The sequence below is a fragment of the Phaseolus vulgaris genome, chromosome 5 (genome assembly GCF_000499845.2).
Source record: "Phaseolus vulgaris cultivar G19833 chromosome 5, P. vulgaris v2.0, whole genome shotgun sequence".
Taxonomy (NCBI): domain Eukaryota; kingdom Viridiplantae; phylum Streptophyta; class Magnoliopsida; order Fabales; family Fabaceae; genus Phaseolus; species Phaseolus vulgaris.
The window spans coordinates 12,503,325-12,575,413 of record NC_023755.2 but is presented as its reverse complement, the minus strand read 5'-3'; the positions used below and the strand labels follow the sequence as shown (position 1 = coordinate 12,575,413).

General features: G+C 36.6%; 4 protein-coding genes, 1 long non-coding RNA gene and 2 pseudogenes across 5 annotated transcripts; 5 read left to right on the top strand and 2 right to left on the bottom strand.

The window, feature by feature from the left end:
* Positions 1-3,178: 3,178 nt before the first annotated feature.
* LOC137833887 (F-box protein At4g09920-like) lies at positions 3,179-5,109 on the top strand. Its single transcript, XM_068641958.1, has 2 exons — positions 3,179-4,273; positions 4,391-5,109. Exons 1-2 carry the CDS (start codon positions 3,353-3,355, stop codon positions 4,583-4,585), a joined length of 1,116 nt encoding a protein of 371 aa, XP_068498059.1. The 5' UTR covers positions 3,179-3,352; the 3' UTR covers positions 4,586-5,109.
* Positions 5,110-33,398: 28,289 nt separating this feature from the next.
* Positions 33,399-37,018, bottom strand: LOC137835177 (nicotinate N-methyltransferase 1). Its single transcript, XM_068643552.1, has 4 exons — positions 36,485-37,018; positions 35,838-36,174; positions 35,695-35,759; positions 33,399-33,953 (listed from the first exon to the last, which is right to left on the bottom strand). The coding sequence occupies exons 1-4, from the start codon at positions 36,845-36,847 to the stop codon at positions 33,654-33,656; spliced, it is 1,065 nt and encodes a 354-aa protein (XP_068499653.1). The 5' UTR covers positions 36,848-37,018; the 3' UTR covers positions 33,399-33,653.
* Positions 36,834-45,528, top strand: LOC137835178 (uncharacterized). The gene is made up of 5 exons (XR_011085033.1): positions 36,834-36,970; positions 38,718-38,780; positions 40,514-41,331; positions 41,984-42,081; positions 42,393-45,528. It is a non-coding gene; the product is annotated as an uncharacterized lncRNA (long non-coding RNA).
* A 16,124-nt stretch (positions 45,529-61,652) lies between these two features.
* LOC137833977 (inositol-tetrakisphosphate 1-kinase 1-like) lies at positions 61,653-62,743 on the bottom strand (annotated as a pseudogene).
* Positions 62,744-63,216: 473 nt separating this feature from the next.
* On the top strand, positions 63,217-65,655 carry LOC137835175 (ribokinase-like; annotated as a pseudogene).
* On the top strand, positions 65,304-68,985 carry LOC137835174 (uncharacterized). The gene is made up of 2 exons (XM_068643551.1): positions 65,304-65,411; positions 66,738-68,985. Exon 2 carries the CDS (start codon positions 66,821-66,823, stop codon positions 68,975-68,977), a length of 2,157 nt encoding a protein of 718 aa, XP_068499652.1. The 5' UTR covers positions 65,304-65,411; positions 66,738-66,820; the 3' UTR covers positions 68,978-68,985.
* Positions 68,986-70,294: 1,309 nt separating this feature from the next.
* Positions 70,295-71,011, top strand: LOC137833976 (uncharacterized). Its single transcript, XM_068642045.1, has one exon. It carries the CDS (start codon positions 70,295-70,297, stop codon positions 71,009-71,011), a length of 717 nt encoding a protein of 238 aa, XP_068498146.1.
* The last annotated feature ends 1,078 nt before the right edge of the window (positions 71,012-72,089 follow it).

Sequence of the window (72,089 nt, the reverse complement as noted above, 5' to 3'; positions counted from 1 at the left end):
TTTTCCAAATAGATTTTCAAGTGTGCTTGTTCTAGGAAACCTTTGATCTTGGTGAAGGTGCTGGTGCAGTTCTGCAGCAAATTGAACTACTGGTTTTGAGTTCTTGCATCTTCTTTTCAGGTGTAATCTTTCCTTTATTCTGGTTTGTAAAGGTGTAAGTGTTAGTCACTCCTTGATAGGGTTTCTTGGAGTGCAAGGTGTGCTGAAATAGGGTTTTTCAGCATTGTTTGTGTTGTTCTTGTAGTGTTCAAGAACTGCTGTGTTTGTAAGTAATTGGTACTGTTTTTAGTGGATTCCACCTTGGGGTAAGGTGAGACTGGACGTAGCTCTGTATGAGTGAACCAGTATAAAAACTTGTGTGCCTTTTCTTCTCATCCCTGCACTCATTTCTGGTTTTGCTTATTTCTGTCAAGAACTAAATCTGTTCTTTCGAAATTGAATCTGTTAATTCTGGGTTGAATAAAAACTGTTCTTCCTGATCTGTTAAAGTTCTTTAATCACAATCAAGGAAGTTGGATATGCTGTTTTAATTGATCTGAAAACAAATTGTCTATTCATCAAAACCTAAGAAAGATTTATTCTCATTAAAATCTTGTGTTGAATGAAGTTAATTGGTTTCTTGGCATAGCTGTATTCTTCATACTCATAAAATCCAACTAATCTGATTCCGTTATAATCCTTTGTTGATTACAATTCTAGTTTGAACAAAGTCAAATTGTGCAAGACTGCTCTGAAGAATCAATCTGTTTCATGTAAAAACAATCTGTTCTTTTTGCTTCTGGAATACTGAAAATTGTGTGTTTTTGCGAAAATTTTATAAGCTCAATTCACCCCTCCCCTCTTGAACTTAGACACTAATAGACCCAACATTAATCATGCTGGACCCTAGACTAAAAGGGGTACCATATATGCTAAATCTGTTTTGTTGCAGAAAAACAGTAGGAAAAACCAGTGGTACCTGGACAGTGGCTGCTCAAAGCACATGACTGGTGATGTGACCCAGTTCATAAATCTGAAACTCAAAGCTGAAGGGCATGTCACATATGGGGACAACAATAGAGGAAAAATTCTTGGAAGAGGAGATGTTGGTACTAAAGACTCAACCACTATTGAAAATGTACTGTATGTTGAAGGGCTAAAACATAGTCTTCTAAGCATTAGCCAGCTGTGTGACAAGGGATACAAGGTCAATTTCGAAGCCAACACTTGTACAATTTCAAATCAAAATTTCTGGTAAGGTGTTGTTCACTGGAAAAAGGGTAAACAACATCTATCTCTTAGATATTATAAAGAGCTGTTCTGAAAATGAGTGTTTGTTGTCTAAAAGTGATGAGTCATGGCTGTGGCATAGGAGGCTAGCTCATATTCACACAAATCACTTGAATAAGCTAAAGTCTAAGGAACTTGTTTCTGGTTTACCAAACATAAAATTTCAAAATAACAGATTGTGTGATGCTTGTGTAAAGGGCAAACAGATTAGAACTACCTTTAAATCAAAAGATATGGTTTCTACAAATAAAGCTTTGGATTTTTTGCATATGGACTTGTTTGGACCATCTAGGACTGCTAGCTTAGCTGGAAATTATTATGCTTTGGTGATTGTTGATGACTTTTCAAGATATACATGGACCTTGTTTCTTGCTTCTTAAAATGATGCATATAAAGCCTTTAAGAAACTTGCTAAGATTCTGCATAATGAAAATGAAAATAGGATAAAACAGATTCGTAGTGATCATAGAGGAGAATTTCAAAATGCAAAATTTGATAAGTATTGTGAAAAACATGGTATCACACATAGCTATTCTGCTCCTAGGACACCCCAACAAAATGGTGTAGTTGAAAGGAAGAATAGGTCATTAGAGGAGTTAGCTAGGACAATGTTAAATGAATCTGGTTTACCTAAATATTTTTGGGATGATGCTGTATACACTGCTTCTTATGTGTTGATTAGACTAATTCTTAAGAAAACTCCCTATGAATTGTATAAAGGTAGGAAGCCTAGCATTAGTCATCTTAGGGTTTTTGGCCGCAAATGCTTTGTTCTAAATAATGGTAAATACAATCTGGTAAAGACAATCTTATTAAATATATATACATATTGGTTATGCTATAAATGGTCATGCTTATAGAGTGTATAACAAAATATTGCTTGTAGTAGAAGAATCTATACATGTTGTATTTGATGAAACATATTTTTCTGTACCCAAATCTGTTATGGACGAACCTGGTATGGATGACTTAAAGTTGTATAAAATTATAAATTTTTATAATTTAAACAATAAAATTTTAAATTATCTAATATCACGTAAAATTATACTATATAATTTTTTTAAAACATATTATTTAATAAATTGATTTCTTTTTTACTATGAAAAGAGTAAGAGGACAAATTTTGAATTTAAAAAATATAAACAAAGTTAAGTTTTTATTATTTAATAAGATTATTTACGATAGAGAGAAAAAAATTAATTTAAAAAAAAGTCATTACCAACTTATATATATATCCTTTTATATTGATGCCTCTCTGATTCCGTATCTCTGTAAATACTCACAAGTTTCCCTTCTCATAATGTCTTCACAGTCTGCAAATTGAGGCTCAGATCAGACTCTCTTCAGCATTAATAACCTCTCATATCTCCTATCCCAATAAACATTCAAATTTACATTTCTATTTAATATGCATTTATTAAATATTATTTTTTCTTTCTAGTTTTTCACCTGTCATGTTACATTTTTTTTTAAATGAATTCTCTTAAAAATAATTTTTCTAAATATTAATTCTTACGTTAATTTGCAAACTAAACTTACCCCGCCGAGTTCTCCGCGTTTAGTTATTCCTCACTCCCTTTTATGTTAAAAAAAATTGAAAACGTAAGTTGAAATTTGATTTTTGAAAAAATTGAATTTAGTTCTTAAAAATCAATCAAAATTAAGTTTTCAAAAAAGCCGAATTCTAACTTTATTTTTTCAATATCTTTTAAATGAGAAAAAAGAATTTTTTTTTGGTAGTACTGTTCTTGAGAATTCGACTCCCGTGAATTCTTTGTACAATTTTTAAAATGGATTTATTTTGAGAAAACATTGATCATATTATATATATATATATATATATATATATATATATATATTCTGATGTCTTCCAAATCTTCATATCCCATTAAATACTCAAAATTCTCACTTCCCTAAATAACAAAACTGCTTCTTCAACAAGTTTTTTCATGTCTTCACAGTGCGAAATGAGGATCAGATAAGCGTATCTTAAGCAGTAAAGTTATTCTTACCAACTTGTTCCAACCCTTTTCTTTCATGTTTACCTAAAGTTGTGTGTTCGTTTTTATCATTTCATAGGAATATGAACATAGATTCCATTAACAACAGACAAAATTCTAGTGGTGAAGGTCAGGATATCATCAGTTACCTTCCTGACTTCATTATTGGTCAAATTCTCTCTTTTCTTCCCACTAAACATGCAGTTCGTACTTGTGTTTTATCCACGAGATGGATATACCGTTGGAGATCCATCACCAAGGTAGATTTTGAGGATAAAGAACCAAGCTCTAACAAAAAGATAAGAAAATCTGCCTTTCAAAATTTTGTGCATAGGGTGCTACATCTGAACACTTCAGGCATTCAAAGTTTCTCTCTTTCTCTCTCAGAGAGTCATGGTGATTTAAATGTTAACAAGTGGATATCTCATGTCTTAAATGGGGGAGTTAGAGAGATTTATATCGATTCAAAGGAAAAGTTTGACATTTCCTCAGAATCCCTTTTGAAAACCCCTTCCTTAGAAGTATTAGTGTTGAAGATGATGAATTATGGGGCTATCAAAGTTCCCACCTTTGTTTCTCTTTCACACCTCACTGTGCTCCAGTTGTCTGGAATCATTTTTACCTGTGGCTCTTCCAGGTGCTCACCAAAACTGAACTTCAACTTCCCAACTCTGAGAAAATATGAGGTGGAAAATTGCAGTTGGTTAAACGTAAAGGGTGTTACTTTTGAAGTGCCTCTACTCCAAGTGCTTTCAATAAAGCATACACGGGAATTCTTAACTGAGGAAACCCTTACTGTCATCAAGTTTTGTACTTGCCATCTTAAAGAATTCTCTTATGTTGGTTACAGTTTACTGCACACCCTTTTGTTACATCTATCAACTATTGCTTCTGCAAATATTCATCTGATCAAGGGTGAGAATGATAAGAACACGGCATTTCTGACTTGTGAACTTCTGAATCAACTTAGTAACAAAGTGGAGCGTCTAACGTATAAGCGTTCGGTATGCTTTGAAACTTGAAAATATCAATATTTTTCTTGCTGGAGAACTTTGAAATACCTTGCAACATTGGTTGTGACTTGTTTTATTTATGAGAAACTGTTTTGTTGCTTTTCATAGGCACGGTATTGGTCTGCAGTGTCGAAACCAGTACCATATAATGCTTATCCCAACAGTGTTCATGCTTTAACTGATCATCTTGAATTTGGAAGGTTGACTCGTCTGGAACTAGGAGAAGTGACTGGTAAAGTTTTGATGGACTTCCTTCTCAACACACCATCTCTGAAGACTCTTGTTTTTGAGGTTAGTAATTGATTGATTAAAACCTGCTATTTCATCATCTAACCAAATTTTACATTACTTATTTATTCCCATAATTAAGGGAAAGGAAGAACAAAAGTTCTAATCAACAACTTAAAGAGAATTTTCACTTTAAGAAAATAATTTAAATTTCAAAATGAACAAATTCTAAGTAGAGGAGTATAGAAAAAACTTTGAACTCATGGCCCAAACACCACTAAGGATCATCCAAGAAGCCTTTTACAAATCTACAGTCTAGAAAGATTTGTAACCTCTTTAGGTTCATCAAAGAACATCTTTTAACTTTTTTCTCTTGTTTTTCTTTTTCTAATATCTCTAGTTTTTGTAATGCTTTTTTTTTCCTATCTCTTTTAAGTATTTACAATAATCCAATAATCCTTCAGGTCTTGATCTGTCATTGGACTTGGATTCTAATTAGGACACTAATTAGTTTAATTTCCATAGTCTTCACATTTTGAACATCTAGAAGTATTTGTTTTGATTCTTGAAATTGAGTTTTTATATATTTTTGTGCTTCTTTCTATGTTTATAAAATTTGTTTTTCAACTTTATTAATCTTGAAACAATTGTATTAATGTACTCTACCAAAGTCAAACCTATACCTATAGGAAAACAAAAACTAATACATAACAAAAGAAACATTTTAGCAAGTAAGCTAGAAAATTGTTTAGCTTAAAAATATGTCTCATTTGTTTTCTATTTGTTTGTATTGGGCCTTGCATGTGATTCTATTTTCTTGTACTTAGAAATTTTCTAGATTTTAGTTTTTTTAAGAGACTTCTTAAATGAGTATTAGTAGTGTTTGGGTTTATGAGTACAAGTCTCTAGTTCTTGGAATTTGCTCAATTTAGAATTTGAAACATTTTCTTAAATTTTTTATCTTTTTTTTAGTTTCCAATTTAAAGTGTTAATTTCTCTTGACCTTAACATCAATTAAGGTAAATTGAAGTTTCTTCCTCACTTTCTATTTTATCCTATACCAGGTTAGATTTTTATAATTTTGTATATTCAAAATAACATTTATAGTATTTTTAGCTATATCTATTTAAATATTAAATTTTGTAAAACTGTTATACTTTTTTTTTCTATTTTCATAAAACTGTTATAATAAAGTGTAGGAGTATTTCAATTTACAATGTAATAGAATTTCGGAAAGATGGAGAATTATTTATTTTTATTAATAATAATTTTAGTTGACTTGAATCTACTTTAATCTTGACCTGTTATCCATGTGCACTTTTGATATATAAATAAATGTATAAATAAATGTATTACGTGTAAGGTAAGTGATAATATCAATTATATATTTATGTGAGACATTAATAATAACTTTTAACAAAACACTAAGTTTAACAAATATGTTGACTTTTTTTTTTAATTAAATGGCGTAATAACAGTGAACTTGTTTACTTTTAGAAAACTAAAAAATCATATAATCAATTAAGAAATTACACTTGAAAAATTATAAGGAAAGTTAGGTTTTTTATTTTATTTTATTTTATTGTAAAAAAGTGATATATTATGTATCATTGATCACCAGGTCCTATGTCAATTTGAAGAAGAACTTCCAAATTATGATAAAGTGCCTTCTTGCTTTATATCTAACCTACAATTGATAAATTTTGGAAGATATGAAGGTAAATATCATGAGCTGCGTTTCGTTCAATTTGTAATGGAAAATGCTCAAGTTTTGAAGAGGGCCATTTTCACTGTAGGGAGCAATAGACATGCAAACATTGAAAAGATATTATCATTTAAACGTAGGTTTATAGAATTTTCGTTTTATTAAGCTTACATTACCATCTCTTACTTCATGTCACTTTTTGGCTTTAATAGCATGTATCTGAACCAACCATGTTCATCTTAGTTTTAAATTAATTAATGATGACTTTATGATTTATAATTACAATTTACAGCTCTGTAATTGGTTTAGTTAAGAGCTTCCAAATATTTAATCAATGAACAGAAGAAAAAATATATTATACCCCGTTTCTGTAACTTAATGAGTTGGAATATAAAAAGCCATAAATTATTACTAAATTTTGACTAGTGAAATTTAAATTATATAAATAGTAAATGCAAGAAATTAATTATGCTTCACAGTTCTTAAATATTAAAAAAATACTTTTCAAATTACTTCACGATCCTTTGTCGTATTTTTTATTTAATAATTTTATGTTGATTTAGGTATTATTATAAGTAATCAAGCACTCGTTGTATATTTTCAAGCGATTGTTAAATATTATTATTTAAAAAGGGACGTAATTTTGCGGAAGATATGTTAAGACGGGCCAACAAAGATTTTAAGAAGTATTCTAAATACCAATTGAAAGTAATAAATAATAATTTTACTCTTAAGGTAACTAGCATTGTATTTATTAAAATTTAAATATACATTCAAATTTCTAAACACATTCGCAAAATTAGAGAAGAGTGATATAATTGTAAAAGGCATATTTAAGGCTTAAAATGTGTAAATGTGGTAGGCAAAAGGAGAATTGAACGTGAGGGTAGAAGCGAGATGAAAAAGAATTAACTGGATTATTAGGCACTAATGATAATAATAGAGAATCAATAAAAGGATAAACAACACCATGAGCTCAAGCAAGCACGAGTGAAATGATTTTGTTTTCCCTCAGTTTTTTTCTTATAGTTTGAAGCCTGTAACATGCAAGAAGAAGCTCAATCATTCAACTTATTCAATTCCTCAAACAAGATAAACATTTGTGGTGCACACAGTGGTTAATTGAAAAGAGAATGGATAATCTTTAGTCAACCCCTATGAGATCATCGGCGGGCAGAACAAAGGAGGGTCGGTGGAGGTGGGAAAGGGAGGACCATCGGAGTAGAGAAGTTCATTACAAACACAAGAAGTCATCGGCAAAGAATTCGTCAACGTTCTTCTTCTCCAACTTTCTTGATGTTTAGGATTTTCCAGAAATGGGCAAGAGTGAGAGAAGTGTTTATCTCCAGGCGTTTAAACAGGTGGGGGAGATATTTCGGTTTTGTGAGTTTTTACCCTATTCCGAACGAAAAGCAGTTAGAACAACAGCTTGACCAAATTCGCATCGGTAGCCTTAAGTTGTTCGTAAACCTCCCTAAATACAGGAGAGTTGAGGCCATACAGAAGAGTGTAGGGCACATAAATGTCAATAGTAGGGCAAAGTCAGCTTCGGTTAGACCAACGGAGAAGGAGGTGTGGCGAGAAAAAATAGGCCAGGTTGTTCGAAGGGGTAATAACATGAATGGCACATATGCTGAGGTTGTCCGCAAATCCGTCCAAGGTGCCTGGAAAGGCCCTATTATTGAAACTAAGTCAAATGCTCCGGCCTGGTTGTCCTATAGTGCTGTCGGATGGATGTCCCATGATCTTTCTTTCAATCACTACGTGAAGAGTTTATCAAAGGAGGTATGAGTAGGATTAAACTGAGGTATATGGGTGACAACTTAGTCCTCTTAACCCCAAGAGAAGGTGAAAGGATGGATGAAATCATTAAGCTGAACAACGAATGGTTCGTTTCCATCTTTGAAGATATTGAGCCTTGGTCCGAGTCATACGTAGCAGGTCATAAAATTGTCTGGGTTAGGTGCTACGGGTTGCCACTAACTCTGTGGAACAAAGATTGCTTCTCAAAAGTGGTTGGTGAAGTAGCATCGTTGGTAGATATTGATGCATCCACTTTGTCATGGGAAAACCTGGAGTTTGCACGTTTGCAGGTGCGCTTGACTAAGTCTGGCACAGCGGAGTTGATGAAGGGGTTCAAGATCAATGGGCAAGTCTACAATATATCCATTGTAGAGGAGAAACCGTGTCAAGGGAAAGGATAATGCCTATGTCCAGAGTATCTACTTACATCCTCGGATAGCATCTCGTCATCAGAAACTGTGGTGGAGGATACGTTCTTTTCTGGCATTTCCGGTGGTGACGGAGAAGACGTCGGCGTCGGTGCTAAGAGGTGGAGTGGGATACACGAGGAGGAAGGGCAGCAATACCCCCAGTCATTGGTAGAATCAAAAAGGAAGTTTTTTTAGGAAAAAGCGCAGAGTGATTTGGGGTGTCAGAGTAAAGGTGGATTTTCATTCCTTAATGAAGTAAAGCGTGTGCAAGGTGTGTCTGAGGGAGGGGCAGGTCTATCTGTAACAAAGCAGGTCAACGATGCATGTAAACACATAAAGTAATCGTTAGCAACCTAATTGAAGGGGTCCAACATTTTAACGCAACTTCTCTTGGGCCCAACCAGGCAGAGGCCCAAATAGGAAGAAGGGGTGCGTTCAGAAAAGAAGGAAGCGTGGATGGGCCAGAGGGAGGGTGTAAGTGGGGAGGTGAAATTGAAGATAAAGACAGGGAAGGATCGACAGCATCGTCGTCGCCTCCGGCCACCTCTATCCGATCGAAGAAGGAAGACAATGTGGATCACCACGGAGCGACGACAGTGCAAGGGAGTGACTCTGGTATTCACCCCTGCTACGCGACTCGCCAGTACAGTGAAGGAGCGGGTTCTTCTATGGGTAGTTCAGCCCCTTACCACAGTGGAAGCAATTATTCCTGTAAGAAGGGGCTCGAGGAAGGGCTTGAGGAAGATGTGGAGAAGAGTAGGTCTGGGCCGGATGAGAAGGAGGGGACATGTTCAATTCCACTGGAAATTCGAAGGTTGTAGGAGCTACGGAAAATGGAAGCGTCAACTGCCCAACCCAAGTGGAGATCAAAAGGTGGAATTGGGACCTTACACCATGGAGCTACTTCCTCTTCCAGGTTAAGTAAATGCTCCTTTGCAGAATCTGTTAATGATATCGTGTTGTGTAATAATCGATTGAAGTCCGAAGATGATACAGCTGAATCCGTTAGAATTTGGGAGTTTAGTCAAAATCTGGGGATGCAGTGCTTAGGGGATGAAGGAAGTGTGGCTGGAGAATTGGGTCGCATGGAGGCTAGGGACAACGAAGTCAACAAGGTGTCCCGAGGGGGGAGGAGAAAAGAGGTACCATGTTGTTATCAACCCAATATCAGAGGTTTGGGGAGGGACGAAAAAACGGTATTTGAACCATCTAGTGGCTAAGGAGGGTGTTGAGTTCATGTGTTTGCAGGAGACTAAATCGTCCTCGTTAACAGATGCCAAATGTTTCTCCTTGTGGGGTGACAGCAACATTGGCTGGGTTCATTACGAGGGGCTCAATGGGGCAGGTAGTTTAGTAACAATGTGGCATAAAACAGCCTTCGCCTATGAAAATCACGTCGCGAGAGCGGGCTTTATTGCGGTTAAGGGACAACATCTCAAAACGGGCACTCAGTGTGTCGTGGTAAATATATACGCACCATGTAGCTTAAATGAAAAGGGTGGCCTATGGGAAGGGCTGACAACTCTCAAACAACAATACCCAAATCAAGCTTGGGTTTTCTGTGGAGATTTTAATGCTGTGAGAAGGGAGAACGAAAGAAAAGGCTTAAGAGGCCTCTCAAGTCAAAAGAAGGAGATCGAAGACTTTAATTACTTTATTGATAGTAATGGGTTATTGGATATCCCCGCTGTGGGTAAGAAGTACACCTGGTTCAAAGCCAATGGTACAGCTAAGAGCAGACTAGACAGATGTTTGGTGTCGGAAGAATGGCTCCAAATCTGGCCCGCTTCTAAGCAGTATGTACAACCGAGAACGGTCTCGGATCATTGTGCGCTAGTGATGAAGGCACGGGAAAAAGACTAGGGCCCCAAACCGTTCAGATCCTTTGACGTGTGGCTCATGGAGCCGAATTTCAAGTTGATGGTTAAAAGTAAATGGGATTCATATCACGTGCAAGGCGACAACATGTCCGTCCTCAAAGACAAACTGAAGCTACTGAAGGCTGACCTCAAAGTGTGGAACAGAAATACCTTTGGTTGCCTGGAAACCAACAAGAAACGAATAGTATCGAAAATTGAGGAGCTAGATGCTAAGGACGACAACGATGCTTTGGATGACATTGGTAATTTGAGGAGGATGGAACTGTTTAGCCAGTTGGGGTTGGTTGATAAGAAGTTGGACTCAATATATAGACAAAAAGCAAGAGTGAACTGGTCCAAATATGGGGACACCAACTCAAAGTTTTTTCACTCTGCAATCAGATGGAGAAGATTAAAAAATGAGGTCAAAGGTGTTGAGATTGACTCGCAGTGGTGTGAGGAGCCGGAGGTAGTTCGTAGGGAAGCAAAACGTGTGTTTGAGAACAGATTTAAGGCTACAAAAGACTACGGTGTTACCTTAGGATCGGTGGAATTCAAGTCCCTGTCTATGGAAGTTAGCAGGAAAATGGTATCTAACTTCACTGAGGAGGAGGTAAAGGATGCCGTATGGCAATGTGGAGGATCAAAGAGTCCGGGTCCAGACGGTTTCAACTTCAATTTCATCAGGAAATGTTGGGACGTCCTAAAAATGGATATTATGGAAGCTGTGAGTTTTTTTCAGGTTACGAGGTCTTTTCCCAAGGGCTGTAATGCATCCTTCATTGCCCTTGTCCGCAAGGTAAGAGATCCTTCGTCGCTCGAACAATTTCGACCCATATCTCTTGTTGGAGCCATTTACAAGATCATTACAAAGGTCTTGTCAGTACGGATGAAGAATGTTATGTCTATGGTCATTGATGATAGCCAGTCTGCCTTCCTTAGTGACAGAGGTCTTTTGGATAGTGTGGTTATGGCTAATGAAGTACTTGAGGAGTGTAGGAGGACTCGGAGGAGAGGAGTTTGTTTCAAGGTGGGCTTTGAAAAGGTATACGATTCTGTTAGGTGGAATTTTCTGTTTGACATGTTACGAAGGCTGGGATTCCATGAAAAGTGGATTATGTGGGTTAAAGGGTGCTTGGTCTCGTCTTCAGTGTCTGTTTTGGTTAACGGAAGTCCTACGGAGGAGTTTAAACCATCTAGGGGCTTAAGACAGGGAGACCCCCTAGCCTCTTTTCTGTTTTTAGTGGTGGCGGAAGGGCTAGCTGGGATTGTGCGGAAAGCGCTGAGTATGAGGGAGCTTACGGGGATAAAGGTAGGAAGGAACAACACTGAGTGTTGCTTACAACAGTTCGCTGATGATACACTTTTTCTCTGCCAAGACTCCTTCAATAATATTTTCGCTATCAAGGCCATTCTCCGATGTTTTGAAATTGCTTCAGGTTTGAAAGTTAACTTTCACAAGTCTAAGCTGGTTGGTATAAGCATCGACAACTTTGTACTGAACACCTATGCGAAGACGCTCAATTGCCAAACTATGCAACCTCCCTTTCAATACTTAGGGGTAGAAGTCGGTGGTAATCCTAGGAAGAAGCAGTTTTGGGAGCCGGTGGTTAAAAAAGTAGAAGCTAGACTCACTTCCTGGAAAAGCAGATCCTTATCTATGGCAGGTCGCATATGCTTGCTGAAATCGGTCTTCACCACCATTTCGCTTTTCTATTTATCCATCTTTAAAGCGCCAGTAGCAGTATGCAATAGAATTACTAGCATTCAGAGAAGATTTCTCTGGGGGTGGGGGAGAGAGAATAAACCGATCTCTTGGGTAAGCTGGGACAACGTTTGTAGGCCTCCTGGAGAAGGCGGGTTGGGGATCAAAGAGATAAGGAGGTTTAACTCAGCTCTATTGGCAAAATGGAAATGGCGAATAGTGAGTCACGAGGAAGGAAGATGGAAAGACATCCTTAAGTCCAAATATGATCTAGACCCAAGTGGTAGACAAGTTGGGCTGAAATATCAATCATGGTGGTGGAGGGACCTAGTCAAAGTAATTGGTGAAGGTGAGCAGGAAGGATGGTTCCATAAAGCAGTTCGGTGGAAAGTAGGTGATGGGGGTAAAGTCAGATTCTGGGAAGACATGTGGTTACAAGACAGTAGTCTTAAACCCATGTACCCAAGACTCTATACCCTGTCGTTGGATCAAGGTAAGACAGTGGGGCAGTTAGGAGGATGGGAGGAAGGTAGATGGCAATGGAGGTTAAGTTGGAGGAGGGATAGATTTGAATGGGAAGGAAATCTAGAGAAGGAGCTAACCTCAACGCTGTCTTTGGTAAGAATGTGCTAGGACGTCCAAGATCTTCTCACTTGGAGGGTAGATTCAAAAGGTATGTTTTCGGTGAAATTAGCATATTCTTTTATAGCCCAACATCAAACTCATGAAGCAATGGATAATGCTTTTGGCCTCTTATGGCAGTCGAAAGCCATGCCAAAGATACTTATCACTGCCTGGAGAGTCATTCTAGACAGGCTGCCTACCAACGACAATCTTATAAGGAGAGGGATACAGGTGCAGTCGCCATTATGTGCCCTGTGTGGTTCGGCAGACGAATCATCTCAACATGTCTTCCTTGAGTGTGTGCAGGCACAACGAGTATGGTCCCGTTGCTATCGCTGGATTGGCATCTTGGGGGCTAATAATAAGGACATAAGAAGTCACTTCGTAAACTTCTATTTAGTCCACCTATCCAGCACACAAAACCAAGTATGGAGAGGGTTATGGGCGGCAATTGTTAGAAGCATTTGGGAACAGCGGAACCATGTAGTTTTTAGAGGAGGGATACCTGATGCGGACGAAGTGTTCCAAAACGCTCAGTTATGGTCATGGTTGTGGTTAAAACATAAGACAACTGGATTCTCTTATGCGTTCTCAGATTGGATTTTGAACCCCAACCACTGCCTCTCTGCAGTTAACTGACAGGTTTAAACTGTTATATGATTTGTTGTGTCTGTGGTGTTTGTGTTTCTGGTGTTTATATAGGTGGTACTGGTTCGTTGTTGAATGAAGTAAAGAGCATGTTCTGAATGGCGAGAGATGATCTCAAGAAGGAACTCCAGTAACTAATTGTGAGAGGTTGGTAGTGTTTGCGGTTCGTAACAGAGTAAGGATAACGGTGTGGTGGCGGTTTGCTGGAGTCCATATTACAGAAAATGTGAAAGGGGCTCAGTCAGGCTGTGGTGGCTCATCCTATGTACATCCTTGAAGGATCTTGAGTCTGTTATTGGTACAGCTCTCAGCGGGTGGTATGAGTGATGTTTCTGTCTGCTGCAATTGACCAGGTGTGTTGGACCTAAGAGAGATCAAGATAACTCATCGCCTCCTTTAGATTAGGCTGGGTAATGGGGTGGCGCTGCTAGATCATTAACCCAGGTGTAGGGAGCAAAAGGACAATGGAATAGGTATGGAATTGTGGGGACGACTTCTATGTTTTGTCCAATCTGTTTTCACCTCGTTGGTCATTATTTTTTCTGGAGCTGCGATTGTATCACAACAAAACCTTCTTACCATGTCTAACCTCTAGAGAAGAGAGATATTGGAAAAGTTGGCAGAGGGCTTTGAACGTAGCTGGGTGTGGTAAGAATGTAGAGGTAGGTGCAGGGGTGCTACTCAAGCCATACCAATACCAGATGCTCAACGTAGAAGAAGTGAAGGGGGACGAGTCTGTCGTGGATAAAAGTGCAGCTAGGTATTCTTTGGTATGTTACTGGGAGGCTTGTTGGCTATGTCACTCGAGACAATGAAGTTTGGAGCTCTCAAAGCCAGACCATAGTTACAATTATGGAGTGCTCGTAGCTTTCGCTTGCATGAAGTGTTGTTATTTCTTAATTCTGGTTCAAGGTGCCGACCACAGAGTTGCAGGGGAACACGAGAGAAAACTGAAGTGTAGATCTCAGGCGCATTTTATAATGGAACTACGTCACAAAGGAGTAAGAAGGCAAGAAGAGGATGTTGGAGTAGGTTAGGTAGCAGGAGGAGCCCAAGTTTGGTTAGCAGATTATGGGTGTTTGGGTGGAGGTTTGGCTGCTGTTAGAATGCTGGTACAGTTTTTGGTTCGGTAATTAAAGTGCCAACACAATAGCCTTCATGGCATAGCTGCTGGTTTTTTGGCTGCAGGTGAAGCACCCTTTGATTCTGTTTTTTTGGTTATAGTTTCTGCTCTTCTTTTAAGTGTATTTGGCTTTTGGGAATAGGTACTACCAAAATTCTGGTGCAGTTCTGGTGTAGTTCTGTGCTTTTGGGTGTGGTTATGTAGGTTAAATCACGTCTTTCTCTGTCTTTGTTGTATACGAGTTGGGATACCCCTGAAGTATCCCCCTAATTTAATTTATTCATTGCTGATAAAAAAAAAAGAATCAATAAAAGAACGAACGAAAATGTTTCTTTCCCAACAGTCGTGCACAATGCCCTAATTGACACCAGTGACGTGAGAGGAAATGTTACCGTGTCGAAGGGTATTTTTGTCCTTTCAGCAAGTGAGTTAAAATTTGAATAATAGAAAATATTGAAGGGTGTTTTTGTCATTACACCAGCTGAGTAATAATTTGAAATGAATACGAAGAGAGCGGGAACTGAATAGGATGAGCAAATGGGGAGACAGAGAGTTGAAGGTTGTTTTTGACGAAGAGAGTTTGAAGCTTGAAAGGTTGCTCCTAGTGCGCTTTTTGTTGTGGTTTTGACGAAGAGGGAAGGGAAGGTTAATGTTTTTCTCAAGCAAAGTGAAGACGAAGAGCGGCGAAGGCATTTTCGAAGGGGAAACATGTGTGTTTGGGAACATTGGTAAGGTTTATTCGGATTTTATGGGTTTGTATGGTGGTCTTACATATAAAGTGAGTTTGATATGCAAGTGAGCAAGTGCGGTGACTCACCACTTCGTTGTCTATAAATAAGACCTATTGTAATTAATCAACAATAATACACATATTCTCTTATCTCTATATTCTTTCCTTCTATATTTTGTTTTTCTTATCTGTTCGGAAATCCTGATTGAGTTTCCCCTCCAGCTCTTATTTTCAGTGGCCTTAGCAAAGGAATCCTAGATTTCGTTCTTCTTCTATCAATTGGTATCAGCTTAGTTTTTTTTGGAGGACTTGTGACTATGGCCGATGCTACATGTTCCGCTCAAGCCATGAAAAAATGGAAGAACGTTTGTCAACACACATGGATTCTGGGTTTATCGAATTAGCTAAATCTTTGACAAACACCATTCAAGATTTGGTGAAACAAAATACGGATGCCAAAATCCTCAATCTGGAACCAGAGTCAGCTGCACACACAAGGCGTCATTCTTCTTCTTCATAAGTTTGTGGTACCTGCTTGGCCAAAATCGACTTTCCTAGATTTAATGGAGACAACGTCCTTGGATCCATCAATGCGACAATTATTTCTAGATCGATAATACCCAGATGAATTTAAAGTGAAACTGGCTATTGTTCATTTGGAAGGTAAAGCTTTGCAGTGACACACAACTTTAACCAAGACTTTTTCCCATTCTTCTTTAGTGTCGTGGTCTGATTTCACTAAACGATTGATCGAGCGATTTGGCAATATATGTGATGATCATATGGCAGAACTCATGAGACTGCGAAAAAGACATTTCGTGACTGAGTATCATGAAGAATTTGATTCAATTATTACAAGATTGAATATTTCCGTTACTTATGTTTTAATTTGTTTTGTTGGTGGTCTCAAGAAAGATGTACAAATGATTGTCAAAATGTTTCAGTCTCCAATTGTGAGTCGGGATTTTGCCCTTGCAAGGATGTATGAGGCTGTTAATCCTGTCTTTAATTCTAACAAGAATCAAAGAGGAGTATTGGGTCCTGCACCAACGTCTCGAATGGGGTCTCAACCAAATTCACATACCAAGCCCAAATTTCAGAGAAAGCTTACATCGACATACATGTCAGAGAGGAAAGCGAAAGGACTATGCTATTTTTGTGATGAACCTTATTCCATTGAGCATAGTTTGGTTCATAAGAAATTGCAGATTCATGTGATGGAGATGGACAACGATGACATTACCGTTGATGACACTACTGGTGAGGAGAGGGAGCCAACACAGTCGGCTGAACCACAAATTTCTGTTAATGCTTTAAGGAGGGTAACAGGATTTCGAACCATGAGAATTACGGGATATTATCAGAGAAAACCAATGCGCATTTTGATTGATAGTGGCAATACCCACAATTTCTTGGATGTTCAAGTTGCTAAAAACTATGGGTGTACAATTGAACAAATGCAGCCTTTGAATGTTGTCGCGGCGGATGGATCTAAAATCTCAATTTCTTTTATGGTCAAGAATTTCAAGTGGACTATTCAGCATACAACTTTTACCGCAAATATGTTGTTACTTCCCTTGGGGTGTTGTGACTTGGTATTAGGCATAGAATGGCTAATACATCTAGGAGATATCATCTGGAACTTTGATAAACTTACTATGGAGTTTAAAGTCCAAGGAAGGAGACATGTGTTAAGAGGAGCGACGACAAATAAGGTAAAAATGGTTAAGAAACAACATTTTTGTAAACATTAACCGATGGAGTGCACCTCTCGTTGATGCAAGTAGCGGATGAAACATGAACTTTATTACAGTCCTTAACAACCCATGCCCACGCCCAGGTGGACCAATCAGGATTATCGCTTGAAGTAGAAGAGTTACTTAAAGAGTTTCAATATGTGTTTCAAGAACCCACTCAATTACCTCAATTCAGAACAGGACATGATCACCAAATAACCTTGAGTCAAGGAGTATACTTGGTAAATAGGAGACCATATAGGTATGCAAAAACCCAAAAAGACATTATTGACAAACTTATACATGAATATTTGAAGTTTGGAATCTTTCAGAAGAACAATAGCCCCTATGCAAGTCCAGTAGTGCTGGTGGGAAAGAAAGATGGATCATGGCGGTTATGCATGGACTACAGGGAATTAAACAAAGGTACAGTGAAAAACAGGTTTCATATTCCCTTAGTTGATGACTTGTTAGACGAACTTAACGGCTCCACAATCTTTTCGAAAATTGACTTGAGAGTAGGGTACAATCAAGTCAGAATGGACCCTGCAGATATATGGAAAACAACATTCAGAACACACTCAAGACATTATGAATACTTGGTAATGCCCTTTGGGCTCACGAATGCACCTGCTACTTTTCAGGGACTCATAAACACAATATTTCAACAGTTTTTGAGGAAATATTTATTGGTTTTGTTCGATAATATTCTCATTTATAGTAAGAATTTGACGGAACATCTCCAACAACTGCGACAAGTCCTGGTAACCCTTAGACTCAATTCTTTATTTGCTAAAAGATCTAAGTGTTATTTTGCAGTGGATAGTGTGGAATACTTGGGACATATCATATCGGGGAAAGGTGTTTCTACTGATCCTAATAAAATTGCAGTCATTGTCAATTGGCCTTTACCTCCGACCCTAAAGCAGTTGATGGGTTTTTCGAGGCTAGCTGGTTATTACAGGCGATTTGTTAAAGGCTATGGAGTCATGACTAAACCCTTAATTGATATGTTAAGAAGAGACAATTTTACATGGACTGATATAGTTGTACAAGCTTTTGACAAGCTGAAGACATTAATGAGTAACACACTAGTTCTGGCACTTCCAAACTTCTCACAAAATTTTGTTATCGAGGTAGATGCTTGTGATACGGAATTGGGGTAGTTTCAATGCAGGAAAGTCATTATATTTCTTATATTAGCAAAGCTTTTAATAAGCAACAACAGTCTTATTCAACTTATGAAAAGGAATTGCTGGGAGTAGTCTTTGCGGTACAGAGATGGAGGCATTACCTATTAAATAGGCATTTTATTATCAAGACAGATCATTACAGCCTAAAATACATCCTAGACCAGAGGTGGACAATTGATTTTCAGCAAAAATGGTTAGTGAAATTGATGGAATTTGACTTCTCAATAGAGTACAAAAAAGGGCAAGACAATGTTGTAGCTTATGCCCTTTCTAAACTGGATAATGTGGAATGCAAAAGCCTTATTATTCTTCAATTAGAGTCACATCTGCTAACTAGAATAAAACAATCTTGGGCTGATGATTCAAATTTACAGAAATTGATTACAGAGGTGCAAAAAAATGTAACTGCCCACAAACATTATACATGGCAGCATGATGAATTGAGGAGAAAAGGAAGATTGGTGGTAGGAAACAACTCCCTATTGAGGAAAGAAATTTTGCAGTGGTTGTATGCTTCAGCTAGTGGGGGACATTTGGGAGTTAATGCAACTATAAAGAGAGTTAAAGCAGTGGTTTACTGGAAAGGGTTGAATGTTGATATAAAACATTTTATACAGTGTTGCACAACATGCCAACAAAATAAAAGTGATACAGCTGCAAGTCCAGGTTTATTACAGCCCTTGCCCATTCCTAAAAATATTTGGTAGCATATTACTATGGATTTCATTGAAGGATTGCCTAGTTCCTGTGGCAAACAGGTGATTTTTGTGGTTGTGGACAGACTGAGCAAGGCTTCTCACTTTATGGCTTTATCTCATCCTTACTCAGCAAAGGAAATAGCACAATCTTTTTTAGACAATGTGTTTAAATTGCATGGGTTCCCAAATACTATAACTAGTGTAGAGATTATGCTTTTGTGAGCCAATTTTGGAAAGAACTGATGGCGGTGCAAGGGGTTAAGATCCAACTGTCTACAAGTTACCATCCACAAACTGATGGACAGACGAAAGTAGTGAATCGTTGTCTTAGGACTTATTTGAGGTGTATGTGTGTTGAATCACCACAAAATTGGGTGAAATGGCTACCCCTGGCTAAGTGGTGGTATAATACGATATATCACACTGCTACTAAGGCTACACCATACGAAATTATGTATGGACACCTCCCCCTATACATATGCCATATTTGCCTGGGGAATCTAATATTGAACTAGTGGACAAAAGTCTTAAAACAGGGAGGAAATGCTAAAAGTAATCAAATTCCATTTGAAAAGGGCACAATAAAAGTGGCTGATAGGCACAAATCTGATAGGAAATATGAGATTGGTGATAGAGTTTATGTGAAGTTGCAGTCCTACAGACAAATCTCAGTGAGCTTTAGGCCTAATGCCAAACTAAGCCCCAAATATTTTAGGCCTTATCGAATTTTAGACAAGGTGAGAGAAGTAGCCTACAAATTAGAACTTCCTGTAAACTAAAAAATTCATAATATGTTCCACGTATCTCAACTCAAGAAATATGTGGAAGATACAGTGATATGATTCCAATTGCAAGATATAGATGATTCTTTGACATTTTATGGAATCAACTTGAGTTGGAGAATGAAGAGGCACTTTTTATAGAAATGGATCAATGTTCTATGTTTCAAGAACTCACCAAAACTTGCGCCAAATACCAAAGCTCACATGGAAGTTCCATTTCTTGTCAATTGAACCGATTAAAAGATGCAAGAATGCAAATGAACCGATTAAAATGCTTGACAATTGAAATGCACCGAACAAAGTAAGCTTAGAATGAAGATGAACCGTTTAAACTCAGCAAGGAAGAAGATGAACCGAACAAAATGTGAAATAAAGGCAAAACACCGAATAGAATTGCAAGAAAAGGCCTAAGACATGTTTAATGAATTCAAATGGACATGAAAATGGAAGAAATAGATGGAGAAGAAAGAAGACTTATGTGGTTGTAGTTCTTGGTTGATGAACATGCCACTTGAAGTGTGAAAGCTCCAAGATAAGTGTGAATTGCCGCCACTTGAGGGAACCAAGGCTCTCAAGATGAGACTAGGAAGAGGAGAAGGCAAGTTCTCACTACACTCAATCACCAATTTGGGAGAGTTTTGTTACTTCAAATATCAAATCTATTATTTGAAGGACCTAAGCCCTCCTTTTATAGGAGCAAGGGCCGGTCATGAAGCTTACAAAGCTTGCACCACAAGCTAACCAAAAGTCCCCTAAGCTAATGCCTATAGTGAGTCATGAAGAGTCACCTTCTAGAAAATTCTAAACTAAAGCCTAAAGATGTTTTACAAAAGAGGTATCTAATGTTTTCCTCTAAGCACCTTCCTAAAAACTATATATTTAAACATTCTATATTATTTACAAATTTATACAAAATAAACTATAAAGAAAGACATTAATTGAAGCCTATTCTTGAAAGCTTGTAGACTTCTTTGGCTTTAGGCTTGTTCCTCTCTTTATTTTATGTCTTCTTTGAATTTTGAGAAGACTAGAAGGAAGAACTTCAAATGTGTGGGTGAATAACCTCTTCCTTCATTAATAAAAGCCTTTCTTATGTGATCTCCATCATACAGTAGTCTATACTAAGTTGCCTTATCAAGTTGAGGAAAGGTTGCAGGAGAAAGAGCCCGAAGCCATATTGTATAGGATGACTATAAAAAGAAGGGGAATGACAGCCACCAAAGTGCTTGTGAAATGGAAGCATGACCTTCCAGAAGATTCTACATAGGAGTTTTACTATGACTTCAAAAGAAAATACCCTTCATTTCATTCTTGAGGACAAGAATGTATTCATGGGAGGGGTATTGTTACATATAAAGTGAGTTTTATATGCAAGTGAGTGATGTGGTGACTCATCACTTTCACCGCTTCATTGCCTATAAATAAGACCTATTGTAATCAAAGAATTTTAATCAGCAATAATACACACATTCTCTTACCTCTATATTCTTCCCTTTTATATTTTGTTTCTCTTCTCTATTCAGAAATCCTGATTGGGTTTCCCCATCACATCTTATCTTCGGTGGCCTTAGGAAAGGAACCCTAGATCTCATTCTTCTTCTATCAGGTTGTTAAGGGTATTTAGGATTTTAGGGTTCCTGTTTTGATTTTCAATTTGGTGATTAGTTTTGATTATTTTGTTGGTGGTTGTGGCCACGATACATTCTTGGAGGTTTGCACTGTGTTTTGTTAGAAAAAGGTAACTCATTTGTGATTGTTCTATTTGTTTGTTTTTTGAAAAATTTATTTGGTAAATTTGGTGATTTATTTTTTGTGTCTTGAACAGTTTGGTAAGGTTTGGAAAATGACTTCAAGTTAAAAAAATATTCACCTGAAGGAAACAAAATGAAGGTATGATTGTTTATAAATTTAGCTTGATAATAGTTCAATTATTTTTTAAAGGAAGAAATTGTATTGAATACATAATTTTTGTTGTGTTATGATTTTGTAGGTTAGAGTGAGTCATAAAGTTCAAACTGAGCATATTGTGGAAACAAACAAGAGTCTGATTTCATTCCAACGCCAAAGAATGCAACAAACACCATTTAAGTGGATGCTTGAAGTAGAAGACATATTGGACATATCGAACATGGTTATGCGTGAACTAGTTAGTAGGTGACATAACAATTCTTTGATTAGGCAACATTTAATGCCTTTTTTTTCGTTTGATGTATGTTTTGGGTTGGGGTTGCAAGTGGCGGGGGAAGTTGTAAATTTGGAGGATGATGGGGGAAGGTTGGTGAATAACTTGTTTGACGAAGAGGAAATAAAAAAATAGATAGTATTTTGAAAAAATTGGGCGATAAAAATTATAGAAAGAAAAATATGTTGATGACTTTTGTAGGTTGTACATACTGCTTTCATTAATTGTTTTCTATTTTCCTAGGACTTTTTCTTTTTCTTCATTTCTTTTTAAAGTGTTACACAATTTAGATGCACTCCATGTCTACAATTAGGAGTCCAATTCATGAGTTAATAGTTTCCAGTTTAATGCAAGCATCTGAAGTATATAACCAGTAGAAGAAGGCCTGTGAAATATACTTGGCTAGTTGTGTTTTCGTGTTGTGTTTTAGTCTTGTAGTTTAGTGCCAATTTTATGACAAGTAACTTTGTAATCCAATTTTGAATTTGTTTAAATATTAATGACTGAGTACTATTTTTTGGCAACAATCGTGGGCAACATGATTATCAAACTCATGAGTTAACTCGTTTGAGCTTATGTTCTAACTCATCCTACGTGAGTTAACTCAGTAGCAAACTTGTTTTTGGAGTGAACTCGGTAGACTCGGGGTAAACTCGAATGAACTCGCAAGTCTGTTTTTGAGTTGGCGAGTTCATAGGGGTTTTTGTTTTAACCCAAAACGAAGTCGTTTGTAAATGCAAAATCAAATAAACTCACCTCTTTCGCTGGCATTAAGGTTCACGGGTTTGTTGACATTCATTTTCGTGGTTTCCTTTGTCGTGGTTGCTCGCCTCTTCTCTAATTGTGTGGTGGTGGTGGTGGTTATCGTGGTCGTGCAGCTCGCGTTCATCTAATGCAGTGGTCGCGTGGGTTGTGTTCATCTGGTGCGGCGGTGATGTTCATCTGAGTTCTTATCCCCAATGGTGATCTAATATCCGGTTAGAGGAAACAGGGTATTGTTGGTGCTATGTTTTGTTTGATGTTTTGTTGTAAGGTTTTCTTTTTAAGTGCAAATTAGGGTTTATATGTAGTTTTATGTTTAAGAGAAAATTTGGTGCATAGCAAATATTTTCAGTTTTTTTTTTAATTGGGGTATATCAAATTGGGGAAAATGTGGTGCATTTTTTTTTTAATTTGGCAGGTTGGAGCATTACATTTACACAGACTGTGAACATTATTAAATTTTTTCAATTAAATTTTGTTTTTAATTTAAAAATATTTCATGGTCTTTTAAGGAATGTTTAAGATTGGATCAAATTCAACTAGGGACAATCCAATTGCATCTTCATCTATTAAAAGTATGAGTAAAAATGCTTCAGGAAATAGACCAGATAGATGGAAGCATGAGATAAATATTAATGGAAATGATAAAAATGTGAAATGTAATTATTGTTCAAAGATTGTGAGTGGAGGAATATTTAGATTCAAGCATCATTTTGTTGAAACTATGGAGGACTCTGAACTGTGTGCTTCTGTTTCATAAGAAATAAAAAAATTGATGATAAAAATTGTTGTAGAAGCTAAGCAAGCTTCATTGAAGAAAAGAAAGTTAAATATAATAGATGAAGATCATGAAGAAAGTGAGAGTGTTGAAGAAACACAAAGTATATTTGGTTCTAATGGAAAAGAAAGAGTTGGTAGAGGTAGGGGGAGTTTAAGCTACCATAAATCAAATGATGAAAAATGTTATAAAGAAGAAGTTGATGCTCAATTTGTTGACTTGTTTTTTACATAAGTGTCATTCCATTCAATGTAATTAAAAATCTAGCTTTAACAAGGATGTGTCAAATGATTGGAAAACATAGAGTTGGCTATAAACCTCCATCTTATCATGATATTAGAGATAAGATCTCAAAGCAAGCAGTGGAAAAAACTGATTTAATACTTCAAGAATATAAGGATGAGTGGAAGAGAACAAGCTGCACAATTATGTTTAATGGGTGGGCATATAAAAAAAAAGTGTTCTATTTGTAACTTCTTGGTGAATAGTCCTAAATGGAATGTTTTTCTTTATTCATTGGACACCTTAGACATATCAAAACCAACTAATAAAGTATTTAAGATGTTGGATGACATTGTTGAATTTGTTGGAAAAGAAAATGTAGTGCAAGTGTTGACTAATAATGCTACAAATTAAAGGCAACTAGAGAGTTATTGATGCAAAAAAGGGAGCATCTTTTAAGATTTTGAAAATAAATTGAAGGTGGAACAAATTACTATGAACTAAGGAAGAAAGATCTCCACTTACATTTATGGCATATCAATGTTAATTAACATGATGAAGAAGTACACAAAAGGAAGAGACTTGATAAGGCCGGGTGTGACTAGATTTGTCACGACTTATTTGACTCTAGCTTGTCTTCATGAATTGAAAGTGATCCTGCCGGTTGACCAGAACGCAAGAGTCTTGCCACGTCAAAGGTATCTTCCTCTAGATCGGCTTTGCACCATGCTAGCTTCCGTCCTTCACACCTCGATTCTCCTCAAGAACCTGAAAAAGACAGAGTGGCGCCGCTGCGACCGATCGCGCTCCGACGCTCAAGTCAGTGACGGAATCACCAAAACTCTAAGAGAGAAAGCTAAAAACTCAAGGAACCGTGCAAAAACTCTCTCAGCGTACTCAAGTATTCTCAAAGCGTAAAGAAGTGTTCTAAACGCGCGTACCTCAGAATCTGTTAAGAGTTCCTTATATACCTGTGCATTTTCTCTCTCCTGACGGTTACACCTCTGGACACGTGGCTCGCATCCAGCTGTACACGTGTCACCATCTGGAATGTCTTCTGCTTGAGCGCCACTTCTACTCTTCAGGCTGTTCAACTAAGTTACTCAGGTGAGGAGCAACTCGGTGCATAGCTGCCTTGGAGCGCGATCTCTTCTAATGGCGAGCACGGGGTGTCGCCATGCACACCTTCTCTGTGGTCTCGCCTGCCGCTATCACGATCTGCATTACTTGCTCATTGTGCATGTTCTGGTAAACTGTTCCCTTGCCTCAAACTCTGGCTAGGGAATGATCATCTGATAACTTCATCCTTCGTACTCGTGCCCCTTGAAAGCCTTGAACAAGCTTTCCTGATCTTTCGGCGATGTCCCCCTCTCGGCGATCTCTGACCACTTGGTCGCCTAAGCTCACATACGGCGACTACGACACTAGCCTGGTGACCGCTGGTTTAGATATGTTAGAGATCGGAGCACGCCAACTTAACGATTGGCGACTACACAGACTTCCCAATGTCCTTCCCTTCTGTCAGTCAGGTGTTCCGTTCAACACGCCTATATTATCGCTTGCTGCCACGTCATCACTCCCGACTACCTGGTCGGTACAGAAAGTGTTGAACAAGATGTTTTGATGTCTCCAAATTCGGTGGAAAGATTGAAGACCTTGTTGTTGTTGTGTGTGTGTCTAGTTGTTTGAAACTTGTTAATTCACTCCTTAAGATGATCCAAGTTCATTTGAATCTTTAACCTTTTGAAAATATGGGTTTTATAAAAAGCTGTTGAAATTTCAATAGGTTGAAATTTCGAAACAACAGGTTGTTTTACCTTAGTAGTTTTTGAAAATGTTTTGAAAAGCTTGACTTTGCTGTAGAGTCAATTCAACCGATTGTTTCGAAAAAAACTGTTGAATCAAGTGTGTTCAAGCTTTGAAGAATCCAAATCCTTTGTGTTTGATGGAAGACTGGATGTGCTTGTTGTTGCTGAGATGCTTTAGAATAGGATCTGGGGTTGATTATATTTGTAATCCACTCTTTGTTGAATCTAAAGCTTAAGTGTTTTCAAATCTTTTAAGATTAAAGTGTTTTTCAAACTAAGTGAAAAGCAACCTGTTGTTTTGTTGAAACAACCGATACTTAGGTATTTTTGAAAAGGTTTGAAAACTGTTTTGGATGGTTGACTTGCTGTCAAACCCAAACAACCAATTGATTCGCTATTTCAACCGATTGTTTGTTTGGAATCCTAACAGAAAATAGTTTTGTTTGTTAAAAGAGCTTTAATTGATTTCATAACTAAATACGCTCCAGCTTTAAATGCTTTGACCAAGATTTGAATACTATAAATAGTTTGTTAATATTTTCTAACAAACAACAAGAAAGAAAAACATATTTGAGTTTTTCAAAGAGTTTTGAAGCATTTTGAATTTGAACTTGAGCTTTGGTTATTCAAGAGAGAAGTGGAATAGGATTACTCTGTATTCATTTCAATTGATTCTGTAACAGTGTAATTCATTCTATGATTTATGTACATTCTGGTGTTGTAAAGCCAAGAATGGTTGTGTGCTCTTGAGGTTGTCAAGATCAACATTCTTGGTGGTGTATGTGCTGAGCCAAAGGAAGTGTGTGTCTTGAGGCGATCAAGGTCACTTCTTTGGTGGTGTGTGTATGTAATCTGGATTTGATTACCTAGTGGATTCCCCAGTGGTTTCTGGGAAACTGGATGTAGCTCTTGGGTTAAGAGTGAACCAGTATAAACTGTTTGTGCAATTCTCTCTTCCTTAAACTCTTTAATTTCAGTTGTTGTTATATTACTAGTATAAACAACTGATTGTTTCTGCGAAACAACCGATTGTTTTTCTGTTGCTTTTTTGTTTTGAGCTTTGTTCTTGGCAAACTGATTTTCTAAATCTGGTTTCTTGCAAATAATTTCATTCTATCTTAAAAAGTTTGCGAAAACCCTCTTTAAACCATTCACTCCCCTCTAGTTTAAAGTCATACATTCTAACAAAAACAACCGATTGTTTTCCTGAAAACCTTAACAAAATTCTGTTAAGTGGTTTTAATATGTTTTAAATGATCCTAACTACCTTGGCTCCTTTATTAAATGTTTTTGACCACTTGGTTGGTCTAAATAAAGGTGGTTTTACGCTCCTAATCTTGAAGTAAGAGAAAGAGTTTATCAAAAACAGTTTTTCAAAGATTTGAAAGAGCTTTGGATCATTCTTAAGTGTGTGGAATAGGATTGAGTTGTAATTCTGAACTTTAAGCTTTGTAATACTCAGGTGTATTTTATTCCCTTCTTCCTTGATTACTGTATTTTTGTTGCCAAAGAGTGTTGTGTGTTCTTGAGGGGTTCAAGATCAACACTCTTGGTGTGCTTTGCCAAAGGTAGTGTGTTTCTTGAGGGGTTCAAGGTCACTACTTTGGTGTGTGATGTTTGTAATCTGGTTTTGATTGCATAGTGGATTACCCAGTGGTTTCTGGGGACTGGATGTAGCTCTTGGTGTAAGAGTGAACCAGTATAAATCTATTTGTGTGATTCTCTCTTTCCCTGATCTTACATATATCTGTTTAAAGTTGTTTTTATTAATTGCTGATAAAAACAATCGATTGAATCGCAAAAACAACCGGTTGATTTTTTGGAAATCAACTAAAACAACTTTGTGTTTTTCTTTCATTAGTTTCGTTCTCTGTGATTCTTCATTGACTTTCATTATACCTTCAAAGTTTGCGAAAATCTTTCATAAACAATTCACCCCCCCCCCTCTTGTTTAAAGCCATATATTCTAATAGAAAGCATCATTATTGACCATGTTCAACTCTGAAAAATGGAAAACAAGCAAGTTTGGAACTTCACAAGAGGGGAGAAAAATTAAAAATGTGATATTAGATAGTCGGTTATGGAAGAATGTCTCCATGTGTCTATTTGTCTCCCCTCTTATGGTGATCCTAATATTGATGGACTCAGATATGAAGCTTGCAATGGGTTTTATGTATGAAGAGATGGATTGCACAAAGGAGAAGATTAAGTGCAATTTTAATCATATTAAGAAAATGTAAAAACTCTATAGCTTATCTCTTTCAAAATTGAATTACTTATTTGTGAAATTATTTCTAATATATGATAGTTGGTATTGAATGTAGCTATGAAGATGTTTGGAAAATAATTGATGCAAGAAGGGATAATCAACTTCATAGGTCTTTGCATGCAAATGCATATTATCTTAATCCCCATTTCCATTACATATGCAAATACAAGAAGGGTTATATACGTCCATGGAAATATTGGTTAAGGATGTTGCAAAAAGAAAAAAATAATAATTTGCGACTTGTTGATTTCCATTATGCTAGAGGACTTTTTACAATGAATGATGCAAGGGAATGTAGGAAAGCACTACTTCCTAAAGAATGGTGGGAGATGTTTAGGATGGAATTCTAGAGTTGAAGAGGCTTGCTATTCGAGTTCTAAGTTTGATTTGTAGCTCTTCTGGATGTGAGCGTAATTGGAGTTCATTTGAAATGATAATTTAAGTTATTTATAATTTATAATTTCATTTTTTAGTTTTATATTTACTAAATTTCCTATTTAATTAAAGTTTCATACAAAGAGAATAAACCGTTTGCATAAAAAAAAAGATTTGGTTTATGTGATGTATAACTAGAAGTTGAATAATAAGAAAACTAGAAAAATGGTTGATTTTCCTTTTGATGATATTCAATCAAATGATGAATGGATAACTAAGGAGAGAGATGATATTGATGAGATTGAGCAAGTTCGAGGTGCATATGATGGTGAAAATGTTCACTTAGATGGAGTAACAAGAGATCCAACTCTAAATCCATTTATCTTGATAATATAAATTTTTTTGTCAATGTGGATGTACAATTTTCGTCAGGGGAAGATGATGATTGTGATGAAGATGATGATGGAGGAAAGGATGATATCATTAGAAAATTAGACATAAAAACTTGAGATTTTTCCATTTCCAGTTATTTAATTCTATGACTTTAACAATTTAACTTTTGTAATATTTGTATGAACTTATTTATTTGAGGTACTTTGAAGTTATATAATTCTCATTCACTACTAAATGTTGTTATTTTAGTGTTGTGGACTTATTTGTTTTAACTACATTGTGTGGGTTAAATGGATGAAGAAACTGAATGGAGAAGATGAATTTGGTTGGTGAATATAGAGACTTAGAAGAGGTTAGGTCAACTCCTAAGAGATTCTAAGCTAGACACAAAACTAGTGCTAACAAATAGTGAGCAAAGAAGAAAAATTGTGCACAAACATGGGCAACCTTTCTTTATCAATTCTAAGCTAGCATTTACAAGAGGTACACACTTATTTATAGTGTTAAGGACAACCAATGTGTAATTTTTAACCCTAAAAACTCTTCACTCCCATGGTGACAATTGACTTCCTCTTACTGGAGAAAATCTTCTCAAATTAAAGGTTGACAAGTGACCCTTCTTCATTGGTGAAAATTCTCTCCATTGAGGGGGATGACATGTGGACCTTCATGCCTTCCTTGCCACTCCATGCTTTCTAATTTCACTTTAGGCATTTATTGGTGCACCCTAGATGATTTAGAATTGCATTGGGTCCAAAGATGTCCAATTGTAACTCTAGCTAGACTCTCTTTTCCTATTTACACCCTACTCTAATTGGCCCAATACATGACCCAAATGCAAGCCTAAAATAAAGTCTATAGTACTTTGTAAAAATTTTACAAGACTAGACCAAAAATGAAGAACAATCAACAACTGATTCTCCAATAAAAAAAGAGTATTATGAACACATTCTTCTTCCAATCTTCTAGCCATGACCCCTGTTAGATGCCTAATATGAATCCTTTCAGATTGTCCTCCATTAGACCCTTCCTCTTCAAAAGGATTTGTCCACATGTCCAATTTATTATTGTAGTCATCACCACCTGGTGTGGACCATTTCCTTGATAATTATTTTCTTTCTCGACCAGGATCAAATATTAATCTACAATATACATCAAACACATTATATAAGTGTCTTTATTAAAAGAAAGTTGAAACAAAGGAAAACATAACAGAAATAAGGCCTATTATTATTTTTGTACAGGGTATCAAATAAAGAAATAAAGTTCTTTTTAATTTTTTTTTTCACTTTGTGTTGTCCATTGCTTAAGTTAGGCAAGAACATAATAAAGTGTTGTTTTTAGATTTTTGTGAAGAAGAATTAGGATTATATGATTGAAAAGTGGAGTTTAAAGTATTGCAATCCGCCATCCGCCTTTAAGGATTCTTTCTCAATTGTGTTGCAGGGAGTATTATAAGAGACTATTTTTTATCTTTTATGATTTCTTCTTCTTTTTCAACCACACCTTTAGTTGATTTAGTTGATTTTTTTTTTCTGGAGAGGAAAATTTTTTGTTTGTATCTGGTTCAGCTTCATACACAAACTTTTTTGTACTTTCCTTTACTATTCTTATTTCCCCATCTTCCTCGTGTGACCTTTCGTACTTGGATTTGGAAGAGTAACCCTCCCTCTTGAACTCTCTCCTAGAATAAAATGTGTTAGGATAATCTTCCCTAGAGGTACTCTTTCTCTTGGGCTATTGTTCTACCCTAATACATAGTTGAACCAAGTCATCCAAATTTTTAAAGTAATTAAAAGGAAAAAATTCCACCATATCATGTATTTCAAGGTTAAGACCACTCTTAAATCTAGCAATAGTAATCGTGGCTTTTCCTTGACACAAGCCCTCAACATAAGTAATTCCCTTTTCTGCCTACATTCATTTATAGTTAGATCTCTTTGTCAGAGTCTTTGGATTTGATACATCAACTCCCTTCCATAGTAAGAGGGAACATGGCATCTCCCAAGGACATTCTTTAGCTCATTCCAATTGAATGTTAACAAAATAGTGTTTCATTAAAGAAGTCCACCAATACATGGCTTGTTCCTGAAAGCTCAGTGTAGCCAGGGATACCTTTCTATAATCTTCTACACGGTGACTATTAAAATTTTTCTCCATCTTCACCTTTCAATATAAAAATTCACACTAGGACAAAAATAGAAATCAATGACGACTTATTATGATGGTTGTAAGTCAACCTATCATAAAAAGTAATCAATGACATTTTTGTAATAATCGATATACTTATTATGTTAATTAAAAATAAAAATGGCATAATAAATAATTAATACGCTAGTTCTTAAATAAACATAGTGAGTTTTCATCATTAATGCTCTAAAGTTCTTCCCGATCTACAAACTCTCTTCTCCAACTACAAACCCTGAGTATGACTCCAATTTTTTTTTCTCCATTTTCAAATTGACTGCAAACATTCATCCATTTATTAGTATTGGAAATGCTTGCTATTGAGAAGCGCACAAAGAAAAAAGAAAGATGATGTTATCGCGTCCCTCACCATCGAAATCAACGGATCTGGACCTCACCATTGTGGCGGCAAAGCACCTCAATAATGAAAACTGGAAGAATGGCGATCTGAAGTGCTACATCATCTTCTAGTTCCCAAGTTACGTCTCACAACCTTCACATCTCCACAACCTTCATGTCTCCACAAGTTCCCCTTTAAAGCTCCCACAGTAAGATCCACCTCCACAATGTTGTTGTTGGAGCTCTTGGTGGGCTTCCTCTCGAGGAGAGGCTTAAATACGAAGAGGACAAAATCACGTAGGTCAAAAATGAAATTTGTTGCTAGTGTTATGCGTAATGATTAGAGTGATTCTCAAGTGGATTATTCAACCAAACAACTCCTACTGGCTTGTGTTATCATAAGGTTTCCAAATTTATAAGTTATACCTCGCTATAATGTTATTCCAATGTATATTACAAATATATATATAACTATTATATATTTATGTATAATGGTTTGACTTGGTGTTGAACTGATGAATGCATCCGTGTTACTTGTTGCTTATGGTGATTTAGTATTGTTCTTAAGACTTGTGATTAAATTCCTTGAAAATCTGCAATTGTCACAATTCTACTACTTTTGCTTGCTCTAGTTCAAGCTATTTGTTCAATCATCTCAATATTTTAAGGACAAGAAACTATAATACATTATTTATGCTTTATGTGTTATATTAATTGATGGGGAAAGTTATTGGACGAGCATGAAACACAAAATCTAGAAGCATGATTTTAATCCACCATCCAATATACTTTGTTGCTATTCGACTCAAAATTTTGACAAGGTGATCAATGTAAACCGTAATCTAAGTCAACCATAACTAAACAAACTAAGACTAGATTTATGTGAATGGTCACTCATTTTATTATTGAAGACAAAGAACAAATTTAAACAAAAAGGTTGAAATGTCAAAAGTTCACTTTCAGAAAAGAGAGGTAAGTCGCTATGACTACTTAAATATCTAGTTTTTCTTAGTCATAATTCTCTAAGTTAGCTTTCACAAATCTCTCTTAATAAAAACTCATTTAAAATCTTCACAAAATGAAGTGTTTAAAAGAAAGAAAATAAAAGACACTAAGATAAACATTAAACTAACCACTAAACAAAGCACTAAGTAAGACTAATGTGTGCAAAATAAAGTAAACTAGATATGCCTGGGTAAGATTTATTGGTACTTGTGAACCTTTAAGATACTCCCACCGTCTACTTGCATGATTATTAGTCCACTAATGAGTTAGAGTAAAGTCAATACTACTTCACTTTTACTCTTTTTTGTATCACTCTTTTACTCTCTTTTTTAGTATCATGCATTTAGATATTTGATCCTTTTTGTACAAAATTTCTACAAAAAAAATAATAAAATATTATTTTTATCTAAAAAAATATTGTATTTAATTATTCAAATAATTTATTGAATTCGTATGTATAAAATATGAAGTTATATACTAAAGGAAATATATTTAATTTTATATTTTTGATGTTCAAACTAAACATTTACTTTAACCTAATAGTTGTTGTCCTATTATCCTGCGAAGAAGTTATAGTATTAAATCTTTATTGAACTAAAATATTACTAGTTTTGTTCTCTTTAACCTAGATTAGAGGATCAAATCATCGATTTACAGTGAGACTAAACCAGCTTTCACAACAATTATTATCAACTTTCTTACTATAAAATTGTCTTCTTTTCAAAGGTCAAATCTGTAATCTTTATTATCATTAGTCATATTTATCATAATTCCATATCCACATCAAGCACCAAAACATTATTTTTGGATCAACAAAAGATGGAAAGAGGTTAGAAGAAAACATTGACAAAATAAATAATTTAGATGACCATGTTAAAATAAAGTTCGAGGTAAATGTTGACATAAAAAAACAGAGAACCAGAAGAAAAATAATATAATTTTAGAGGTCAAAAATTGCACTCATTCTTTTTATGACTATATATTAGATTATATATAGTGCGCATCATCAAATCCAAAGGAAAAAAATTATAAAGCATCCACCATTAAAAATATTGTACGAAAATTTTGTATAATTATGTCGTATAACTTTCTTTGTCAAAACATTACAGAATTCAAAATTGTTTTGTTTAATGCACGACCTAGTTGCATAATATTATTTGGCTTATATTCTTGCTCACGATCACTTGACATTAATTTAAATTAAAATGTCTTATAAATAGAAAATTCCAATGCCACAATAATTACATATTTTCTGTTTCAACAATATATCAATATCATGTAAAATATATAAAAACATGCAAATAAAAATATTGCACTATAGTAAAATTTTCCAAAATACTAATACCATTACAATGCATATAACAATATAATAAATTTCTTACGTTTTTATAAATAGAACACCAAAATTTATGTTTATGATGACTGTCAAAAGACCAAAGTTTGAATTTCACTTGAGATGTATATTTGTAAGTACCTTTTGACTCTTAAAATTAATTTTACTCATAAGAATCTTAATTCAACTTATCTGAACTTTTAAGAATAACAAATTAACTTAAATAAAAGGATAACTTTTTTTCTTGAAAAGATAGTTCAAAGGGTACTACTCTCTCGTGACTCTGTTTCTTATTTTTTTAAGGCACATGGTAGGGTACTATGTGTACCTGTTTTTCTACTATACCACAGTCAATATCTAAAAATCTTAACCCTAGTTCTCCAAGCAACTCAGTTCTAATATCACAAGACCACTACCACTTAACTAGTCTACAGAACAAAACCCTTGAAACAGAGAAGAGTGGTTGCCTTAAATTCATTTCTGAAACTCAAGAACAGTGTAGAAATGGTCAACGTTGAAGGCTCTGAAACGAGGGAAACCTGCATCATTGGCTAACTGCCTGAACTGTTCTTCAGTCCTGTGCTTCCCCTTGGCTCTGTAGATTGTCATCACGAAAATGTCACCCTCAAGCAACGCCCTTGTTCTGTGACTCTCATCCGAGTGCTCTGGCAGTACTGGCTCACAAGCTATCAGTTTCCCTCCCTCAGGAAGTGCCTTGTGACAGTTCTGCATTATCTGCTTTATTTCCTCGTCCGTCCATGTTGTTAGCACCCACTGCCAAACAATGTAAAATACATTATGCAACAAAACTATAACAGATGTCATACACACACAACAATCAACACAATGAGAAAGACTAATCATTTAATTCTGTCACAGATCTTAAAATCTACTAAACAGTAGACTAATCATTAGACAAATTTTTACACACAATATGAATCTACAGATTGTTCATTACATAAATCTTTCCTATAACGTGTCAATCATAGATATTTAAGTATTGTACCAATCCGTCGTGATAATCTTCTTTTTATTATTCATAATTAGTGCTATGTAAGAAATATAGTTAAAATAAGTTATGTTTTATTATGCTTATAATAATATAAAGGAAAGAGATTGAAAGTAATGAATGAATTAATAATTATACGATTAATTACACTCTTTTTATCCCCTACCATCATCTAAGAATAATTTTAAAAAATAAGTTTAAATCTAACTTGATTTGTAAAGTGAATGTTTGCCCTCACTAACATATACTATAGAATAATTTTATTTTTAGATGATATGAATTTTCAATACTCATCCCTCAAGTTAGGTTGTTAACTTGAATATAGAAATGAGTAGACATATAATTTCATCCGCTTATAACTTAAGAAGGTCGATTTTCACTCCGTTATATAATATAAAATTATCTTATCCTAATCCATGTTAAATTGTAACCGTGTCTAAAAGTAAGGTAATCTCCAATGACGGATATTATGAAAAGAAAGGAAAAAGTGCAATTTTATAATACAAGGAGCATTTCTCAAACTGCATAATACAACGACTTCAGTTTCATTGGCAATAAAGATTTTGGTCCAGACAAATTTTAGGAGACAGAGATTCTCGAACTGTCTTAAATTATTTATAATAAGTCATAATCAATCCAACACATTAGCATGACTTTACCTACCCCCACTGTATAAGATGCCTACAATAATATATTATATAATGGAAGTGCAGCTTACTGAAAATTAAAGTTATCATGTATATGTGGTGAATAAATGATTGCGCTTTCGTTGAGACTTATGGCTTATCTTAAGAAGCATAGTATTTTTTTAGCTAAAAAACCTTTATATTATGCACATAAAACATCTCTGATAAAAATTGCAAGAAAAATTTAATTAATTTAAATAAAAAGAAAAAAATAATTTAATTAATACTAACAAGTTTAAACAAAATATAAAAAACATATACAATTTTTTCCATAATAAATATCAAATAAAACGAGTATTTATACATCATTTTCCATTAAATAAAGGGTTAAGATCTCTTCGCAATTTTATAATTTGAAGATAAATGATAAAAAAAATAATACATATAAAATAATATAAAATTAGCATTTTCAGAGTTTTACGTTAGAGAAAAATGACCAGACAATCAGATAATGGTTATTTAGAAACAAGAGAACAAATTATATCTGACCAAATAATTCTACATAAAATACTTTCCTTATATTTTTAGGGGTGATCGTAATTAAGTAAGAGAATGATACAATTTTGTTTTGTCTAGTTCGTGAATAGCTAATATAACTTTTTTCTCAACCACTCATGCCATCTGCAATAACTATAACTGGCAATATCTACTATCAGCCAAAAGAGAGTTTAATAATGTTCACCGTAATTGCTTAAGCGAATTTATAAATAAATTTTAAATATATAAGAAATGAGAAATTCAAGGGTGATGAAATTGACATTCTGGAAAGAAAGGGAAGTTAATATAAATGATTTATGATTAAATAAAAATAAGGACTCACCTTCATGAAGATAGCATCTCCTTGGGGAATAGACTTGAACATGTCACCACCCACATGGGTTACACCTACAAATGAATGAGACGATGATAGAAATAAGATGTGTGATCACAATCTCATGAAATAAAAACCTAACAGTTACTCACATGGGGTTGGTGGTGCTTTGGCCACAACTTCAGGGAGGTCGAAGTTGATCCCTTCCTTGATGTTGGGGTATTTGAGCAGGATCATGCGGAGGCAGTCACCGCCACTACCACCCACGTCCACCAGCCTCTCCACACCTTGGAAGCCATCGTAGCCCTCCAACATGGCCCTCATAAAGGGCACTGACACCCCTGACATCGCCTTCACCATTAGCTCGTTCATCTCTGCCTGCTTCAGGTAATACGCATACGCTCCCTCCCCGTTCGCCCTCTCGAAGGGCTCCTTCGTAGGGTCCACCACTGCCTCGTGAACCAATGTCCACGCTCGCATCAGCGCGTCCTATCCACGCAACAACATCACTCACATCAGATCAGACTGTGTGAAACCCTTCAAATTCATCCTATTTTAGCCCTCAATACTTTCATTCATTCAATGGCCATTTCCTATCTACCAAGTTATTTTAAATATTAATTTCAATTGTTATCTTTTTTTTTATGGGAACACCTCTTTAACTTAAATTAATAACTATTTCCTTAAAATATTAAAATCGTTTTCTTAAGGATATTTATACTAAAAATTAAACATCACCAACAAACTTAATCTGAACAAAAATTATTTTCCTCTTTCTACTAACAATTGATAATCGGACCTGGTGGTGTTGGAGCACGTAAGCCCCGTAGGAGAGGCCTTGTTCGTCGGTGACAAGCGCTTTGCCGACGTCGGTCAGGGAGTACTTGCGTTCGCCGGCGGCGAGGTGTTCGTGGAAGACGCCGTAGCTGGTGAGGATGCGAAGGAGGCGCTGGAGGTTCTCGGCGTCGCCGTCGCCGACAGGGAGGATGCGGGGGAGGATCTGGGCGGCGGAGAGGGGGGCGTTGGCGCCGCCGTTCCAGATGGCGTCGGCGACGTTGAGGCGAACGACAGCGTTTAGGGCCATTGGAACGCTTATCATGTTGGCGAGTTCCATAATCGCGAGCCTCGATTGCTTTCGCGAATCCGTGCTTTCCTCTTCCATCTTCTTCTTGTTGATGTTGTTGCAGGGTTTGGAGTTTGTGAGAAGAGGAAGCGATGTTGAAGGGATTTATAGACGAATGAAGCTAACAAACCTGTCAGAGTGAAAGGAAAACCGGTTTAAAAGGTGAGTTGGTAAGGACGGTGATTCAAATAATTTAATGATTTATTGATAAGTTCAAAAATTTTATAATATCAAGAATTATATACTTTTAAAGTTTTGAAACCATCATTTCCTTTCAAATAATTTAGTACCACTGTCGTATAATGACTTAATTCTTTTACAGTTAACATTAAAATATAAACAATACTAAATATTTAATTTATTAAAATTATTCAATTGTAGTAATTTTATTTTTTATGAATATATTGTTTTTAGTTTTTTTAAATATAATTTTTAATTAATATTTTGAAATATATTACAAGCAATATTTTATTAATAATGGAAGGATAAATCAATGTAATTCTTTAAAGGTTAATTAAAGTATAGTTATTTTAATATTGAGAAAGTAATTCATTAAAAAAAATAGTATATTACAAAATGTAGACCATATCTTTAAATTAGTATATTACCAATTATATACTCTAACGGGAAAAAAAGTGATGTACTATGAGATAGTTTAGGATTGTTACTTTTGATATCTTATAACTAGCATAAAAGATTGTTTTACACGTAGTATTAGCATTAACTCATTTTAATACTTGTTTTATTATTTTTATTTTAGTATATAATTTTAAAAATACCAGTATACAAGTGCTAGAAATTTTAATCAAAATAAAATATTTGAATTATTTATTTCCTCCAATAACATATTATGTTAAATATTTATCTAAATAATACATTATGTTAAACAATTATCAAGTAGTATGATTTAGTTCAAGATTTAATTCCATTATAAATTTGATTTGATTTAATTTTTTTATTTGAAAATGAAAGAAAAAGAATTGTTAATTTTGAGTTTTTAAAAAAAATAATAATAAAATTAGTTTGAATTTTTTTTTTTAAATAGATAAATAATTATAAAGAATATAATAATTTAGGAATATAATTATTTGATGAAATAATTGTTTTTAAAAACATAATAAATAAATAAAATTTTAACAAAACTAACATTTATAAATTTTGAAATAACTTATTTTTAAAATTTTGGTTTTAAAAAATTCATAAAACCAAAAATTTTAATTTTTTTATATAATTTAAATTATTGATTTTATTAATAATGAATATAATAACAAAAATATTTGTAAATGTAATATTGAAAATTGATTTAGAATATTTTGTAATATAAGATTTGTTTTTACATTTACTTATTTGTATAGATCTATGCTATTTGGGTAATTATTTAGCAGAATAGTAAATATTTACCACAATATCCTATTGGAGAAAACAGATGATCCAAATATACTGTTTTTGTCAGAATTTCGTAAGTGGTTTTTTATTTTTGTTAAGAAAAGTATTTTTTTCTTGTGAACATAATGACATTTGTTTATTTTTTAAAAGAAAAATATGTTATTCTCCTTTTATTGTCTTCAAACAAAATTTAAGAATTTTATTTCTAATTTTAATAATATTTTCTATAATATGATAATTTTATTTCAAATTAAATTTTCAAACTAATAATTTTATTAGTAATATATATATATATATATATTTCATAATGTAAGATTATTTATTATTAACAATTGCTTATGTTATAAGCTTACTAGATATTTTTGATGATAAATCAACTTGTCTGTCTGACTATTATAAAAGTTTTCTTCGATTTATCGAAAATTTCTATATTTTTCATATTTGGTTAAGTTAACGTTGGAAAGCTTTCTTCATTCACTGTTTTATTTTCCTTTTACTTGCAAACTCTTCGTGTTTCTCTCAGATTCACTGTGCCTCCTTTGTGAACCTAGGAACCTCCTCTTTCTCAATCGCTCCCTGAAACAAGGTATATCCTTTTTTCAACTCATTACTCTTGTATTTGCATGATATCTGTTTGGAATATTTGTTGCGATCACACTGTCTGAGTTGTGACTATTTTGAATTTATTCTTTCCTGCTTATGCTCATCTCTGCTGGTTATGTGGTTTCGGTCGAATCTGAAATGCGTCATTGCATGTGGTTTGCTTTGCTTGAATGTATGTCTGCATTTGCTTATGTTTATATTTCTAGATACTCTTGCAATGATTTACCAAGCTCTATACCCCTCGACACCCCATAACCTATTAGAAGAAGTTGTTGAATCAAGTGTGTTCAAGCTTTGAAGAATCCAAACCCTTTTAAGGTTGATGGAAGGCAGGATGTGTTTGTTGTTGCTGATGGGTTTTAGAATAGGATCTAGGGTAGATTCTCTGTGTAAATCCACTCTTGATTGAATCCAAAGCTTAAGCATTCTTAAACCTTTTAATTGAAAGTGTTTTTCAAACTAAGTGAAAAATAACCTGTTGTTTTGTCGAAACAACCGATTGTTTTATACTTAGGTGTTTTTAGAAAGGTTGAAAACTGTTTTTGATGGTTGACTTGTTGTCAAACCAAAACAACCGATTGATTCGAGTATTCAACCGATTGTTTGTTTTGGGACCATAACAGAAAACTGTTTTTTGCTTTGACTGAGCATTAAATGATTTTATAATTGATTACGCTCTAGTTTTAAATGTTTTGACCAGTCTTTGAAAGCAATAAATAGTTTGTTCAGTTTATGTAACAAGCAAGAACTAAGATTTAATCAAAGAAAAACATATTTGAGTTTTTCACTGATTTTGCTTTTGAAGAGTTGAAGTTTGCTTTGAGTTTGCTTCGATCAAGAGAGTGTGAAATAGAATTTTCATCTTGTATTGATTTCATATCTTTTTGTAACAAGTGTAATCCTTTGTACTTTGAAGAAACTCTGTGTGTGAAGCTGAGAAGTGTTGTGTGTTCTTGATGTTGTCAAGATCAGCATTCTTAGTGGTGTTTGTGCTGAGCCAAAGGAAGTGTGTGTCTTGAGGGGATCAAGGTCACTTCTTTGGTGGTGTTGTAAGTAATCTAGGGTTGATTGCTTAGTGGATTCCCCAGTGGTTTCTCGGAAGACTGGATGTAGCTTTTGGTTTAAGAGTGAACCAGTATAAACCTCTGTGTGCATTCTCTCTATCCCTTGAACTCTTTAAATTCAGTTTATATTGTGAACTGGTATAAACAACCGATTGTTTTTCTGGTGCTGTGCTAATTTGCTTTGTGTTTTTGGCAAACTGATTTCTTAATCAAGTTTTCTCGAAGTAATTTCATTCTAGACTTAAAAGTTTGCGAAAACCCTCTTTAAACCATTCACCCCCCCCCCTCTAGTTTAAAGCCATACATTCTTACAATTGGCATCAAGAGCTTGGTTCTTGAATTTATTCAAGTGTGATCCTAAAACTGTTTTTTATGGCTGATAGACTACCTTTTGGGGAAGGTGCTTCAATCAACAGACCACCTCTGTTTTGTAGTTTGAATTACCAAGTTTGGAAAGTCATAATGAAAATCTTTGTAGAATCACTTGACAAAGGTATTTGGGATGCAATTGAAAATGGCCCCTTTGTTCCAAAATTTGAAAAAGATGGATCTTCCATTGAAAAACCTTGGTCTCAATGGACTGATTTTGAAAGAAAGAAGGCCAAATCTGATTGCATTGCTAAAAACATAATAACTTCTGCCTTGAATTCAGATGAATTTTTCAGGGTCTCACAATGCAAATCAGCAAAGGAAATGTGGGACACCTTGGAGGTAACTCATGAAGGTACCAATGAGGTGAAAAGAGCCAGAAATCATACTCCAATCCAAGAGTATGAAATGTTCAGAATGCTCAAGGGTTAGACCATTGCTGAAGTTCAGAAGAGGTTCACTCACATCATCAATCACCTCATGAGCCTTGAGAAAACCTTTGAAAAAGAAGAGCTAAACATCAAGATCCTCAAATGTCTTGATAGGTCATGGCAACCTAAGATAACTGTTATATCTAAATCAAAAGATCTAACATCTTTAAGTATGACTTCTTTGTTTGGTAAGCTTAGGGAACATGAGTTGGAGATGAATAGACTCTATGTTCAAGAAAGTGAAGACAAGCATGTAAGGAGTATTGCCTTAAAAGTTGTCAAACACAAAAGCAAGCAAGAATCCAGTGATGAAAGTGGTGAAAAGAACCTTAGTTTGCTATCTAGAAAGTTTAGCAAATTCTTGAAAAGGAACCGCAACAAAGACACAAACAAAGAAAGGTATGGAAACAAAAAATCCAATGATTTTAATTCCAATAACTATACTTGTTTTTATTGTGGTGAGCAAGGGCACATAAAGGAAGATTGCCCAAATAAAGAAAGCAAGGAGAAGAAGTCAAGCTACAAAGAAAAGAAGGGAAAGTCAAAAAGGGCCTACATAGCTTGGGATGAGAATGAAGTCTCCTCATCAAGTTCATCATCAAGTGAAGAAGAAAAGGCAAACATATGCTTCATTGCAGAAGGGGATGATGAATCATGCAGTTCAAGTGATGTAAGTTCATGTGCTTCTCTAAATGTTGAAAATTATAGTGAATTGCTTGAAGCTTTTCAAGAAACACATGATGAAGCTAATAGATTGGTTCTTTCATACAACTAATTGAAAGAGCTTAACAGCTGGCTTGAAAAGAGAGTTAAGGCACTTGAAGAAGAGCTGGAAAAATCAAAAAGTGATTTTGAAAATCTAGAAACTCATTGCAAAAACTCTTCTTGCAAGTGTGACACTCTCATTTGTGAAAATTGTGAAAATCTTGAAAGGAAAGTGCATTATCTTGTGAGTACTGTGGATAAGCTTTCAAAAGGAAAATCCAACTTTGAGAATGTCTTAGCATCTCAAAATTGTGTTTTTGGAAGAGCTGGATTAGGTTTTAATCCACAAAACAAGCAAGATAAGTTTTCAAAGAATTTTCCAAAACAGCCAGTAAAACAACCGATTGTTAAGTCGAAACAATCGGTTGTTACATGCTTTTATTGCATGAAGAAAGGCCATTCTGTTAGATTCTGCAAAATAAGGAAATTTTCTGTTCCTAGAGGCTTTATGAAATGGATTCCCAAAGGTTGTGAGGTTTCAAATGATAAAAGTAAACCAAATGGACCCACATTTATAAGGGGACCAAACCTTGTTGCTTGAATTCATGTTTATGTAGGGAATCTAGAGAAACATGAGGCACTAATTCATCTGATCAGGTTCTTGAAAGGAAAAGATCATCATTGAAGCTGAATCAATGTTATGTATCAATCCAAGGTACACAATAGTCAAAATAGGTTTATTGATCAAAAGGCATATGACTCATTGAAGGAACATCACAAAGGATAAGACCTTCCTTATCTCTATCTTTAATTCCTTTTTAAATTCATATTCATGCTTAAATATCTCTTTTAAAATGTTCAAATACATTTGTTTTGAATCCTTTCTGCTCATGATTAAAAATTTAAAATTTGTTTTACTGTTGCAGAAAAACAACTGATTGTTTCCTCGAAACAACCGATTGTTTTGTATCTGACAACACTGTGAAAGAATGGATTTAATTCATTTTTAATTTCTGTCTGTTGCAGATATCAATTACGAAAGGATTTGGGTCAATAAAGCTATGTTGAAAGCCTGGTTATGTTCTGGAGGAAGTTACAACATGTCATAAAGGAATGTATTCCAAAAATCTTGAAAATTTAAGAGCCTTTATGACTAGTCAAAGATCACATGTGATGACCATGTGATTTTATGCTTTTTCTTACGTTTTCTGTGCAGGTCTTGGTCAAGTCTTTTCTCTCTGAAAAACTGAAACCCACTCACATCATTGAATGCAGTTTGGTTCTGTGTTTCTTTAAATTTTGTTGCAGTTGTTCTCTTTCACAAGAACAATCAATTGAGCCATCTCTTGCAACAACTCTTGCTCTCCTTGTGTGAGTCTTCTTTGCCCTTTTTTTTGCTGTCATGGAATCAACTTCTCCTAGATCAAAGAGGGTCAAAACCAGAGCATTGAGGTCTGGAGGGAGATTAGAGGGTTGGTTTTCTGGAGACAATGAGCTCATTGAAAGGTATAGGTTTGAAACTAGCACAAAAGTGATCAACAACCCCAAAGTTGTTTCCTTTGATTGGCTGAAAAGCCAAAAGCTAGATAATGTGACGAAGCTGCTCAAAGATCAATCTCTAAGAAGGTTCTTGGAGATGAAGGGGAACATATACCCTGATTTGATTCGGGTGTTCTACACCAACCTCAAGTTTGAGGGAAACAACCTTGTTTCTCATGTGAAGGGAGTTGACATGGAGATCACTTATGATGTGTGGACTGTTGTTGCTGGTCTGAAATATGCTGGCCTAAGAATCAACAAGGGAAATCTTGGAGTAGTGGAGGACAAATTAGATAATGGTTATTTAGAAACAAGAGAACAAATTATATCTGACCAAATAATTCTACATAAAATACTTTCCTTATATTTTTCGGGGTGATCGTAATTAAGTAAGAGAATGATACAATTTTGTTTTGTCTAGTTCGTGAATACCTAATATAATTTTTTTTCTCAGCAAGTCATTCCATCAGCAATAACTGGCAATATCTACTATCAGCCAAAAGAGAGTTTAATAATGTTCACAGTAATTGATTAAGCGAATTTATAAATAAATTTTAAATATAAGAAATGAGAAATTCAAGGGTGATGAAATTGCGAAGAGATCTTCAACAAAGTCCAATACTACAAGAGTTGCTTGAAGAATCAAAATGTCCAAGTGAGAACTTGTTCGGTTGGAGGCTTAAAGCTAGATGAAAGGGTGTTTGCTCTTATTGTAACCTGGATTCTTACTCCAAGGGGGAGCAATCATTTTGTCCCAACAGAAAAAAGACCTTGTATACATCTACTGCATCATGAAGAAGATCAAAATCAACTGGAACCACATCATCAAAGAACACATGCAAAAAACCATGAGGTTAAGTGATTATCACTATCCCTATGCTGTTTTAATCTCTAAGTTCTTGCTCTATTTTGAAGTGAATCTTAAGGATGAGACATCTGAGCTGGTCAAGTCAACACAAGAGATGAACAATGGCTTTCTTAGCAAGATGGGATTCACTAAAATAAGTGGGAAATGGGTGAGCAAAGATGGTGATCATGGTGCTTCATCTAGTGCTGCAACTACGGATTTTGATGAGGAAGATCAAGTTGTTGACATGGATTTTCACCATGAAAAGCAACCTGAAACCAATCTAGGTGCTGGAACCAGTGCAAGAAATCAAGGAGATGAAATGCCATCCATGTCTTCTTTTGAAAGATACATGGTAAATAGGCTTGATGGTTTTACCGAGAACCAAAGAAATCTTCATGATTTGTGTGTAAGCAACTTTCAGAGTATAGACAACAGGTTCAACAACATGGATACACGATTCATGACCTTGGATGAACAAATAGAAGTTGTTCAAAATCAGATTTTTGAACTCCAGTATGACAAAGATGATTAAAGGAAAAACAACAGGTTGATTTCACGAAACAACCGATTGTTTTTGGTCTTGAATCAGTTTTATTGCTTCTGTTCTCTATTTCTGTATGATCTGGAACAATTATCTTATTATCTCTTCTTTTTTGTCTATTTGTGAAGACAAGTAGGGGGAGATTTATGCTGTGTTGTCTTTCATTATCTTTTATTTCTGCAAAACTCTATGTTGTGTATGAATGTTTAAGTAAGCCTTATTTCTGTTGGTTTTTAAAACTACTGATATACTGTTTTCTGTTTTTTGCTCTAACCCTATATCAGAGATATTGTGCTTTGCTTAAACTTTGTCTTGTACAAACTGCTTCAGATTCAATCACATCCAATACAAGCAACCAGGGATTTGTCTTCATCAAATAGGGGGAGATTGTTGAATCAAGTTTGTTCAAGCTTTGAAGAATCCAAACCCTTTGAAGGTTGATGGAAGACAGGATGTGCTTGTTGTTGCTGATGGGTTTTAGAATAGGATCTAGGGTAGATTCTCTGTGTAAATCCACTCTTGATTGAATCCAAAGCTTAAGCATTCTTAAACCTTTTAATTGAAAGTGTTTTTCAAACTAAGTGAAAAACAACATGTTGTTTTGTCGAAACAACCGATTGTTTTATACTTAGGTGTTTTTAAAAAGGTTGAAAACTGTTTTTGATGGTTGACTTGCTATCAAACCAAAACAACCGATTGATTCGAGTATTCAACCGATTGTTTGTTTTGGGACCATAACAGAAAAATGTTTTTTGCTTTGACTGAGCATTAAATGATTTTATAACTGATTACGCTCTAGTTTTAAATGCTTTGACCTGTCTTTGAAAGCAATAAATAGTTTGTTCAGTTTATGTAACAAACAAGAACTGAGATTTAATCAAAGAAAAAAATATTTGAGTTTTTCACTGATTTTGCTTTTGAAGAGTTGAAGTTTGCTTTGAGTTTGCTTGAATCAAGAGAGTGTGAAATAGAATTTTCATCTTGTATTGATTTCAGATCTTTCTGTAACAAGTGTAATCCTTTGTACTTTGAAGAAACTCTGTGTGTGAAGCTGAGAAGTGTTGTGTGTTCTTGAGGTTGTCAAGATCAACATTCTTACTGGTGTTTGTGCTGAGCCAAAGGAAATGTGTGTCTTGAGGGGATCAAGGTCACTTCTTTGGTGGTGTTGTAAGTAATCTAGGGTTGATTGCTTAGTGGATTCCCCAGTGGTTTCTGGGAAGACTGGATGTAGCTCTTGGTTTAAGAGTGAACCAGTATAAACCTCTGTGTGCATTCTCTCTATCCCTTGAACTCTTTAAATTCAATTTATATTGTGAACTGGTATAAACAACCGGTTGTTTCTATGAAACAACCGATTGTTTTTCTGATGCTATGCTAATTTGCTTTGTGTTTTTGGCAAACTGATTTCTTAATCAAGTTTTCTCGAAGTAATTTCATTCTAGACTTAAAAGTTTGCGAAAACTCTCTTTAAACCATTCACCCCCCTCTAGTTTAAAGCCATACATGCTTACAGAAGTTTCCATATATACCTCTCACGAACAAATAGTGGCCTTTATGAAAAGCGATCGCCAAAAAATGTGTCATTTTGGCAGAGAAAACGATGGAGCTCTTAGGGTAATCCCGTGTAAAGAGGATGAGTTTGTCTGTTGTGACGAGTCCTTGGACCCTGAAAGTCCCTTTTGTTATTTTTATGCCACCGTCTTCAAAAAGATTGCTCTTCGTTTACCTTTATTTAATTTTGAAAAAGAACGTCTTACCGAGATCAACGTGGCCCCTATCCAGCTACATCCAAATAGTTGGGTATTTGTTCGGGGATTTCTCCATTCTTTGCACATAGATTGGCCTTTTCCCATCTGTGGAAGTCTTTCAATATTTCTTTGAGGCCAAGCACTTAGGTCGCAAACTCTGGATTTCCTTCAATGGGGTGGCTGGGAGAGCATTGTTATCGCTTTTCCAACAATTTTAGAAAGGCTTCAAGGGTAAATTCTTGAAGATACGGTGCAACAAGAAGGACCCAACGCTTCTAGATGTGTTTCCTTTATACTGAACCAAGAAACCAAACTTCCAAGGTGCTCGGTGCCTAGAAAACATGCCCCCGCGTGACTGATGAGCATATATTTATTCACACTTACTAGCCTTATTCATAGATTATTGGACTATAATAATAAATAAATCCATTGTTTTCATTAATATTTTTATAATTGGGTTTATTTGGGCCTTAACTATTATTATTGTTAATTTTGTATTTTTAGAGTAAATTATCCGGAGGAAGCATCTACCTTTGTGAATGGGCCAAATATGCAAAAGTCCAAGTTGCTCTTGAACCAAAACAGAAAACAAATTCTGAGGAGAAGAAAGAGAAAATAAAATCTACAATATCTCAGAAACAGAATTGGAAGCAAATCTTCTGCAAAATAAAAAGAATTATGGAAAGGGAAACTGTTAACAAAATATAAACTACAATATTTTCCCAAGATCCTTGGAGCAGAAAAGCCTATAAAAGGACACAAGCATCAAGGAGAAGAAGAGAGCTTCATAGGGTTTTCTTAGTTTATTTTCTTCTTAGTAATTCTTTTGTTTTGCCTCCGCATGGAAGGCTAAACCTTTTTGGTTGATTCTTTTGTAATTCCCCATTGAGTTCTGAGGTTTTGTTCAATAAAAGTTTCGATTTTTAATTCTCTATAACAGTTGTTTTTATTGTCTAATCTCCTGGAAAACTGGTTTTTGTGAGAGGTTGTACTTGAACGCATGATTGAGAGTCTTCCTTATCTTAAACTTTGGTTTCTTAGTTAGTTTCATTGTTCTAATTAATTTCTTGGGCGCATGATTCAAGGGAGAGGAGGTAAGCATTCCCATGGAGTATACGCATGGAACAAAGTGGGTATTGATTAAACTAGTAGACGCATGCTTTACTGGTGAGTTTCAGTTGAATCAGATCGGCGCATGTTCAATCTGGTTTAGCTCTGTTGGAGGATTGAGAAAAGATTAATCTTTAGAGAACGTGTGAAGAATTCATTGGTGGAAGAACTTGGGATCAACCGCTTTTTATTTGCTATTTTAATTTCTTTTATATTTTTTGCACAACTATCTCAAACCCCCTTTTCATCTTTATTGTTATTGCTAACTTTTATTGCTTGCAGATAGATTTTAAACCCTGATCAACTGATTTTACTATTGGATTCGTTGGGAGACGACTTGGGGACATTTGTCCACAATTATACTATTATCTCTCTAGTGTTAGACAAGTCTACGCTAGAATCATATTAATTTGACAGCAAAACGACAGCTATCTGTGACCAAGAGGTCTGCCATTTCTTCTCAAGCTTAAAGGTGATCTTTGATACTACCACTCTCATAAGCAAAGAGTTCTCCCAGGGGGGCTAAAGGTTTATATTGGTACCATGCTGGCCCAGATTAACAAGAAGGATATGGCAGAAATGGCCAAGAAGATGAGGGCAGTTGCTCAAGCACCCCAAGCCCAGGATCTCAAACTCAAGGCTCTTGCCATAGCAGCTCCAACCCCTATGGAGGACGAGGAGGAGACCTACTTTGAGCTAGTCTTTAAAAGGAGAAGGAACACTACAGTTGCCCCTTCCGAGCACTCTACATTAGATGGGCATGTTTCCTCCCTCCATGCTCCTCCGCTAAGCCCATCCCCATCACGCGACATGGTAGTGGTGCGAGAAGACGAGGGCACGAGCTTCCAGGAAGAAGGACTATGGGACCAAAGCCTGGACGCTCCCTCTTTTCTCGAGAAGGTCCTCCTGCCCAACAAGGCGAAGGAGAAACTTATGAGCCTAAAGGAGGACCGCCTCGTCCAAGAAACCATGAGACAAATGGGGTAGGGCCTTGCTGCAAGCTACTTGGTTGTTACCAAGTTAAAAGAGTTGAGAGGGTCGGCTGACAAGAAGTTCCACAAGGCTGCTGAGTTCCAACAACAACTGGAAAACCTTCAAGGAGAGCTTCAGCGAGAGACGGCGAGGCTTTAGGAGGAACTCCATCAATCAAAACATTTGTAACAAGAAGTTGAGACTCTTTTAGTTGAGAAGTCCAGGGAAGCCTTAAGCTTATCTGAGGAGAAGACGAAACTCCTAACTAAGGTGGAGAGGCTCAAAGAAGAACTGGAACTGAAAGATGAAGAGCTAGCCAAGGAGAAAGAGGCCTTCACCAATGATGCTGCTAACTCTTACCTAGTGGGGTTCGAGGATGTTGTCGCCCAAGCCTCGGGTGTTTACCCTAAGATGAATTTCTCCCAACTTGGCCCGGGCAAGTCTGTGGTTGATGGTCAGCTTGTGGAGGAGTAGCTTTTACTCTCCATCATACCTTGTAATTTCCTCTTATGGAGAACACCTTGAAATGGGGTGACCTATTTTGAAAAGTTTCATTTATCCTCGAACTTATACTTCTGTCATTCTTGTTTGTATATGTGATTTTTTTTTAAATTCTTTTAGTTAAATTAATTATTTATAAATATATAAAATAAATTATTTATATTCTTCTTCAAATTTTATAATTTTTTATAAATATAATAAATTTATTTATAATTTAAATGTTAAATTAATTTTAAAATACATTGATTTATTATTATATATATAAATATAATCAATTATATCTATATCTATGTATAAAGGGATTCTCCACTTTAATTTCTCTAAATTGTTTTCCTATTTTATCCTTATTTAATATTTTGTTTTATTAATTTATTCTTGTTATTTGGACATTTTATAATTTTAGAAGTTACTAAAGAAGTTTTTTAATTTTAAAATTTTATTTTATTTGTTCTCACTTAACTAAGAGGAGAGTCGAGATATTGATACGTTATTTTATTTTGTTGTCACCTAACTGGCAGGAGAGTGGAGAGATTGGTTACATTTCTATTTTAAATTGATGTTCTTCTTTATTAAATAAGCAATTTATTAGAGAAGAGTGGAGGGAGAGTGGTGAAATGTGGATTTATGGACGGTTACTTTTTTTTAGGCAAAATAGTGATATATAAGAAAATTGTGAGAGAAAGAATATAAAAACATCTTAAAAACTGTTGTCTTGTGCTATTTGATATTCTTTCTATAGAGCCCCAAGTGCGCTCTTTCTACAGAATCTCAAGTGTGCGCAAATTCAACAAATTCAATTCTGGTGTTTTTTTTTTCTACAGATGGTCGAACTCACCAAAAACCTTCGGTAAGAAAACTCGAAACAAACTAGATAACAAACCAGAGTCATTTGATGGGAACTAAGGATTGAAACACCAACACTACATTGTTGTACGAAAATTATATATTGTTTGGGATATTCAAAAAATTATTCAAACTGTATCAATCCAAGTTTTGCATAGAGAAAGACAACTTACATCTACAAGATCGTCCCCATCCACATCATCTTCCTGGTAGATAGATTATTCCACTCATTGATTTTTGTTCTTTGTGTAGAGTCCTAGGTGCGTGCAAATTCAATTTCGATGCCTCTTCTTTCAAAACAAAGGTATATTTCACAAGCACATGAGCAAGAACTGAAATCCTAACGGTGAGTCAAAAATCAAAGTGACTAAAGACGAGAGAGGAAGAAGTCGAAAAGTTCAAAGTTGTTGTACCAATCAGGTAATCGGAAGTGATGACGTGGCAGCAAGCGATAATATAGGCGTGTTGAACGGGACACCTGGCTGACAGAAGGGAAGCACATCGGGAAGTTTGTGTAGTCGCCAATCGTTGAGTTGGCGTTCTCCGATCCCTACAATGTATAACCGGCGGTCACCAGGCTTGCGTCATAATCGCCGTATGTGAGTTTTAGGCGATCAAGTGGTTAGAGACCGCCGAAAGGGGCACATCACCGAAGGATCAGGAAGGCTTGCTTAAGGATTTCAAGGGGTACAAGTACGAAGGACGAGGTTATCAGATGATCATTCCCTAGCCAGAGGTCGAGGCAAGGGAACGGTTTCCCAGAACATGCATGATGTGCAAGTGAAACAGATCGAGATAGCGGCAGGCGAGACCACAGAGAAGGTGTGCATGGTGACACCCCGTACTCGCCGCTTAAAGGGTCGAGCTCCAAGGAAACTATGCACCAAGTTACTCCTTGCATGGGTAACTTAGTCGAATAGCTTGAAGAGTAGAGGTGACGCTCAAGTAGAAGGGGGCTCCAAATGGCAACACGTGTACAGCTGGATGCGAGCCACGTGTCCAGAGGTATAACCGTCAGGAGAGAGAAAGTGCTCAGGTATATAAGGAACTCTTAACAGACTTTGAGGTACGCTTTTCAGAACACTTGAGTACGCTTTGAGAATACTTGCTAAGTACACTGAGATTCACTGCGCACGGTTCCTTGAGTTTAGATATTCTCTCTTAGTATTTGGTGATTCCGTCACTGACTTGAGCGTCGGAGCGCGATCGGCCGCAGCGGCGCCACTCTATTTTCTTCAGGTTCTTGCGAGGAATTGAGGCGTGAAGGACAGAAGCTAACGTGGTGTGAAGCTGATCCAGAAGGAGCATCCTTTGACGTGGCAAGGCTTTTGCACTCAGGTCAACTGGTAGGATCAGTTGTGATACACCATTGCATGAGCAAACGCCTTCATTGTTGACCCTCCCAACGTCTAGATGTAAGCGCACACGCGCGCACAGTCTTCCTTGGTTGTCACTACCGTCGTGCCTTCCGCATCCTTTATGCCTCCGAAATCCTAATTTTGAGATTCTGAAACGGTGTATTATTGTTCCTCTTCACATTTCATCACCGCCACTCCATCGTGTCTTCTGCCTCCTCAATGCTTCAAAAATCCTAATTTTGAGATTTTGAACCTATGTATTGCTAATTTACTTCATATTTCATCTCTTTTATTTATCTTATTTTGTTTTTCCTATTTCTTTACTGTATACATTTTATTTTGTTTTTTTCAATAAAGATGTTTAGTTTATTTTATAAAATAATAACTTCAATTTCTTTACTCATTAAGAATCACATTGTTAAAATATTATGTTCTTCAATAATATTACATTCGATTTATTGTGATAAAAAATATAATCATTTAATTATTTTAAACATATTTAATTAAAAATAAATATAAATATAAGTAATAAAAGATTAACACAAATAGTAATATATTATTTAATTTGATTAAATTTTGTATTTAATTTTTTTCCACATTTTAATATAATTAAATAATAAAATAAAAAATCTATAGTTATATATAAAGGGGATTTTCCACTTTAATTGCTCTAAATTATTTTCTTATTTTATCCTTACTTCATATTTTATTTTATTAATTTATTTTGGTTATTTGAACATTTTATAATTTCATAAGCTAATAAAGCAATTTTTTAATTTTATTTTATTTGTTGTCATTTAATTGAGTAGAGAGATTGATACATTAGTTTTCTATTTTAAAGTGATCTCCTTTTCTATTAAATAAAAATTTCAAGATATTCTCTAAATTCTTTTCTTATTTTATCCTTATTTTATATTTTATTTTGATGATTTAGACATTTTATTATTTCAAAAGTTGATAAAACAGTTTTTTAATTTTAAAATTTTATTTTATTTGTTGTCATTTAAGTGATAGGAGAGTGGAGAGATTGGTATACTTTTATGTTTTAAAAAAAATAGTTAATATTAAATTTGAAATAACTGTTTCAGAGGTGCACTATATTTATTATTCCTAATTACTTTCCACTGTTGTAGCAGTTTTAAAATTTATTTAAGAAACCGTTTTTATAATTCTCTAGTGCACATAAACCACTTACCCTACTTTCCACTTTCTCTCTCTTTCCTTCCCACTACCTCATTTCCACATTCTTTTTTTACCATACTTCCCACATTTTGTGAAAAATTGATATATTATAAAAAAAATAAGAAAATTAATAAGAAAATTGGAGAGAGGAATAAAGATTAGGAATAAATTGATAATATGTTTTTCATGTTTTATTAATAGTTATAAACTTTCAATTTTTATTGTGTTGTAATATATGAGTTTTTAAAGACAAAAAAAAGTCTTATGAAATCACTTAAAGAAAGTCTTTTATAATGTTATCATTTGCATTTAAAATTGATCAATTTCATATTTTGGATATTTTTTTTCCTTAAATTTTATAATAAAAAATATAACATAAGTTCCTTTGCAGATAAATTAATATTGTTAACAAATATGAAATTTACTTGAAATTAATATATAAATACCCTTATGTTTATCTTATTATTTATTAGCTTAGTTTTCTTTACTTTAATTAATTTGATCAAAAAATAGTATTAAAAAATATTATTTAGAATTTTAAAATTTTCTAATTAAAATTAAAATTAAATATTTATTTTTTATAATTTTTAAATATTTTTTAAATATTTATTATTTTTCTAAATTTTAATAAATTACATAACAAACACAAATTTAAAGACTAAATATTGGAAATAGAAAAGAGAAATAAATACACGAAAAAAAAAACTTATAAAGAAAGGAGAAACAACACTATTCATATATGACAAATATTGTTTCAAAAATAAGATTGACATCTATTTGACATTTGTCTCAATCAATAAAAAATGCAGTTAACAAAAAATGTTATTACTGTTCCATACTATGATTTTATTTTTATTGGTGATAATCTTCATTGTAAAAATTTATTTAAATTTTGAAAAATTTATATTTAATCAAAATAAAACTAAATTGAATAATCAGTAAATTTATCATGTATTACTACTATGTTAGCTATGTTTTGATAAAATTTATGTGTCTTCTTACATGTATTCGTATTTTTAATAAACTTAAATTTATACTAATATAAGTGTGTGTGAATAATAATATCGTTTATTCAATTTTAATATTAAACATAATGATATATAAATAATAAAAATAAAACATGCGGATACACAGGCATGTCATGCCTGTGTTCTTGTAGTATATATAAAATCGATTATACATATAATTGACTGTATTTAATATAATATAATAAAATAATATTTAATAATAATATTAATAAAAATAAATATTAGAAATTAATAATATATATATACAATTATTTATAATGAAAATATAAATTTATGTTTCCGCTAGTATATATAAAAAATCGATTAAAAAATCGATTATACCTATAATTGATTGTATTTAATATAATATAATAAAAAAATATTAAATAATAATAATATTTAATAAAAATATTAATAAAAATAAAAATAAATATTAGCAATTAATAATATATATACATATATATACAATTATTTATAATAAAAACATAAATTTATATAATAATAATATTATTAATCATAAAATAAAATATAAAAATAATATTGTTATTTATTTTTATAAAAAAAAATTCAATGTTTAATGATAACAAAAATTATTATAAAATTTTAATTAACTTAAATTTATAGAAAAATATCTCATAATTTGTTATTCAAATATTTCTAAAGATAAAATTAAATTTATAAACTTACATATTAAATCTTCTAAAAAAATTAAAAATTCATTCATAATTATCACATCGATTACAAACTTCAATAAACTTTTCCCTCAAATTCACTATAGTACCTTATTCCAAACAACTCACTTTCTTCACATTTTTTTCTCAAATTATTTGTAATCCACTCTCAAGACATCCCTTTCCTAATCTAAACACACCATCGTTAGTAATTAATACGTCATATAACTAAATGTCTATTAATTTACTTTCCCTTTTTCCCTTTTAATATTAGGTGAAAAGCATTCTTCAATCTCCTTTTGAAAATAGAAAATATTTTAATAACCAAAATGTGTTTTTATTGAAAATGCAACTTTAATAGTCCCCTCTATCCTTATTATAAAAGAGGTTTAATTATCTTATTCGTCTGTAGGGGCAATAGTCAATTTAGTATAGTGGTTTTTAAAAAAATCAATTTTTTTTTTAAATGTATACAAATTGGTCATTTTCGTTAAATCTCACCTTACAACGTCAAATGTTACTTATGTGGTAGAGAGATGTGATTGAGAAATGTGACGTGTCAAGATCAGATGCTGACGTGGCGGTGTGTGGTTGTGGTTTTTTTTTTCTTCTAATTTCTCTATCTCTTTGTTTAACTACTTTTTTTTTTATATTTTTAATTACTAAATATTACCAGATATCATAATTTTTTTTATATTATTGAATATTTCAAACCTGGACATAGTTTTATTTTATAAAGTCCACCATTAAAATTTTAAATATATTTATAAATAATTTTGTACCGTCCCGTCATCGGGCGTTGACTGAAGGTCAGAGTCAACGCATGATGGGGACCCCTCCAGGGATCCAAGGAAGAGAAGTCAGCAGGTAGACCGCTCGAGTCGTCGCCCAAGTGAGGCGTCGCCCAAAGAGAAGCAACGCCCGAGGGAGAGAAGCGTCGCCCAAAGAGAGGCATCGCCCAAAGAGAAGCATCACCCGAGGGAGAGAGGCGTCGCCGGAGAGGCTTCGGGCCTCGACAGTCCAGAACAGCAGTAAAGAGAAGAGAAAGGCGGCTTCAAGGCCGCAAGTTTAGCACCAGAAGGCGATGCCTTAACTCATGAAGTATCCACGCCACTGCTGGGAGACCCTGGAACATATACGACCCGTGAGAGGGCCATAACCAGGGAGAACCACGTGCATGGTACGAGAGAAAGGTAGATATACCCCAGGGCAAGTAACCAGTGATTGGGACACATGAGTTGGCACCCAGAACGTCAACCCACGAGCCGGAAGCACTTCGCAGGAAAGAGGGCTCACACGATAGAATAACCCTAAGTTTGGTGACGGCGTTGTGGGACCCTCTACACAGAATAAACGATCAAGTCAAAGGGACACGTGGCAAGGCACACGTGCTCATTAAAGGTTTCAGTTAAAGTTTGCCAAGGTACGCGTTAATTTAGTTAAGATTCGAATGTTCCAAGGAATGTTTTTATACGCTTTCAATGCGCTTTAACGCGCTTTAACAGATGAGAGGTGTATAAAAAGGGACCTTGGGGCATTTGAAAAGGGACCGAGTTTTTAACCTAAATTCACACAGATACACAGAGAGAAAAACCCTAGTTGTATTCGCGGCGCACTCACAGTGAGCACAAGGCAATTAGGGCAACACCATTCTAGTTCTGAGTTTTTTTAGTCACTTAGCACAGTTTCTTCGACCACCTCCCAAGGGTGTGTCACTTTGATGTTTCTCGCTAGCTGACTTGATCGTCCGAGTGCAAACGGCCGCGAGGGCGCCCCTTTGTTCACTTCTTTCAGGTACTCACAAACGGAGCAAGACGAAGGTGCCCAAGCTTGCGAGGACATGCCACGCGCAAAGACGATCCCGGTCAGCCGGCCGGAACATTTGGCGCCCACCGTGGGGCTCGATATAAAACATCAGTCCCACCACACACGTTTTCAGTTCCAGTTCCAAAACCCGGATAAGTCGAGAAAGTTTCCAGAAAGCCATGACCACAAGACCTTCGCGCTCCAGGAGCGAAGAGATGACCATGCAACCATTTCTTGGTCCTTGGAGGCCAAGGCAGAAGTCAACTCCTGAACCTTGGCCTGGAGGGTGGCATTTGCAGTGGTTAACCGGGCGCATTCATCAGTTTTGGACTCGAGCGCAGCCTCAGTTTTCCCCAGCTTTTGCTCTCGATCCACGCACTGATCCTCGAGTTTCTTCTGGTAGGCTTTCGAAGTTTCTGCAACCGCTTCGAGATCAGCAATTTTTGTGCGAAGAGGGACCACTTCATTAAGAAGCTCTGCTTGGGTTTGGGCCACCTCGTGCAGACGTTTGTTGGCCTCTTCCCTGGCCTTTTGTGCCATCCTCAGGGACTCTTTATAGGCACCCTCTTGACGCCCCCAGTGGGCGGCCAACCTCTCTTTCTCCTCTTTGAGCTTCTCCTGCCCCTCTTTCAGAGAAGCTACTTCCTTCTCCAAAGCTTGGAAGGCAGAAGCTTGGGCGGTCTTGGCCCTGGACTATTTGTGCCAAGTGTAGGCACAAGACATGAAGAGGCCCATGTAATAGTACATGTTCTCCCTCTGAGGCTCTTCAGCTTGGCCACTAGCAGATCCCAGGCTCAGAAACCCCCTCAATGACTCCTGCATGGAAAGAGGGATTTCTGGGGCAGGGGGAAGAACGACCACGGGTTCAGCTTCGAACCCCCTCTCCTGATGCACTGATTGGGGAGGGGAGGTGGCGCTCGGTGGATCCTCCCTTAAGGACTCCGCCCCATAAGAAGAGGAAGTGGCGGAGGCGACCATCTGAGGGGCATGTTAGGTCCTTTGTCGTTTGAAGACTTGCCCCTCAGCAGAGTCCTCATCATTAGAAACAACCTCCACCACCCACTTGCCCTTGTCAAGGGGGGCTGAGGAAGCACCCGCCTCAACCAGCGCGAGAGGCACGGTGACGATGGGAGGTGGAGAGCTTGGAAGTGGACGGGGAGAAGCTGGGGTTGTTGGGTTCGTTGGTGTTGTTGCAGGTTGAGGTTGGGGGTTAGGAGAAGATGGAGGTGTGGAAGAGGCCGAGGGAGGAGACGCCAAAGCTCCATCTTTGGGCCTCAGTAACTGGGCTAAACGCAACCGGCGTTGCCTATCCATTTTTGAACCTACACCAATAAAGCAAACATAGCAAAAGTCAGGCATTGGGCGAAAGTAAAACACAAAGAAGCAGGAAAATCGCGCATTAAGCAAAGATCCAACAAGAGCAAAGCCCAGAAAGTCGTAGGAAAAGACGTTCATACTTATGTATTTTTCTAAAGCATCGGCATTGAACTCCAGGCTTATCAGGGTAGCGGTATCGAAGCCTCCCACACTGGTCAAGATCTTGCAAGCCTCTCGATCGTTCGAGGGCAATTCATCCAGAGACTTGGACTTCATGGTTTTGACCTCATTCACCCAATATAGGGGAAAACCGTCAAGGGCAGAAGGGTCGTAGTCAGAGCAGCAGACTTTGAAAAACTTCCCCTTCCACCCCTTGAAGGATTGTTGGAAGAGAGATAGAAGAACCCTTCCAGGGATATTGCTGAGGCTCACCCAGAGGCTTTTCCCCTGTTTCTTCACTTCAAAGAAATGCAGGAAGATGTCAACGGAAGGAGTGCACCCGAAGAAGCCGCACAAAACGCCAAAGGCCTTGACGAAGGCCCAACCATTGGGGTGTAGTTGGGCTGGGGCGATGTTAATCTCCGTCAACAGCTCCCTCTCAAATCGGGAGAAGGGCAGACGCATCCCGATACGCTTAAAAACAACTTGGTAGAAATAAAAGAAAGGAACCCCGTTATTGGCCCGCTCATCCCCACAAACAGGCTCTCCTAGAGTGCAAGGGAGCACTGCAATGTCATCATCATGCCTCTTCCCAAAGGCACGATGGTCGTAGGTACATGGTTCCCCTACGTGGTCCCTCCAGGCTTTAGTGGACACTAAGCTTGAACACTCGTCGAGCAGTTCGACTGAAGCCCACGAGTAAAGGTCTCTATAGTTAACGTTGAGGGGTGCAGGATTGGCTGTTGTTTTAGTACGAGCCATTGGCGAAGAGACTGAAGAATAAAGATGAGAAAAAGTTTTAGCAAAAAAGGATAGGAAAGGGGGAAGAAACAAAAACCTTACAAGAATCCCTACCCGCACGAAGAAGCTCAGAAAAGGGGAAGGGGAACAGGAACAGAGAAATGCGAAAGAGAATACAAGAGATACGAGGAAAATAAACAGTCCCAGGCAGTTGTATCAGTACGAAAGTTAAAGGGAGGGCCAGTGATGGAGAAAGATCATACCTTTTTGAGTATCTAGAGATTCGAGGATCGAAAACGCGAGAGAGAAAACGAAGATTGCAGAGAGAGTTTGGGGAAGATGAACAGTAGAGAAAATGCAAGAGGTGAATGAAACAGTGGATTGGAGCGCGCGCTTTCGAAAGATGTAACGTTAACTTGGAAGCGCAAGCGACACTCGTCCTCAATCGTTGGATCGCACCACGTGTCAAGAGATTAAAACATAACTTAAACGTCGAACACAGAGAACGTCGCGTCAGATGTCTCGAGAGTGTCAAATCAAACTGAACAAAGGAATGTCACGTCAGCAGGGAATGCCACGTAGATAGTGGGGGGGGAGGCATTTCCCTTTTCGTTGACCAAAGATCAGAGTCAACAGGTTGACTGCGCGAGTCATCGCCTCGTGCAGGCGTCGCCCAAGAAGACTGCTCGAGTCATCGCGTCGTGCAGGCATCACTTAAGTAAGCGTCGCCCAAGAAGACAACTCGGGTCATCACCTATGTAAGGCATCGCCCAAAAATGCACACCGCCTATTCCCCAGTAAACTCAGTTGAAGTTGTTGGGGGTGCAGGCGAGGAAGTTCAAGCACGTGAACATCCCTCACAGGTACTAAGAGCAAACGAGGCTGTGAGAAAGGGAATCAGGAGGAGAATATGTGTCACGACTCAAAGGGAAAGAACAAAGAACAGAGGAGAAGGGCACGTGCTACTTAGAGAGTTAAGGTCGAATACACGAGAGGCGAGTGCTGAAGGCGACGCACGCAGTATAACAAAGAAAACAAAAGCGGATGCGAGCAAGCAAAAATAAATCGTGTAGCGTTTAACATAAAGAAAAGCGTGAATCCAGAGTTATGGTTACAGATAGAGTTCATAATAGTTGCAAGTTAGGTGAAAAGATAATCCTGTACACATTCTAATGTTCGCACGAGAAGCAAAAACAGGTCACTCTTCAGTGGCCCCCGGAGTTTGAGCAGTGCGACGAAGAAGCTCCGTCCCCGAATCTCAATGCCTGGGCCAGCAACGACCTTTGTTGATCGTTTATCTTCGAACCTATGCAAAAAAAGGACAAGCACAGTAAAAGACGGGCACAAAATAAAGCACTTCAAAACAAAATGATACAAGAATCCAATGAAAGCAAGGAATAGGAAGGTCATAAGGGAAGTCTCCCGCACATATGTATTTTCCCAGAAGCTCGACATTATATTCTAGGCTTATCAAGGAAGCCGCGTCAAAGCCTCCAGCACCCGCCAGGATCCGGCAAGCCTCCTGATCCCTCGGGGACAACTTCTTAAGAGGCTTAGATTTCAAGGCCCTGGCGTCTTTCGTCCAATACAATGGAAAGCCGTCCAGAGCAGAGGGCACAAGGTCGGAACACACACCTTGAAGAACCTGTCTTTCCACCCTGTGAAGGTTTGTTGGAAAGGGGTCAAAAGAATCCTACCGGGAACGTTGCTGAGAGTCACCCAGAGGTTATTTATCTGCCTCTTCACCTCAAAGAAGTGAAGGAAGATGTCTACAGATGGTGCACATCCTAAGAAACCAAACAGAATGTCAAAGGCTTTAACGAAGGCCCAACTGTTAGGATACAGTTGGGCTGGGGCAGCGTTCATCTCTGATAGCAGCTCTCTCTCGAACCTAGAAAAAGGAAGGCGCACGCCGACGCGCTTAAAAACCACCTGGTAAAAGTAGAAAAAGGGGACCCCATCGTTGGCCCGTTCGTCTCCGCATACCGGCTCCCCTAGGGTGCAGGGAAGCACGGTGATATCATCGTCGTGCCTCTTCGCGAAGGCGCGGTGATCATAGGTGCCCGAGTCCCCCACATGTTCCCTCAAGGCTCTGATGGAAAGTAAACTCGAGCACTCATCAAGGAGTTCGCGCGAAGCTCACGCGTAAAGATCCTTAGGGCTAACTCTAGCGGAAGAAGGGTTAGAAGACATGTTGAGACAAGATGTCAATAAAGGACCTAAATGATCAAAGAAGAAGGATCCGGCAGTAACACAGAAGGGAGAAGTCGACGATAAAATAATGCAAGAAGAACTCTTTAGAAGGAAAGATGAACTGCGCAGGGAAGATATGAAAGATATGGGAACGATGAGTGCAACTACGGGATTTCAAAGACCCAAACATTACAGTTGAGACGCCAAAAGACGCCAAACGGGGGCCGTGCGATTGAGCCACATGTCATAAGATCAAGGCATGACCTGGAGAGTCACTTTTCTTGCTCAGAGAATATCACATCGTCAGAGTCCTCGAGGGTACGTAGCGCCGACGATGCAAAAAATGTCACGTCAACCAGTCAGGGAGTGACACGTCATCAAGATATCGCAAGGACAACGGGGCGAGGCCTTAGCCTTAGTCTTTTCGCTGAAACTAGTTTCAGCTCAAGACTGGGGAGCTTGTGTACCGTCCCGTCATCGAGCGTTGACCGAAGGTCAGAGTCAACGCATGATGGGGGCCCCTCGAGGGACCCAAGGAAGAGAAGTCAGCAGGTAGACCGCTCGAGTCTTCGCCCAAGTGAGGCGTCGCCCAAAGAGAAGCATCGCCCGAGGGAGAGAAGCGTTGCCCAAAGAGAAGCATCGCCCAAAGAGAGGCATCGCCCAAAGAGAAGCATCGCCCGAGGGAGAGAGGCGTCGCCAGAGAGGCTTCGGGCCTCGACAGTCCAGAACAGCAGTAAAGAGAAGAGAAAGGCGGCTTCAAGGCCGCAAGTTTAGCACCAGAAGGCGATGCCCTAACTCATGAAGTATCCACGCCACTGCTGGGAGACCCTGGAACAGATACGACCCGTGAGAGGGCCATAACCAGGGAGAACCACGTGCATGGTACGAGAGAAAGGTAGATATACCCCAGGGCAAGTAACCAGTGATTGGGGCACGTGAGTTGGCACCCAAAACGTCAACCCACAAGCCGAAAGCACTTCGCAGGAAAGAGGGCTCACACGATAGAATAACCCTAAGTTGGGTGACGGCGCTGTGGGACCCTCTACACAGAATAAACGATCAAGTCAAAGGGACACGTGGCAAGGCACACGTGCTCATTAAAGGTTTCAGTTAAAGTTTGCCAAGGTACGCGTTAATTCAGTTAAGATTCAAATGTTCCAAGGAATGTTTTTATACGCTTTCAATGCGCTTTAAAAGATGAGAGGTGTATAAAAAGGGACCTTGGGGCATTTGAAAAGGGACCGAGTTTTTAACCTAAATTCACACAGATACACAGAGAGAAAAACCCTAGTTGTCTTCGCGGCGCACTCACAGTGAGCACAAGGCAATTAGGGCAACACCATTCTAGTTCTGAGTTTTTTTTAGTCACTTAGCACAGTTTCTTCGACCACCTCCCAAGGGTGTGTCACTTTGATGTTTCTCGCTAGCTGACTTGATCGTCCGAGTGCAAACGGCCGCGAGGGCGCCCCTTTGTTCACTTCTTTCAGGTACTCACACACGGAGCAAGACGAAGGTGCCCTAGCTCGCGAGGACATGCCACGCGCAAAGACGATCCTGGTCAGCCGGCCGGAACAAATTTTTACATGTAATAGGAATTAAAGTGTACTGTCTTGAAATTAACAATTTAAATTGATTAATTTAAATATAATATTTTAAAAAGAAAACATTAAACAATAATATTTTTGGTGGAAACACCTATGGAATATCTAAATACAGTAGTGGTTTGAGAATTGATAGTTCATTAAGGAATGTGAGAAGGATGTTGAACTAGGAGGATAAACACATTGAATACTAAATACTAGATTTTCATAATTGTAAAGAACTCTCTTTGTCTTCCAGATAAAGAGAAACTTCAATGGCACCCTCATCCCTATCACCACAACCAGTACCGTTCACAATCCTAATTGCATCTTTCAGACACTCCTCACTCTCACCGCTTTGTTGTTTCTTGCACAACCCATCACACAAAAAAGTCAGTAAAACAGGTGTAGAATCCCTAATAACATCAAAATTAAATAGGTTCAGCTTCATCACACGTCTCAACTCCTGAGCTATTCGAGTAAGGAAGCTCAAGGGAGGCATCTCAACATTATCCAAAAGCATCATCTTATAGTACCTATAGTCGATTCTTTCATCCCTTGCCAAATTTGAAACCTATGAAAACACTCATAAATCCTCCAAAACCCTCATCAACTCCTCCTCTCCCACGTCCGACAACTACTTTCGATTCACACACCTCACGCTCTCCCCAACCACTCCTCTCCTTCCGCTTCCAGATCCCCCGGTCGAACAGCTTCGTCTTGTCGTTTATCACAATTTGCTTCGAAATCCTAACACTCCAGGTTTGGTCGTCAATTTTCAAATCCAACACAACCTACAACATCGAAACCCGATTGTGGAGCCTCTCGATTGATTTTGGTGAGTCTAGAACAACGACATTCGAGTAATCTTCCATAAACTCCTTCACCCACACCAGAACCCCTTCCGTGCTTTCTGTTGGCCACCCAGGACCCTCTGTACATGTCGTGGAAACGCACCACGGACTCAAGATCACACCACGAGATACCACCTCACAATCGCAATGAAGGCACAAACCATAGGATCGCACCTCAAAATCCTTCTCACATTGCACCTTAGAATGTCCTTTTTCAGAAACCCTAAATTCGTAACCCCCAATTCAAAATAAAAAAACCCTAACCCTTATTTCAATTTTCACTAAACTAATGTAATCATCCACCTCAGTTGACACGTCACACCTCACAGTAAACCAAATTCCCTTTCTCTCTTTCACATAAGCAGTTCTTGATGTCGTAAGAGGTGATTTAACAGAAAGGACCATTTTGATAGATTTTAATAAACATAGGAACCAAATTGATTTCTTTAAAAACTACTATACTAACTAAATTGACTATTGCGCCTAAATGTTGAGACGAATAAGGTAATTATACCTAAAAAATATCATGAATCAAATTACATTATAAAAAAATGAATTAATTAATCTTATAAATATTTTAAAAATAATACTCACTTATTTATTTTATTCTAGATACTAAACATTTATCTCAATATGTAAATATAAAAATTATTTAATAAAAAAATAAATGTATCACTTACAAATATAACAAACAGTAGTAATAGTTTTTTTTTTATTAAATTTAAATTTCCATTATGACGTTTTGTGAGTATTCTGCAAAAACAAAAACATTTTATCAGTACTGTTGTCTTCTTCTTACATTAATTGTGCATTTGATTGTTTCTGAAGTATATGTAATGAGTAAATTTATTCCCCATCCTAATCGCAAACATTAATTTATTGACAAACCTAATAAATGCAATCACAATTCCTTCAAAAGAATTAGCAAAAAGGCCGTCAAACAGAGTAGATAGTTACGCCCAGAAAATATTAATCACCCATCCAATGATCCAAATTGAAGCAAAGAAGAGCAAAAAATGCGCAGCTTAACAACAACACTTTCAACTCAACACCACGGTTTCCACTACCACACGCAAACCACGTTCCACACTACCCTTATCCCAGTCCAATCTCTCTCCTTCCGCACTCACAATCTCAACTTCCGACTTCTCTGTTTCTCTTCAGACCCCTCGCCGCCACCGCCACCGCCGCCGCTGGTGGTCGTGGGCTCCGCCAACGCTGACATCTGCGTCGAGATCGAACGGCTACCGCGCGCGGGCGAGACTCTCGAGGCCACGTGCTCCTCCAGGCTCAATTACCCAACCTACTTCGTCGGACAGGTCGGGGATGACGCCTACGGGAGCCTCGTCACCGACGCGCTCCGCCGCAGCGAAGTTCTCCTCGACGGTCTCACGGTGGTTCCGTCCGCCACTACGGGTCACGCCGTTGTGATGCTCGAATCCAACGGCCAGAACTCCATCATCTACATTGGCGGTGCTAACTTGAGTTGTTGGCCTAGAATTCTGCCACGTCAGCATTTGGACCTAGTGGCCCAAGCTGGCATCGTTTTATTGCAGAGGGAGATTCCCGATTTTGTAAACGCTCAAGTCGCACAGGTTGGGCCGGGCCGGGCCTTTTATACAACGTTTTTAATTACAAAATTTAATTACTCATTTCCTCTCATAATCGCACGATACATGTATTACACTCACACTCTCTTTCTAATTAGTTAGTGAGATGAATATTTAACTCTGATCGAAGAAAAATACTGATAGTAGTTAAGATTGATTTTATGGTTCGTATTTGCGAGGCATTTTGGATATTGCATTGTGTGATATTATCTTGTAATGCATGAAGGCTGCAAGGAGTGCTGGGGTGCCAGTTGTGTTGGACGCTGGAGGAATGGATGGGCCACTTCCGCCGGAGTTATTGAATTTTGTTGATATTCTGAGTCCTAATGAAACTGAACTTGGTCGCCTTACGGGAATGCCAACGGAAAGTTTTGAAGACATTGCACGGGCTGCTTTGAAATGCCATGAATTAGTAAGTTCAAGTTGGGATTTTAATTGCAATTGCAGTTTTTCAAACTCAATCCTTCGTACCAAGGGAAACTACACACGATTGTAGTCGCAGTCGCACTTTAACTGCGATCATGAATTTTTTTTAGAAACATGGTTGAGAATTACTATTGTTCTGTTCTCAAACCAAAGTATTTGAGTGGTTTGAGTTAGTTTGTTGATGATAAGAAATATATTTTATAAATCTTAATTATTTTTAAAGTTTGAATTTTCCTCTCATAAGCAAATATTTTCTTATTGTTTGTTAATATTTTAGATAATTTTATTAAATCTTTGTATTAATGGTTAATAGGTCTATAACTTACTTTTTAAATAAATTATATTCTCTTATAATAACATATAAGAATAACTAATTAACTGTACAACTATAATAAAGAATGCTAATTTTTCAAATGTGGCCTCTTTTATATAAACTTTTTAATATGCATTTCTAGGTAAATGAATTGAAATCAACTTATGTACTTTAACTTGTATGTCAGCTCTCTTATTTATTTCTCCAAAAGTTGATTTAATATGTGCATTAGTAAAATTAACTTGTTGCAATAGTCTCAAGTGTTCTAGTTCTGTGGTTATTTATCTGGAATTTTCAAGGAGCTGAGCAAGTTGTTGTTATTTGTCTGAAATTTCAGGGAGCTAAGCTAGTTCTTGCGAAACTTGGCCACAAAGGATCTGCCCTTTTTGTAGAAGGCCGAAACCCGATTCAGCAGCCTGCCATACTTTCTAAAACAGTCATTGATACAACTGGTGCCGGTGATACTTTTACTTCTGCTTTTGCTGTAGCTTTAGTTAGGGAAAGTCCCACAGGGAATGCCTCAAATTTGCCGGTTCGTATGGCAAAATACAATTCTTTTTTCTTTGTAGAATTTTCTCTCTGGAATATTATGCTTAACTCTTATGTTCTGCCACAGCTGCTGCAGCTTGTCTTTGTGTTCAAGTGAAGGGAGCTTCACCCAGCATGCCTGATAGGATATCTGTTCTGGATCTTCTCAATTGTCAATGACAATTTTTTGGAAAAGGTCAATCTTCACTGAAACTAGTTTTACATGTGTTTCATTTGTCTGGATTTATTATCTTATTCTGTAGTGAAGAAAAACCATAATTTAGACTTCTAGAGAAAGTTCCTTGTATCCATATCTATATATGCTATTTTTTTGGTGGTCTTCCTTGCTGTTCAGTGTCAATTTTTATGTTCCTGACTGTAATTAAATGATCTTTGTCATTACCTTTTCTCTAATACAATTCAAATGTCCATTTATTAAACCTTTCTCTAATAGTTTGTGAACATATTTGTTTCTACATGCAAAATATATAGTTCTTAAATTGGAAATTATGTTAGTTACTTTTCTATTTTATTAATTACTTTACACAAGAGTATAAATTAGTGAAGATTTTGAAACAGAGTCTCAAAGACTAATAACAATCCACTTTTAGTTGTCAAAGGTCACAATTCGGACTACCTGGAACAAAATACCTATGAATGGCAGAGGAAAAGACTCTGAAAATGGAAACACAATGTTTTTGTGATAGGATGAAACTTAGGACTTCTTAGCAGTTTTTTTTTTATAAAGTTAAGGTATAATTACCTTATTCGTCCCATTTAGGGTCAATATTCAATGTAGTATAGTGGTTTTTAAAAAAAAAAAATCAATTTGGTCCCTATGTTTTTTTCAAATATATCCAAATTGGTCTTTTCTGTTAAGTTTCACCTTACGACGTCAAGTGTTGCTTATATGGCAGAGAGAAGTGAGATTAGGTGTTGTGTGAGGTGTCAAGTGGCGTGGATTCACATATTAGTGAAAAATCAATTGGGGGTTGGGGTTTTTTAAATTGCAACTAGGGTTAGAATTTTTTAATTACAATCAGTGTGGCAAGCAGTGAGTTGTGAGCTGCGATCCCGTGAGGTGCAATTGAGGTTATAATTCAATCCCGTGAGGTGCGATCCCGTGAAGTGCGATTGTGTGGGTCATCGATTGTCTGAGGTGCAACAATTGTGTGAGGTGCAACCATTGTTAAGCGTGGTATAGTTTTGTGTTTGCTCATTTCTAAGGTTAGGACTTTTTCACTTACCCTGTGTTGGTTCAATGATTACGTGGTCTTTAAATGTTGTTTAATCCATTGCCTTATTTTATATATTGTATGTTTTGTTTCTAATTACTTTGAGAGAACATTTACAGAGTAGTTTATGCATTAAGGTCTTACCATGTGCAAAAAAAATTGTGTGTGGTCCAACATTTGGTTTCTGAGATAATTAAATAAGGATTGATTTGTAATTTGTTTGGTATATGTGGTCATATGTATATTTTACAAGGATACCTTTTATAAACTCCATATCATGCCAGAAGGTTCACCACAAAAGGCAGCCCTTTATGAAGACTTAAAGAATGCCAAGCAATCCAATGCTCACTATCTTGAGGTGATAAGGAAGATGGAAGCACGACTCCAAAGTTTGGAGTTAAACCGAGAAGAAATGCATCAAAACCATGAGAGAAGAACTCCTCCTCCTATTCGGCATTCTTCAAGGCACTCCCATTCTTCTTATGGTTATTATGAAGACAATCCAAGGTCAAGACATCATCACCATGAAGAGAGGTGCCAACATGTGGTTGGCCCTTGTTCTCCTAATGTAAAACTTCCTAGTTTTAGTGGTGAAAGTGATCCCAATGTATACTTAGGATGGGAGGCTAAGGTTGACCAAATTTTTAATGTACATGGGGTAAGAGATGAGCATAGGGTTAGATTAGCTTCTTTAGAATTTTTGGACTATGCCATGCAATGGTGGCATCAATATATCATGGACATTGACCTACACAAGAGGCCGCCCGTGGTCTCTTGGAACGATTTGAAAGCATGTTTACGCGCTAGATTCGTACCCCCACACTTTAGGAAAGACCTAATGTTGAAACTCCAACGGTTTCATCAAGGCACGCTAAGTGTGGATGATTACTTTAAACAACTAGACACGCTTTTAATTCGAATTAATATGGATGAGAGTGAGGAAGCTAAGATCGCTAGGTTTGTGAGTGGCCTTCGAAGGGACATTCAAGACGTGGTAGAGTTACAAGAATATTCTTCTTTGGAAAATGTGGTGCACCTTGCTAGTAAAATTGAACATCAACTTGCAAGGAAAAATGCTTTCAAAAATTCTTCTAAGGATAACTACTACCACTCTTCTTGGAAAAATAAAAATAACTCTTTTTCAACTATCCCTTCTAATGACTCTACTTTCAAATCTAGAGAGTCTAAGCCTTCCACTTCCAATTCTAGGCCTAAATCACCACCTAAATCGTCTAGTAAGAAGTGTTTTAAATGCTTAAGCTATGGACATATCGCTTCTAATTGCCCTTCTAAACGAGCTATGTATATGCATGATGGGGTAGATAGTAGTGAGCATGGGTCCGAATCTTCTAGACATTCCTCACCTTCTAGATCCCCAAGTGAGAGTGAAAGTGAAAGCCCACATGAGGGTGACCTATTAGTAATAAGACGCATGCTTGGACAAGTGTTAAAACCTTTTGATGAAACCCAAAGAGAAAATATCTTTCATTCAAGGTGTCTTATTAGTGATAAAATATGCTCTTTAATTGTGGATGGGGGGAGTTGTGCGAATGTGGCAAGCACAAGAGTGGTAGACAAACTTGGATTGCCTACCATCTCTCATGCCAAGCCCTACAAGTTACAATGGTTGAGTGAGGTAGGTGAGATAGTAGTGAACAAACAAGTCCTCATTACATTTTCCATTGGTAAATATAAAGATGAGGTCTTGTGTGATGTTGTTCCAATGGAAGCTACTCATATACTTTTAGGTAGGCCATGGCAATTTGATAGAAAAAAATTTCATGATGGCTTTACCAACAAAATTTCTTTTAACTTCCATGGACACAAAGTCATTCTTAAGTCTCTCTCTCCAAAGGAAGTTCATGAGGACCAAGTTAAAATGAGAGAAAAGAGAGAGAAAGAAAATGATATAAAAAATTCCAAGAGAAGCCTTCTCATGTCCACACAACAAGTTCAAAAGGTAATAGTTACTCACAAGCCTATTTTTTTAGCTATTCCTAGGACTATTAAATGTGAGTCGGCTAAGGATAGTCCCACATGTTTGGACAATTTGGTAAAAGAATATGACGATATGTTTCAAGATCCTCCTAAAGGCTTACCACCTCTAAGAGGGATTGAACACCAAATAGACTTCATGCCTGGGGTTTCTTTACCAAATAGCCCTGCATATAGGACCAATTCCAAAGAAACTAAAAGAGGAAATGAAAAAACAAATGAAGTACATGATCAATCGAGTCATAATACCCTCTCAACTAATTCAATTTTTTTGACTCGTGCTACGCCTATAAGGTATCCTTCTTCTTTGTCTTGTTCATTACCCAAGGTTCCTACTTATACACCATATTGGATAAAGAATGTTAAGGATGATTTTTCATACCTTCTAGTTTTCCAAATAATATCATTTCTAAACAATCTTTTCCAACTTGGGCAATGTATAGGACATCTTTTTCTGCACTCCCAACGTTTCAAAGTGATAAGTCAAGTTTGCCTATTTCTTCTTGTATTCTCTTATCTAATTGCAAATTGACTTTGCTTTATGTAGGAGTCCTGAATTCGTGGACGAATTCTCTCCAACTTGGGGAGTATGATGAGAACCAAAATGGACAAGGGCCAAAGCATTTAAAGTTCTTCTTATTAGTCTTTGCAAAAGATGAGGCCCAAGCCCAAGAAGACCCAAGCCCAAGAAGCCCAAGTCCAAACCATGAGGGGCAAGGCCAAGCATTAAATAAAAGAGCATCATTTGAATGACTCTTGTAGGAGGTGTGGATATTAAATAAATAGGTGTGAATGTATTAGAAAGAGTCACATTGTCCATGTGACTTAGCAGGAGGGTGTAGGTGTAGTTTTTAGGAGGTGTCATAGTAGAAAAAGGTCACACCTCCCATGTGACTTGTTTTTGGTGGGAATTTCAAATGAGTTTCATTTGAATTTTCCCACCCATTTTTCAGCACCTCTTAGGCTATAAATAAGGTGCTTGCCTTTGTAAAATTCAGATTGGAATTTTATAGTAGAGAGACTATACTGAAATTTGGAGAGAAATTGTGAGTCTTGAGTCTTCTTCTTCCTTTGCCTTATCTTGTGAGCTATGGTGAGCTTCAAGTGGCGGCACTCCATCACTTATCTTGGATCAAGGAACCAAGTGGCGTGAAGTGTTCTTCCAATTCTCAAAATCCAGCAAACTCCTTCTATAAGTGTTCTTCCTTCATGTTCTTTCAATTCCATTCGGTAGAATAGCTTTGTTTGTTGTTTCTTTTTATTTGTACCGATTAGATTTCTGTTTCCAACATTGTTTTCTTGTTTCTGTTCGGTGCAGTTTCATTCATTTCCTTTTTCTGTTCGGTTTATCATTTGTGTTCTTCCATTCCTTGTGTTTTGATTCCATTGGACAATATATGGACTTCCATACGAGTCTTGGTTGGTGCTAAGTCTTGGTGAGTTCTTGAATTAGAACATTGATCCAATTCTAAAGTAAAGTGTCATTTATGACCAGCTCAAGTTGCTCCTAATAATGTCAAAGAATCATGTATTCTTGTAGTTACATTCACATCAGCTTGTGATCCACCTTAGTGGGACATTTTGTGAGGGGAGATATGTTGGTGGTGATACATCAACATGGTCACGTGTCTTTGATAAATGGAGTTACTTTGAAATAGTTGGCATTGTAAAAGAGATGGGGTTTTTAATCGTACATGAGATGTGATATTCACGTGGAGGTTGTGAAGGGTTGGAAAATAGATTGCAGCTTCTGGTTGATGATGGTGGTGCAATAGAAATGCTAAAAATTGAAAATACTTATGTTGAAGTTTATTTATTTTTACTGCACGTTGTTTCAAAGGCAGAAGTGATGTTGGTTTTAGGTGATGCTGGTGGTGTGCAAGATGATATTGGTGAGCATGATGGGGTGGAGCCTCATGGTGTGGAAATTGTGGTTGTTGAAGGTGATGTTAAGGATGGTGTGGATTCTCATAATGAAGAGGAGGAAGGTTGTGCTGGTGTGGAACCTAAAGGTGATGTTGAGGATGGCGGTGGTGCCGATTTCGGTGAGCATCATGGTGTGGAAGGTGTGGTTGAGGATGATGATGAGGAGGAGGAAGGTCGTGCTGGTGTGGAACCCGAAAGTGTTGAAGGTCATGTAGAGGATGATGGTGGTGAGGACATTAGTGAGCATCATGGTGTGGAAGGTGTGGTTGAGGGAGATGATGATGAGGAGGAAGGTTGTGCTGGTCTGGAACCCGAAGGTTTTGATGGTCACGTTGAGGATGATGGAGGTGAGGTTGAGAAATATGATGAAGAAAAGGAAGGTCATGGTGGTCAGGGTATTGGTGCGGCTATTCATGAAGACATGGAATGTGATCATGATGGTGGGGATGATTATACAATCAAAGCCAACAAAGAGATGACCAAGGACTCAAATTACCATTCACACTATGAGAAGTCATCTCAACTTTCAAGTGAAGACCCCACCAGAAGGAGAAATGGGCAAATACTAGAATATCAAATGTTCTTCCTACTGGTTTTCTTAAGAATGAAACAAGTTGTAAATAAATTGGGTTCACTTTAAAGGTCCAAATAGCAAGATAGGTTAGAATAGGTGCCTTTAGCATAATAGGGGATGTAATTATCATTTTAACTTGTTTTTGACCTAGTTTATAGAAGAAGTGGCCTAAGGTGTGATTTTAACTTAGTCAAACCCTAAAGGCAACACCCTCACACATTTACCATCCTACCCTTGCTTCTTGTTTTCCAAGGCACCATCTCCTATAAATAGGGTGTCTTCCTCGTATTTTTAGGTTGAATTTTGCAGAAGAAGGAAAACTCTACACATTTTTTGTGAGGATTATTTTCTCTAGCAATAGGTCTTATCTTGAGTGACTTTGAGAGCTCTGAAGTGGTGACCCTCTACACTCATCTTGGGGAAACCATACTCCAAGTGGCATGTTCCTTCTCAATTCACATCATTAGCTTTCTACTTCCATCCTTCTTTTTCATTTCCATTTCGCAACTTTATTCTTGTGTTTCTATACTTGTTATAATTCAATTTTCTTTTGTATTCTTGTGTTGTTCTTTCATTTAGCATTCGATCATGACCATCTTAATTGTTTCCTTTTATGTCTTTCAATTTCGGAATGCATCATCGCTATCACCTTATCTTAATTTTCCTCTTTGCCTTTGGAACTGAACCTTCACACTTATTTAACCACTTGGTTAAGTTCTCCCTAGGTCTCACCATATACTTGTTAAAAATGTCAATCATAAGTAAATTGTCACCTCTAAAATGGAACAATCTAAAATCAACTCACATCATGTGGTTATCAGAGCTTTGGCTTTTTAAGCATATTTGCTTTGAGTTGATTGACACTTTACTTTTCTTGTACCTTTAAATTTTTTCCTTTAAATTCAGCCTTTACTTTCTTGCCTTTTACATTTCGACATTCTTTTTGTTCATTAGCTTTCAATTTGCTTTTGAATGTTATTTTGTGTCCAATTTTTGTTCTTACCTCTTTTTCTTTGAGTCATATGTTCTTAGTGTTTTCAGGAGTCCTTATTTTTCTTCTACTTATTTTGCTTTTAATTGTGAAGGTATAAAAAAAAGCACATAGAAATTTGTTTAAGTGGAAGTAGATTTAGTTCCAAACATA

Bases quoted from the DNA above. Each gene is read 5' to 3' on its own strand.
- LOC137833887 (XM_068641958.1), top strand. From the start codon at position 3,353: ATGAACATAGATTCCATTAACAACAGACAAAATTCTAGTGGTGAAGGT. The intron at 4,274-4,390 runs GTATGCTTTGAA...TGCTTTTCATAG, and splicing joins GTCTAACGTATAAGCGTTCG to GCACGGTATTGGTCTGCAGT.
- LOC137835177 (XM_068643552.1), bottom strand. From the start codon at position 36,847: ATGGAAGAGGAAAGCACGGATTCGCGAAAGCAATCGAGGCTCGCGATT. The intron at 35,760-35,837 runs GTGAGTAACTGT...ATTCATTTGTAG, and splicing joins CAAAGCACCACCAACCCCAT to GTGTAACCCATGTGGGTGGT. The intron at 33,954-35,694 runs GTGAGTCCTTAT...ATTGTTTGGCAG, and splicing joins GAGATGCTATCTTCATGAAG to TGGGTGCTAACAACATGGAC.
- LOC137835174 (XM_068643551.1), top strand. From the start codon at position 66,821: ATGGAAGCACGACTCCAAAGTTTGGAGTTAAACCGAGAAGAAATGCAT.
- LOC137833976 (XM_068642045.1), top strand. From the start codon at position 70,295: ATGTTGGTTTTAGGTGATGCTGGTGGTGTGCAAGATGATATTGGTGAG.